General features: G+C 41.1%; 6 protein-coding genes across 6 annotated transcripts; 3 read left to right on the plus strand and 3 right to left on the minus strand.

The window, feature by feature from the left end:
• Positions 1 to 1,073: 1,073 nt before the first annotated feature.
• On the minus strand, positions 1,074 to 11,204 carry HRG_09332 (AMP-binding enzyme domain-containing protein; the record flags this gene model as incomplete). Its single annotated transcript, XM_044867803.1, has 2 exons — positions 1,074 to 3,340; positions 3,413 to 11,204. The coding sequence occupies 2 exons, from the start codon at positions 11,202 to 11,204 to the stop codon at positions 1,074 to 1,076; spliced, it is 10,059 nt and encodes a 3,352-aa protein (XP_044717063.1).
• Positions 11,205 to 11,666: 462 nt separating this feature from the next.
• HRG_09333 (uncharacterized protein) lies at positions 11,667 to 13,350 on the minus strand (the record flags this gene model as incomplete). Its single annotated transcript, XM_044867804.1, has 4 exons — positions 11,667 to 12,127; positions 12,363 to 12,854; positions 12,942 to 13,125; positions 13,273 to 13,350. The coding sequence occupies 4 exons, from the start codon at positions 13,348 to 13,350 to the stop codon at positions 11,667 to 11,669; spliced, it is 1,215 nt and encodes a 404-aa protein (XP_044717064.1).
• Positions 13,351 to 14,511: 1,161 nt separating this feature from the next.
• On the minus strand, positions 14,512 to 18,741 carry HRG_09334 (condensation domain-containing protein; the record flags this gene model as incomplete). The annotated part of the gene is made up of 4 exons (XM_044867805.1): positions 14,512 to 14,931; positions 15,003 to 17,856; positions 18,032 to 18,082; positions 18,149 to 18,741. The coding sequence occupies 4 exons, from the start codon at positions 18,739 to 18,741 to the stop codon at positions 14,512 to 14,514; spliced, it is 3,918 nt and encodes a 1,305-aa protein (XP_044717065.1).
• Positions 18,742 to 21,043: 2,302 nt separating this feature from the next.
• Positions 21,044 to 21,957, plus strand: HRG_09335 (beta-lactamase domain-containing protein; the record flags this gene model as incomplete). Its single annotated transcript, XM_044867806.1, has 3 exons — positions 21,044 to 21,286; positions 21,342 to 21,653; positions 21,934 to 21,957. The coding sequence occupies 3 exons, from the start codon at positions 21,044 to 21,046 to the stop codon at positions 21,955 to 21,957; spliced, it is 579 nt and encodes a 192-aa protein (XP_044717066.1).
• Positions 21,958 to 30,693: 8,736 nt separating this feature from the next.
• Positions 30,694 to 31,453, plus strand: HRG_09336 (uncharacterized protein; the record flags this gene model as incomplete). The annotated part of the gene is made up of 2 exons (XM_044867807.1): positions 30,694 to 30,931; positions 31,254 to 31,453. 2 exons carry the CDS (start codon positions 30,694 to 30,696, stop codon positions 31,451 to 31,453), a joined length of 438 nt encoding a protein of 145 aa, XP_044717067.1.
• Positions 31,454 to 33,673: 2,220 nt separating this feature from the next.
• On the plus strand, positions 33,674 to 34,993 carry HRG_09337 (ABC transporter domain-containing protein; the record flags this gene model as incomplete). Its single annotated transcript, XM_044867808.1, has 5 exons — positions 33,674 to 33,963; positions 34,020 to 34,106; positions 34,167 to 34,541; positions 34,598 to 34,733; positions 34,976 to 34,993. The coding sequence occupies 5 exons, from the start codon at positions 33,674 to 33,676 to the stop codon at positions 34,991 to 34,993; spliced, it is 906 nt and encodes a 301-aa protein (XP_044717068.1).
• Between the last annotated feature and the right edge of the window lie 37,096 nt (positions 34,994 to 72,089).

Consider the following 72,089-nt stretch of genomic DNA (forward strand, 5'->3'; position numbering starts at 1 on the left):
TATAGAAGGGTTTAATTTTTTAGGCTTCCTTAAGGGCCTAAAGGGCCTACTAAAGGAAGCCCTAAGCCTAGTCCCTAGGAAAGCGGTACTAGGGCTAGGGCTAGGTCTACTATAAGTATTATAATATAGGTTAGATAGGCGTAGGGCTAATAAGGCTACTAAGGGTAGCTCTCTTTCGCCCCTTTACTTACTTTAGGGGCTAGTTAAGCTAGAAGTAGCTAGCCTAAGGTAGGGCTAGGCTAGGCCTAAAGAGGCTAGTCTTTAATATAGGCTAGGTATTATCTTCTATCTTAATATCCTCTAGGTCCTAGTCTTAAGTCCTAGGCCTTTCTTCTAGGGTCTTTAAAAGGCGTTAGCCTTCTAGAGCTTCTTCTAAGCGGGCCCTAGCCTCTAGGGTGCTTATTTCGGCCCTTAGGTTAAGGGGGGGGGGGGGGGGGTTAAAGTTAAAGGGGCCCTCCTTAGGTCTAGGCCGGGGTCCTAGGTCGGGTCCGGGCTAGGTCCTATTAGCGGGGGGCATATACCCTTAGTTAGCGAGGGCGGGGAAGAGTTTTCTACCTATATAGGGGAGAACCTCGCCTAATTCGTAATCTTCGGTAGTATATTACGTACCCGCTAGTAGCTGCACGAGGCTGCACTTAGGGGGGCGTAATACGCTATTCGCGACGGTTCTAGGCGTATACCTTTTTTATGTTTTAGGCCTAGTTTCGAAAAGCTAGCTAGAAAGACGTAGTAATAATCGCGTTAATAGCTTATAAATAGCTTTAAAAGTAATATTAGTAAGTAAAAGATAATCTAGTTATATAAACCGGGCTTATAACTCTTAAGTAGAGGCTTAAAAGCGTAGTAAAAGAAATAAGGGCTTAGAAAGGTAAATTTAATAATATATATCTTAGTCTATCTATTAAGATAAGAGAGGGGCTTATATAGGTATAGTAACTATATATAGCTAGCCGAAAGAGGGCATTAAGATATTCCTATACCTAAGTTAGGCCTATATTATATCCTTAGGCTAGGGGAGTTATATTAGTTAGGCAGGTTCCCTTATGCATAACTATTAGGTCTACTAGGCATAACTATGGCCTCTTATGCCCACTCTCCTTAACAGGGGGGATAAATCGCGCGCATAAGGCAGGCCTCACTATATCTACCAAAGTCCTCTCAAAAGTCTGAATCCATGTCTCAATCTTGTCTTGATGTCGGACCCGCGAGTTGTACTTTAGGTCGGCACACACTTTGCCCCTCTCTATGAAGATGACGACATCGAGGACGCCGACCGTGTCGATCGGAGCCATTCCGGGAGGCCGGCAATTTTCTGGAAGCTTCACGGCTTGTAGCAGCGACGACTCTCGCTCAAGCTGCTGGAATTGACCTAAAAAGTTGAAATTGATCTCCATTCGATCCTTGGAAAAGGCCTCGCGGCCCCTTCCGTTGAGATACTTAGACGCGAAGTAGGACCAGCCCTGACGTGGCGTATTGAGAAGGCTTTCCCTGGTCTTGAAGACGAAATCGAGTACACCATCATCATCGGAAGCATCTATGTGCACCGGAAAGACTGTCGTGAACCAACCCACCGTCTGCGACAGGTCAATAGTCTCATCCCAGGCTTCACGGCCGTGGCCTTCGGTGAAAATCGGCGGGACTGAGCGGTCTTGGAATACACGGCTGAAAGAGTAGCTTAAGGCTCCCATCATGAGCTCATGCGGACGAACATGAAGCCTTGCGCTGCAAGGCCCGAGGATGGCCGAGCTGGTGGGCATGTCGAGAAGGAAGTGCTTCCGGGTGTATACCTCGTTGCCTGGCACTGCGTCGTCTGTTCCCCAGTAGTTCGGGGGAGGCTGGTATGGCACATGGTTCAGGGCCGCCTCGGGCACCAGGTTCTCGGTTGCGTAATCTCGCTGCAGGCGGCACCACTCCTGGAACGACGTGACAGGAGAAGAAGCGAAACCCCCTCCCGTCAGAAGCTCTTCCAAGTCCTGAAAAATCAAACGCCAGGACACGAAGTCAATGACGAGATGATGAGCTGTGAGGAACAGTGTTTGCTGGCCATCGTCCTCGAAAAGGGCAGCCACTAACGAAGGTCCATTCTCGATGTCGATGCTGGCGCGACACTCTGCAATGGTCGCGGCCCTCTGCGACAGGCTCGTCGTGTCCAAGTGCCTAAACAGAAGCGAGTCTTGGGTGCTTTCGCAGACGTACTGCACCCAAGCCCCGGTCTCATCGGGACAGAAACGAGCTCGCAGCATTGCATGTCTCCCAACTAGTCGGTGGAGAGCATCAATGACTAGCTGGGTTGGGACACGTCTCGTAATGCCAAGGTAAAAGGGCAGATCCGCCCAGTCAGGGCCCTCAGGCCTCGTCTCGAAATGGTATTGTTGGATCGGCGACAGACGGAATCGACCGCCAGACTCAGCGGTCATCCCGGCAATCAGCTGGCGGTTTTCCCTTGGCTGCACCTGCAAGGAGTCGGCGAGCTTCGCAATGGTTCTCCTCAGCTTGAGGTCTCTGGTGGGGATGTGCAAGCCCTGTGAGCGTGCTGCTGCCGAAACTTGCATGGCGGAAATGGAGTCGCCCCCCAAGCTGAAGAAGTTGTCGTCTAGACCAATCTCGGTGGTGATGTTCAAGACTCGAGCCCATATCTGGGCCAACATGCGCTGCATTTGGGTCGCCGGCAGTCGTTTCGGCAGGGTGCTCTGCGTGCTCATGGCAGCCAAGTCGGACGTGGTCAAGGAGCTTCCCTTGGCCCGCAAGAGGCGACGATCCATCTTTCCCGTTGCCGTTATGGGCACACCTTCTAGGGCTACGTAGGCACCTGGGATCATGTGAGCCGGCAACACTCCAGTTAGCCTCTCGTCCAGGCCAGCCACCATTTGTCGCACTTGGGCGGCGCATTCGTCTGCCGATGGGAACGAAGCCTTGTCTGGGCAGATGAAGACGACCAGCATTTGCTGGCTACTATCTCGAGGCTTGATGATCTCGGCTGCCAGCTCGACGCCGCCTCGGTAGGTTGGATAGGGGCTGGTCAAGAGTTGTCGTACGTGATGCTCGACCTCGCCCAGCTCCACCCGCTGGCCGTTGATCTTGACCTGACTGTCCTTGCGGCCGACGGATACGAGGGTGCCATCGGGGTTATAGCGCACGAGGTCTCCGGTTTTGTAAAGACGGCCGCAGCGGCCATGTTGTGTTAGCCAGGGCGGGCTCTCCATAAACGCTGCCCGTGTTCGAGCTTCGTCGTCGAGATATCCTCTGGCTAGGAGATTACCTTGGATCAGCAGCTCGCCGACTGCTCCGATGGGAACGAGGCTGTCGGGATTGGCAGGGTCTACCACCCACGCCGCGCACCCTATGGGTTTGCCGATGGTTTGGCTTGGCACCGTGCTGCCCGTCAGAAGTTGCATTACGCAGATAACTGCACATTCCGTGGGCCCATAGACATTCAGGAGCCGTGGAAGATGGGCCCATCTTGCAGTATCCGTCGTCGATACCTTCTCGCCTCCCATTGCTAGGGTTCGGAGGGTTGGAACCTCGTCCGGCCGGATAAGGCGAGCCACCGACGGAGTGGCGAACATTGTGCTGACTCTCATTTCATTCATGCTCTCAGCCAGCCGTTCGAGTCTGGACTCGTCGGACGGAATGCATATGCATCCTCCGTAGACGAGATTGGTCAGGATCTCCATTATGCAAGCGTCAAACGTATACGACGCGAATTGCAGGAATCTCGTCGTCTGGTTGAGGCCCAGCTTGGCCCCGTGGGCGACGAGACTTGTGCTTGCAGCTCCATGTTCCATGACGACACCTTTAGGCGTGCCGGTGCTGCCGGACGTGAAGATGATGTATGCCCCTGAGTGGGGAGTGAGGCCGACGTCGGCGGAAGAGCGTTTCGGACGTTGTGCGCCACGAGTCACCAAATTTTGCGGCTGAACCGTAGGGAAGCCCTCCTGTTGAGCAAAGGCCTGGTATCGTCTTGATGTTACAATGACGACTGGTCGTATGGCTGCAAGGACCATTCGCGCGCGGTCTTGGGCTTGACCGACATCAACCGGAACGAAAACGCCACCTGCCTTCAACACGCCGAGCATGGCGACTGGCATCCACATCGTCTTCTCAAAACACAGCGGAACCGTGACCTCAGGCCCGACTCCAAGCTCCCGGATATTGTGCGCCAGTTGATCCGATAAGTCGTCGAGTTGTTGATATGTCAAAGCTCCATCCCATGCTTCAATGGCAGCCGCCCGGGGCTGTCGGCGCGTCATGTCCGCAATCAAGTCGTGGATGCATCCATTGGCCGGTGCTGGCAATGATGCGTTCCACCGCCAGAGGTCGCTCAGGTCCTCGGCGCTTGCAATGCTCAAGTCTCGCACCCGGGTCGCCTGCATGCTCGTGTCCAGCACCTGTCGTAGGACGTGCTCAAACTGCTGGAGCAAACGACTGACGACCGACTCTTGTACAACTGACGAGTCGAAGCTAGCTAGAATCTGCATGCCTCGCTCTTGGAGCTGGCACTGGACCGTGAGTGCATATGTGCTGAAGTTGACCATGGCTTCTGCCTCTTCGTCGACCTCATCTTGTCTAGGCGCAAAAAGACGCGACTTCTCCGACTCTAACTTTACCGGGTGAACGACCAGCAATGTCTGGAATCGACAGGCGAGGCTCGCGCCTTGGCTGACCCGTCGGATCCGCTGAAGACCTGTTTGTTCAAAGGGCACCATGTCGGCTGCTTGATTTTGGACCCTTCTCATCATTGCCCCCACCGTCTGGTCCCAGCCGACGGCAATGCGAACCGGCACTGTTGCGATTGTGGGCGCCAGGACACGTTCGATTCCAGCAACAGGGGCTTGTCGTCCCGAGACCAGCGCTCCAAACACTGCATCGCTCGTGGCACTGCGCTTTGCAGCAAGAATGCCCCATGCTAGGTGGATCGCGGCCGATGCTGTGAAGTTGGTTTGGCTCCATCTAAGAGGCTGTACCTGATGTCTGAGACTTTGGTTGGCGCGCGGGATGTATGCCGAGGACGGCAGGACCGGGAATATTTGGGTCTCTAATTCCTCGTATTCTCTTTCCCAGTATGCATCAGCCAGCCCGTCGTCAATCGAGGCTAGATGCTTGACGAAGGCCTGGAACGGAACCGGTGTAGGGCTCGAGACTCGCTCGTAATGGCTCTGAACCATGTCGAGGAGCAACGTCAACGACCATCCGTCGTACAAAGCATGGTGTACAGACCAGATGAAGAAGACTTTTCCTGATTTGCCGCCCCGGACTAGACCTGTCCGTGAAAGCGGCTCACCCAGACCCATGGTTCGACGCCGGTCTTCCTCAATGTAGGCGTCGACATCGTCTCCAGATAGCCAATGGTCTTGGTCTTGCTTGGCTATCACCACTTGACAGATTTCACGTCCCGGAAGCTGGACGAACCTTGTTCGCAGGATGGGCGACATGTTGACTGCGTGGTCCCACGCTTCGGTGAAACGTGACACGTGGACGTCAGGCCGGAGTTCGTATACAAAACGAGCTATGTAGCTGCCCTTCTGCTGCATGCTCAAGGCAAAGAGACCGGCCTGAAGCGGCGTGCAGGGAAACATGTCATAAATCTGGGCATTTCTGCACATCGACGCCACATGTGCTCGAATGGCGGCTTCGTCAACATTGGCGCCGAGGAGAGAGAATGGAGCGATGTCTTGTTCGCATTCATCGTGGTCAAATTTAGCGCAGTCGGTCAGTCCATCGAGGTTCGGATGACGTAGAATATCGGCCACGTGGAGTAGGATGCCCTCTTCCCTCGCAGCGGCAGCTAGCCGCATGGCCTTGATCGAGTCGCCTCCAAGGTGTAGGAAATTGTCATCCAGGCCGATGGACTTGGCGTCGAGGTCCAGAACTTGAGCCCACAGGGTCTGCATCCGTCGTTGTTGCCGGCTTTCAGGAGCTCGCCGCGTACCCCTCGACGTGGCCAGCACATTCCGGGCCGCCACCTCGTCCCATGTGACCGAGGAGATGGTGGCACGCAGTTGGCGTCGGTCGACCTTTTCCGAACTGAGTTTCGGTACGCTTTGTAGAGGCAAGAAGGCGCTGGGAAGCATGTACAGAGGCGCCGAGCCAGCCAGTCGCTTTGCCAGAGGAGCCGCAACCCGCCGGACCGCCTCTATGTTCTGTTGCTCGGTTCCGACATGAGCGTCCCCTGGGTGGATGAAAAGTACGAGCATGGGCTGCTTCCTGTCTCGAAGCGTCACCACTTCGGCCACCAAGGTGCCTTGAAAAGCGTCTTGTTGGTCTGAATCCTCGCCATGGAGCAGTTGGCGCACATAGTCCTCAATCGCGGTGAGTTCGACGCGTTGACCACGGATCTTGACCTGCGTATCTTTGCGGCCGATGAATGCAAGCGAACCGTCAGCGTTGTACCTAACCAAGTCGCCCGTCTTGTGCAAGCGGCCGCACCGTCCTGAGAGGCCGTCACGGCGACCCTCGAGCAGCCATGCCGGGCTCTCGACAAACGATGCACATGTTTGGGTCGGCATGTTGAAGTAACCAGGCCCCACGATGGGCCCCTCAAGCCAGAGTTCCCCGATGGCGCCGATAGGAGCCAGCTGGCCGTTGTTGGCAACGACCCGGGTCACGGTGCCGATGCCAGTGCCGATTCCACGCCGGTGCTTCTCGTGTGGACTGATCGGGGTCGATGTGCTGTTGATTGTACACTCGGCTGGGCCATAGGTATTGGTGAGCCGAACATGGTCTGGCCAGTGGGAATATGCAGCCTCGGTCAGTCCTTCGCCTCCCAAGACGACGTGGTTGACGAGCGGGACATGGGAGCCCGCGAGCAGCTCGGCGACGGATGGCGTGAGATCGAGATACGTTGCCTTTAATCTCCTGATGGAACCAGCGAGATCACGCTTTCGCTCCAGTTCTGATGGGATGCACACGCAGCCCCCGGCGAACAGAGTGTACAGGAGGTTGGACCAGGCAGCGTCAAAGGCGTAGGAGGCGAAGTCAAAGACGCGGCACTCGGACGTGTATCCAAGTGGCAATTGCTGGTGTGTCATGGCGCTGCAGAAATTGCCGTGGGTGATGGTGGCCCCCTTGGGCGTGCCTGTGCTACCCGACGTGAAAACAATGTAGAGCCTGTTGTCGGGACCAACGTTTGGCAAGTCGGTGTCGTCGTCATTGCATGTGGCAATGGCGCGTAGACCATCATGGACAGTGACCACCTTGCATCCATGACCAAGTCGCTTCGCCCGCAGCTCTTGAGACGACGAGGACAAGATGACTCTGGGCTCCACCTCGTCCACGATGCGCTGCGACATGTGTTCTGGCTGTGAAGGGTCTATGGCGACGGACACACCACCGGCTTTGATGGTGGCCAGCATGGACACAGGCATCCACTTTGATTTCTCGAACAGCAGCGGGACGACGACTTCTGGGCCGACTCGTAGTTCCTTGACTAGGTGACGGGCCAGGCGAGTCGACAGCACGTCCAACTCTCGGTATGTGAGCTCTCCATCCCACGCACAGATGGCCGGCATGCCGGGCTGCTGGCGGAACGTCTTGGCAAGGAGCTGCTGCACCGAACTGTCAACTGGAGCAGGCAGAACACCATTCCACTGCCATATCGTCTCGAGGTCGTTGTCGCTCAGCATGTCAAGGCCGCCGATGCTCGCACGCCTGCTCTCGGGACAACAAAGCTGTCGCAGCAAGTGCTCAAGCTGCTGTGCTAGTCTTTCCACCTCGGCCTGTTGCACCACGGCTGAATCAAACGAGACACGCAGATGCATGCCACGGTTCCTGAGGAGACACTCAATGACCAAGGAATTTGTAGCAAAGGCGTCAATCACGGACTTGGCGTCTTGCGCAGGCTGGCAGAACAGGCTGGTCTTGTCGGCGGCTTTCCCCTCCTCGGGCTGCACCACAAGGAGCGTTTGGAAGTTGCAGCTTCGCTCTGCGTAGTCGCTAATGGCTCGAATGGTTTGCAGGCCCAACTGCTCAAACGGAATCATCTGCATCGCTTGATGCTGTAACTTACGCAAGACGTCTTCAACGCTGGCCGCCCAGTCTATCGGCACGCGGACCGGGACCGTGGCAAAGGTCGGTCCCATGACGAGGTCAATGCCCCGTACGGCCGCCTGTCGTCCCGACACGGTTGCTCCAAATACAGCTTCGTCGACGGCGCCATGTCGTGCTATAACGATTGCCAATGCAGTGCGGATCAATGTTGACGCTGTGAAATCACTCCCCCCCCACTCGAGCCCCCGGATCTCGTGGCGTAGCCCGCTGTCGGCGGCAGGATGATAATCGCGAGAGGGCAAAGGGGGGAACTGAGGCGCATCTGAGCCCTCAAACTGCCTACGCCAGAAGTCGGCCGCTGCTTGTCCGTCCACGCCGTCGACGTGTTGCGCAAACCGTTGGAAGGGCGTCCATGCTGGGGGTGATTGCCCTCGATATGCTCCATCTACCGCCTTCAGCATCAGTGGCATGGACCACCCGTCGTATAGTGCGTGATGAATGGTCCACACAAAGTACACTTGACCGCTGGACGGGCTGGTCACCAGAGCGAGTCTGGTGAGAGCGGTCCCGAGCCCCATCGGCTGTTGCTTGTCTTTTTCCAAGAACTCTCCCACGCCATCTCCAGACCTCCACGGCAACTGACCCTTTGTGACGACCTGGAAAAGTCCAGCGTCTTGGAGGTCAACGATGCGGGTTCGCAGTATCGGTGCGTTGTCCGTGATCCGTGTCCAGGCTTCCACGAAACAGCCAAGGTCCACATCGGCAGGCATCTTGTAAATAAAGCGTGCAACATAGTCTCCGGAACGTCGCGCCGTCATGGCCAGCAAGCCTTCTTGCAGAGGAGTGCAACGGAACATGTCTTGGACTTGCTCTGGCGCAGTCCCACACATCGATGCCGCTTTCCGCACGGCGCCGTCTATGTCCACGGCTGCGCCGAGCAGCGAAAACGGAGAAATGCTCACCTGGGCGTCATCCCCCTCCTTGGCAACAAGCAAACCTGCCAGCTCTTGCAGGCCTGGGTGGGCGAAGATGTCCAAAACCGTCAACGACAAGCCCTGCTCCCTTGCCGCGCCCACAAGCTTCATGGCCCCAACCGAGTCGCCCCCCATGCGGAAGAAGTTGTCGTCCAACCCAATGCGGTCCGTGCCAATACCGAGCACACGTGCCCACAGCGACTGTAGCTGCCGCTGCTGCCATGTCTGGGGCCGTCGTCGCTCGTCTGACGCGGGGCCCAGTCCGGCGATTTGCCCAAACTCCAATGACGCATATGTCTGTCGTATCCGACGCCGATCGACTTTGGTCGCGGCTGTCATGGATACGTCCCTTGCCGAGACGTAGGCACTTGGAATCATGTGGGGTGGAAGGACCTTGTCCAGTCGCTCATTGAGGCCTGAGGTGATTCTCCTGAGCATTGCATTGTCAACATCATCGTGTCGAGCCGCCTCGCTTTCGTATGCTTGGTTGCATGGACCAAATAAGGCCAACGGCACCGGATGGTCGCTACCTAGGGGATGCACCACCTCTGCCACGACGATGCCGTTAAAATCAGGGGAAATTGCACTCAAGGCTTGTCGAATGTGGTGTTCAATGTCGCCCAGCTCGACCCGTTGGCCGTTGATTTTCACTTGGGTGTCAGCCCGTCCCAAGTAACAAAGTGAACCATCCGGATTATAGCGCACCACGTCTCCAGTCCTGTAGAGTCGACCGTGGCGTCCGGGGTAGCCCGCCGTCCCTCGAAGGAGCCACGGCGGGTCCCGAACAAAGGCTTGGGCAGTTCGCTCGACATCATCAAGGTAACCTCGCGCGACAAGCGGTCCTTCAATCCAAAGCTCGCCCACGGTCCCAAAAGCGGCCAGTCTGTTTCCGTCGGGGTCAACCACCCAGGCGACTGTGCCAAGCGCTGTCCCAATGCCGCGGTCCTGTTTGGCCCGACCAACCTCCGTGTACGTGCTGACAACTGTACATTCGGCAGGACCATACGCGTTGATGATTCTTATGTCGTCCGGCCAATGGTCGAACGTGCCCGGTACCAACGCCTCGCCACCCAGATTCAACGTCTTCAGCTGCGGTGTCTCGGAAATGGACAGGAGTTGGGCAACAGTCGGAGTGAGATCGACGTAGTTTGCTCCTAGGGCACGCATTGATTTTGCCAGGTCTTGCTTCCGGTCCTGATCCGAAGGAACGCAAAGACAACCACCCGCTGCCAGCGTGTGCAGCAGGTTGGACCAGGATACATCAAAAGCATACGAGGCAAAGTCATATACTCGAGACGTAGACCTAAAGCCAAGAGCTTTTTGATGCCTGATGGCGCTGCAGAAGTTGCCGCGGGTTACCATAACCCCCTTTGGTGTTCCTGTACTACCAGACGTGAAGACAATGTAGAGATTGTCCTCGGGACTAACCGGCGGAAGCTTGGTGGTGGATGGATCAAGATTCTCCAGCTCCTTGCCAACCGTAAACACCTCGGACGGCCCGAGTCGATTGGCCAGGGGTGACTGGTCCCCAGATGATAGTATTAATCTGGGGGCCACCTGACCAACAACGGCTCGCAAACGATCTTCTGGTTGCGATATGTCGAGGTTGACCGAAACGGCGCCGGCCTTGGCGACACCAAGAATCGCGACGGGCGTCCAGACCGACTTCTCGAAGCACAAGCATATAGAGGCCCCCCGTACAATGCCCAGTTGCACAAATTGCTGTGCAAGCCTGGTCGACAGCGCATCGAGCTGCTGATGTGTAAGTTCGCCGTCCCAGGCGCAAACTGCGGGTGCATCAGGTCGTATCCGGGCAGCTGCCGCAATCAGGTCATGCACACAGGCCAGCACCGGCTCTGGCGCAACCGCATTGCGTAGCCAAATGTCACGGAGATCCAGAGGGCTTGCCACATCAATAGTACGTAGCTGTCTTTGGTCACCGCACGTTGACATCTGGCGCAGAATGTGCTCAAGCTGGTGAGCTACATGCACAACCTGTGTCCTGTCCAAAACGGCGCTGTCAAAGTCGATCAAGAATGTCAGGCCCTCTTTTTGAGTTTGGCATCTGACCACCAGTGCACATTCGTCTTTGGCCCTGTCCGTGGAAAGCCCATAGCCAGAAGCGTCCGGGTCTTCAGGGGCCTCGGAACCTACTGCCAGAAACGTCTGATACTGGCACGCGCGCTTCAGCTCCTCATTTATATTTGAAAGACGTTGAGGGACCATCCGCCCGAAATTCTCCATGTCTGTTTGTTTCCGTGAGACGTGGTCCAGAAGCTTGTCCACTGTCCAATCTGGCTCGGGTATCACGCGTATTGGCATGGCCACTGCACGCGTGTTGGTTGATGGCTCTCCCACACCGGTACCACAAAGTCCCGGTCGATGCGCCAGCGGTCTTTGAGCCACGAAAAGTCCAAATGTAGCTTCATCCGAGTCGGCGTATCGAGCAGCCAGCATCGCCCACGCAGCCGTAATCATGGCCAGTGATCTTGTTGGACTGGACTGGACTGGATTTCGAGGTCGGATCCAGTCCAGTCCAATGCACAGCGCTGAGGACTCCAGAACCGCCAATGCAAATCCAATCCTTAAATGGATTAGCTCAAGGTAGTCGATATTCCGTATTTTATAGTCATCGCGAGATTACCACGGAGTCGATCCTTGTTCAATGCTGTGCGGTGTGTGATTGACATCAATAACGCTGGTTAACTACCGCAAGCCCTCCTGGGGCTGAGGAGTATTATCATGGAGGTAATCATCTTGATCCACGATCCGAAGGTCCTCGTCGTCCATTTTAGCTTCAGATCCATCCCCAGCTTTGTAAGCCTCCTGCAGATCAGACTCCCCTTCTAGTCTCCCGATGTTGATATCCTCAAAAGTATTTCGTGCAGGTGGGCCGTACCAGGACCGGAGGCACTCGCTAGCTTCAATGATGTCGATCTTAAGCCTCGACCTCCGGTCAGAAAGCAGGATCTTAGCGCTGCTGAATAACCGCTCGCATTCATCCGACATTGGTGGAACAGATAGAACATCTAGTGCCATGCGTGCTAGATCAGGTTGTGTATGATAGCGATCGTTCCAATACTTGATAACGTCAAAGCTTTCCTCCTCACCAAGCCGGATAACATCTGTCTCCAGGAACTGATCGAGAAGGTCGATGGCGGGCAGGTCTGTTGATCCGACCTCGTGACGAAGCTTCAGTCTTTATGGCTCTTAACAGCCGCAAAAGGCTTCTCCTTCCTAACTGAAACAGACGACGTTGGACCGGGCGAAGCGGAGACCGAAGCCTGCTTTGTGGAATGCCTGCCCCGATACTCCTCTAGCCAGAGTTCTCTAACAAGCCTCGTAACGCCCGGGATCCATAACCGTTTTCTTCGTCTGTCCAAGCCTCGACGTACCACTGACTTTTGAGAGTCGGATTCAGCGAAATGGCGGTATAATATGCCGGTGTCTCGTCCACTTTATTGAAATACTGCTCGGCCTTACGCCAGGAAGCTTCTGCCGAAGCGGCAAGAAACGCAAAGTTGTCGGCTTCAGCAGCGGCAGCTCCACGACTGGTCTTCCTTCGAACAGCCGCCCTGTGAAGTTCCTCGAATTTAATCTTGGCCTGCTGGATCTCATTTAGCAACCAGTCGAGCGTCTGAAAGTGATCTGCTAGCGTTGAATGCCTGCCTTCCGTCGACAGGGTTCCGTCGTAGAACGTCTCCAGCTGATCATGAAGGTGTGCAAGCTCGTTCCACTGCTGCTCAGACAGGCGGTCTTCAGCGAGACTTTTCTGGCTCTGGCCAGCCTCATACTGGTCACAGAATATCTGAATTCTCTCCTTGACATTGAGAGCTCTGCCGATTGACATGAAGTATGAGTTCCAGCGCGTTTGCTGGCTCTGGATAAGCTGGGCTAAATTAGTCCTGATCGATCTGCTGGTTCCCAGAGGTACAAAGGCAACTCACCTCTAAGCCATCGAACTCCGACAGTGCTCCCCACAGGCAATTGATCTGAAAAACTGACGGCGCTGAGGACTGGCTCGAATATATCTGATGATATTATGAAGCCTGCCGATGGCGCCGCGCTTCCGCCAGAGCTCCCGGATTCGCGTCATGTCGCCTTCTTTGTATGCAGCGTCTAGATCTTTGCAGATCTTTTTGGCGTCCTTTCCGATCAGGAAAGCCTGCGCGCAGAGATTCACAATATGCCCAAAGCAGCGGAGGCGCCTGCGTCTTCGCTGCTTGTCCGACATACTGGGGTAAACGGCGCGCAGCACCGAGTCAACGCACACATCGTTGGCCGTCGCGTTATCGGCCATGAAATAGCCGACCCGGTCCGTAATCTTATAATCTTTGATGACCTGTAGCAGGACATCGGCCATGTTCTCTCCCGAGTGTTCCCCTTCCATTTCGCGCAGCGCTAAGACAGCAGTTCGACGCAACCCAGATTTGTCTATGAAGTGTGCTACTACCCCAAGCACTGCGAGGTAGTTTGGCGACGTCCATAGATCGAATGACAACGAAATGGAACTCCGACTGTCGAGCATGTCCTGCCGCAATTTCTCCTTCCTCACCTCGAACGAATTCATCACCCACTGTCGAATAGTTGACGCTGCCCTTGGGAGAAAGTTCGTCAAGGGCGGAACAGGTAAAAGAGGAGATCGCGAAAGTAGTCATTCTCAACCTGGAAGAAGGCGATATGGCAACCGACCAGCCACCGGACGAGCAGTTCCTTGAACCTATCTAAGCGGCGGGAGAAGATGATCGACTTCACGTCTTGGTAGTCGGATATCGAGGGCTGGCTCGAGTCAACCGAGTCTCCTCGAAAGCTCTTGTGTTCCCCAGTAGATTTGTCGATATCATGTTTCGAGTGGAGGTGGTCAAGCGCTGTAGAATTGCCACTTGAGATAGCTGGGAGGTCTTGTTGACGACGCTGCTTCTCGCAGAGATAGCAGTACCAGACACGTTTATCATCTATTTTTGACTTCAGGTCCTCACCGTATAACCATATGACGGATGTACGCTTCTTTGTTGATTTAGGGCCTCTTGCCAGCACGGCACAGCGAGTATATTCCTCTCCCTGAAGCCTGAACTCATCTGGCTGGATCAGGGCCTCCGGATCGCGACGACTGTTGATCGATTCCGGAGCGAGAACAACATTATCTGACCTAGAGGGCTTATTAGAAGCGCCAGTGAAGAATTGGGTGATTGTCGATGCGGCCATTTGGAACGTTGATCAAGTTAAGGTTACGGTGGTTACCTTGTTGGCCAGATGGAAATATGGGATTCCTGCTGCTAGTTATACCGGCAGTCGGTCACATCTCCCGTCTGGCGAATTTCTACGTTGGTAGTTACCACTGCTCGTCATGAGCACGCTGTATTCCAATCAATAACGCGTTGTTGTGGTAGCCCTGAAACGAAAATTGGCGTTGAGGTTTTCTTCTTTCCTAATTAGGCATGGTCCATTGGAGCTCCAGGAGCCTCCAGACCTCTCGATCCAGTCCAGTCCAAATTTTTGAAACTGCAAATCCAGTCCAGCCAAATCCAGTCCATCCAAATCCACTCCAATGCTAGTCCAGTCCAACAAGATCACTGATCATGGCCTGCTGGGTGAAACCAGACTTGGGCCATACAAGGCCGCAAACATGGTGACTGATGCCGTTATCAAGGCAGGGTCTGTGAGTGGGCGACGGCAGGCTGGGAAACTGTGACGCTTCCGAACCTTGGAACTCTTTCTCCCAGAACTCGACTCCGGCATCCTCATGGAAGCCAGTCCGGTAAGTAAAGAAGGCGTCGTACAAGGGGCGGTCGTCTTGTTCGACTTTGTCGCTGGAGCTGGCCTCGAGGTTGATGCTGAGGAGGTATCCAATCGCGTCACACATGACGCCGGCAACTCGCCGAGCTGTATCAGGGCTCAGCAAGGCATTTTGGTAAACCAAGCTAATGTCAGTGCTGGCTCCGCTGATGCCCACGACAAGGGTAACGTCAAACTGTGCAAGTCCATGTCAGTTTGTAATGTAGCTGTGGCGACTGGAATATGTCTCGGAGGGGGCCTCCCAACCTCGTCTGGATCCTCGCTTTCGACTTCGTGGAAGCTAGCAGGGCCTTGCTGGTGCTTGTCATGCTGGCGCGACTCGCGGACGGTCATGGCCGTGTTGAACAAGGGCCCCAACTTGCGATGCACCTCTGCAAGCCCACTATGTTGATGGGCCAGCTGATCGATGGACCGTGCAAACGTGGTTGCCACGACGCGGCGGGTCGTGTCATCGAGGTCGATGTGGCCTATCAAGACATTGATCAACGGTCCCACCGTGTTGTCGATGAGCTTGACCGGGATATCGCGACTTGACGCTAAGTAGCCGAAACACACATCCCGCGACCCGGTGTACTGAGACAGCACAAGAGCCCAGGCGACCTGGATCAAGACGGAGCGTGTGATGCCCTGGCCTTGGCAGAAGGCGTGAAGCTGACTCGTGACGCTCGACGGAAGCGTGATGCGGCCTTGGCCTGGACGCGACGGGGCCGGCCATGCTCCAGCGTGTCCCGACGGAAAGTAGCATTCCCGAACATTGGCCAAGAGCTTCGTCCAAAACGCGACGCTGTCCTGCTTGGGCGCCCGCGTCGTGTGCTGAATGAACTTGGCAAACGGCGCATGCGCTGGGAGACAACGCCCATCATACGCCCTGGACAGATCGCCCATCAGGATTTGGACAGATGCGGCGTCAATGAGCGCATGCGTTATGTCGAGGCGGCAAGCGACGCCGCCGTTGGAGGCCTGGCAGATGGTAAGTGCATGCTGTGGCTCCCCGGCGGCAAAGCTGGGCCGTTTCTGCTCTCGCAACGCATCTGCTGGCGGTCTAGAACCCGACTGGATCAACGAAAGCCTGGGAGACTGGTTCCGAAGCACAACCTGGATGAAACCGCCAACGTCCAGCCGCTCCACAAAGACGGTTGACAGCATGGCGTGGTGGGCAAACACGCTTCTCCATGCCGCCTCGAGGCGCAGCGGCGAAACGGGGCCTTGGCCCTCGGCAACACACTCCCATATAAACAAGTTTGCATAGGTTGCCGTTCCTTTGCTGATGCTAAAAAGGATGCCTTCCTGCAGCGGAGTGCAGGGGTACATGTCCCTGACCGTGTGCACCGGAACGCCCGCCTCGGGAAGCGTTTTGCCCACCAACCTGTCCAGCTCATCGCAGGTCAATGGCAGGAGGGGGAAGTCGCCTGGAGTCAAGGAAGCAGGCCGACTGGATAGGCTCCGAGCAGCGGCTTTCAACTGGTGCGCGAACCCGGCCATCCACGCCTCCAGCTGAGGCTGGTGGGACATGTCTTGATGGACCCCAAAGGAGATGGTCATGCGACCCTTGGCGACGCCCACGACGACTTCGACCAAGCAAAACCTCTTTGCATCGCCGGCCATGCTCAGCGATCTTCCGGAGCCACCCGATCTGTCCTCGAGCCGGAAGAGCCCGTTTTGCTTCTCCAACTGCTGATATATACCGGTGAAGTTGAGTGTCAGCTCGGGAATGCTATGCTCTCCAAGCCGTCGACTGCTTTTGGCGGCAGTGTATCGGTAGTTGAAGTACGGGCGGCCCTTTCCGGGAACACGACGTCGAATGTCCTTTGCAATCCTGACTGAGTCGACTATGTCTTGATTGGGGCCTATTGGGATTTGAAGTGGGTGCATTGTGGTGAACCAACCCACCGTTTCCGAGACATCAACTTCAACTTCTCCCAGAGTCTCCCTCCCGTGGCCTTCCAGGTGCACTGGCGGCGGCTGGCGGCCGGGAAAGGCTTGCTGGAAAGAATGCGCCAAAGCTGCGACGAGGACATCGGTGATTTCGGTGCCGAAAGCCTGGTTGCTCTGGCCGAGCAAAAGACGTGTTGTCTCGACGTCGACATGTGTGCCGAAGTGCCTGGCGCCCTCGTGCGTATTCTCGATCGCGGAAATGCCCCAAAACTCCAGATCCGGCTCGTTGAATGCCAGGGGAAGGACCTGATCAAGCGAAAGTGATGTTGCTTCGTCTCGCTGCAGTCCACACCACGTGTGGAACGACGTTGTCCGGTGAGCCAATACCTCTCCTCTTTTAACGAGGTGCTCAATATCGTGCCACAGCACACGCCACGATACTAGGTCGACAACTAGATGATGGGCCACAAGGAAAAGGAACTGTGTCCCCTGCGCATCGGTGAAGAGGTCGGCTGCAAAGATTGGGCCCGCCGAGATGTCCAGGGACCCGTGTCGAGATTGCACGAGCCTGTCGATGTCTTCCATTGATTGAACAGCGTGCTCGCTGAATGCCAATCCATCGGGGCTGTTCCTTGAGATGACCTGCCCCCAGTCGCCCCCTGTGCTCCGCCGGAAGCGTGCGCGAAGCATCGAGTGTCGACTTACCACGGCTTGCAGCGCGGCCCGGACAGCATCGTTCGGAACCATCTCGCGCATCTTCAAGAGAAACCCCTGATTGAAATGATGGAGTCCATCGGGATGGAGCTCGAAAAACATGCGCTGTATCGGTGACAACCCCCAGACGACGCCTTGGGGCTCTGCGTCTGTCGAACAGGGCAGACTCGATGGCATGCTGGTGCTCAGCGCTGCAACTCTCTGGATTGTTTGCTCTCGGAGCAATTCTCCCACTTTAAGATGGATGCCTCGAGTCCTGCAACGGGAGATGACCTGCATGGCCGTGATTGAATCGCCGCCAAGTCGAAGAAATGACATGTCAGTCGAAATGTCGTCTGGCCTCATGTTGAGCACCTCGGCCCAAACCTCGACGAGCATCTTTTCGATAAGGCTGATGGGGGCCACCTTGTTCGCCTGCTCGGTTCGTAGAGCATGGGGGGAAAAGGCCGTCCGCCCCATTTCACGGAGCCGACGTCGATCTGTCTTGCCGTTGTTCGTCATGGGCACCTGTCTGAGCGGGATGAAGGCATTGGGAACCATGTACGAGGGCAGAGCCTCGACCAGCCGCTCGTCGAGACCGTTGACCAGCTGACGCACTGCCTTTGCACATGCTTGCTCGGTCTCCATGGCCTCTGTCCCCTTGTACGTAGTGCCCGGGTGGACAAAGGCAACCAAAACTGCGTTACCTTTGCGAGATCAAGTCGTGCACGCACGTGTCTTCAGCAGCGGGCACAATGCTGTTCCAACCCCAGATATCCGCCAAGTCCTGTGGAGACATTGCTGCTGCAACATCAGCCACTGACCGTGAAGCACTGGCTTCGGCCAGTTGCTGTGTGACGAAGCTGAACTGCTCAAGCATTTTCTGCGCTCTCCAGGAGTCAAGGACCGTCGAGTCGAAGATGGCAACCATCCTGATGCTGTCCTTGTTAAGGAAGCACTGAATCGTCAAGGCGTAGGATGAGCGCCCAATGTCCGTCTCCAAGCGTTTCCAGTCGCCGATGTCGCTTGTGATGACGTGCGTGTCCTCTCCTGGCTGCACTACAAGCAGCGTCTGGAAGCTGCAAGCCTGGCGGGCGTCGCTACTGACTTGGGCAATCCGGCGCAGGCCGAGCTGGGCGAATGAGCTCGTGCTGCGTATCTGGTCTTCCATTGCCTCGAGATACTTGTCAACGCTGTCGCCGCCGTCGACCCTTACGCGGACAGGAATTGTGGCAACCGTAGGGCCCATCAAGCCTTGGATGCCTACGAAAGACTCCCGCCGGCCCGAAACGATGGTGCCAAAAACTGCATCTTCCGAGCCATGGAAGCGATTCATGATCAAAGCCCATGCGCCGCGCAAAAGTGCCGTCCTCGTGACGCCCTTGACTCTGGGCACAGGAGGGCAGGAATACTCCATTGTTGTATCGGCCGTCAGTGTGTATGAGAGCTCTAGAAGTGCCGGAAACGCCGTATACCGAGTTCCTGATAGGGCAGATTTCCAGAACTCCTTGGCTTCATTCTGATTTTTCTGAGCAATGTGTTGAACAAAGTGTTTGTACTCGGGAGCTGGCTCGACGGCAAATCCGTCGTATCGTCGGCAGACATGGTTGACCATGAGAGGAAACGACCAGCCGTCATACAGCGCGTGGTGGATTGTCCAAAAAAACCAGCGGGCCATGCCTTGATCGTCTTTGACCAGCGTATAGCGCACCAAAGGGTCGCCAATTCCCCATTTGTTTGACTTGGTCTCGTTCAAACAGTCGTCAAGAGAGGTTGCTTCAGACCATTCCACTGTTTTCGAGAGGACAACTTGCATGAATCCGAGTCCATCCAAGTGGACAATGCGCGTGCGTAGCAGAGGAGTAGCGTTGACGGCATCGTCAACTGCCGCGCGAAGCTTTGCTAGATCCGCCTTGGCACTCAAAGAAAGCACCACACGCTTCACATAGGCTTCGGATCCCTTAGTGGACAGAGATATCAACGCCTCCTGCATAGGTGTGCACTTGTACATGTCATTGATTTCCTTAGGACTGACATGGAGCAATAGGGCAACTTGTGCGTAGGCCGAGATTTCTAAACTGCTGGTGTCTCCGTAAGCGTCCATGGCGGTCGAGATTTGAAGCATTTCTAGCTTCTTAGGCTTAGGCGGGACGGTAATTTTCAAATTCAAAAACAAAGTAATTTGATAACGAGCTGGGCCTCTTAAGATTCAAATGTCTTCTACACGACGACCCTCAAAGCCTTTTATACATTGGGAGCGGCCGAACCGGAGCGCAGCATCTCCCTTGCGGCATGATATATCAATTGGATATCCACAAGGGGGTTTTGGCGGCTGATTCAGCGGCTGAGCGCCACAACACCGCAGTTTAGCGTCCGTGCCCTCAGCGGCTTCCAACATAGCTTACCACTCTGGCCCTGATAATGCACATACATATGCAGAAATGTCGGAAATTACACGTTTTGGGATGTTCATGAAGAGACAGGCGTCTTGAATGTTCGCCTAGTGGGAATTAATGCTTCATCGACGTACCGGTAATGTGGATCGGGAACAGCGCACGAAGACATGTATACATGCACATATGTTTGGGGAGGCAGAAGGCGGATTGGCTCAAAGCTATAACGTATCCGCTGTGTACTCAGAGAACAGCTGCAAGCCGCTGGGGCAAAAACCGCACAATCCGTATATCATTGATGTATGAGGAGCTTCGTATGTGGGGTGCCAAAGGTTCCAAGCGTCAGTGGAATGAAGGATAGTCGCGCATGATGCACGTATTGCACATTTGCACTCATCACCACCCACTTCTTTCAACGCGGCACTAACGCCGCCATGAGGCAGCCAGGGGTTCGAGGGACACAACACCACACGAATCTAGCGGGCAGGCCGTCCCTACGTTTGTTCATTACGTGCCTCGCCCTTCGCCGCGTCAGGCGGATCCTACGGTACGGTCGCAGTCAGGGTCATAGTGTTGAACTTTCGTATTGTTGATAGCTTCAACTGAACGATTCCAAAGAACGCATCTTCCGGCGTCGGTGATAATTGTGACTGGATGCATGCTCAATTGAATAATCGGGCGCGCGGCGGCCTGGATGATGGACGCGGCGGCCACGGCGTTGGGAATGTGCGCGCGAAATTTTGGTGGCGGGGCTCCCTTGCTAATGGGGTTCAAGTCGCAGTGCGTGTTTAAGTACTCCCAGATGAGACGCGGGACGCCGGTCCGAACCACGAACGGGAAAGACAGGGACGTCTGCCGGACTGAAAGGCGTTGCTATGCTGCTGGTTGTACAAGTACTCCGTATTATAGCGCCACTTGCTGTACTCATGCCTTTTATTAATCAGCTGGCACAGTGACCAAGGGCAACTCCCCCAGTACCCAGACTTCAATGGGTGGCGAGGGCAGCTTAAGGACGGGGGGGGAGTCCAAATAGCACAACTCGCCTGCTCCTGACAGTGAACTGAGGTTGTTAGATGCAAAGCGTAAGCAGCGTGGGGCCTGCAGGCGAGGTTAGCCCCTTGATGCGGGGATTGTCAAGCTGCACCTGATGCTGCGGGGAACCGATACGAGGGCTTGATGAGGCTCAAGCCATCAACGGCAGCATCGTTGCCCGCTCTTCTTGTTCCTCCTCCCCCCCTACATACTCCGTCTCTCCATCGAGCTCAAAGCGCCAGAATAGAACATCACCAACACCACAAGCGGACACCCAGACCGCCGGCATAAGCAATGGTTAGCGCCTGCTGCGTCCTAAGCACCGCCGTCATCGCGGCTTTACAGCAACTGGGAAACGGGGCTATGGCTGGACAAGAACAGAAGCCACTCACCCTGGGGCCCATTGGCGATAAAGGCTCAAAAGCGCATTCTCCCTTTTCTCAAGACTTCAATGCCCTTGCAAGGGACATCTTGGAGCAATGGAAAGTGCCAGGCATGTCTATCGCCGTCGTCGACGGTCATGACGTCTTTGCCAAGGTAGGCCCTTGACAAACTGATTCCTCCAACTAAGTTCGCTAAAGATCAATGCTAGGGCTTTGGACTGGCTACTCTTCCGGATACGCCAGCGACGCCAGAAACGCTCTACTACGTTGGATCAACAACTAAGGCTCAAACTGCTGTCGTCCTTGCACAGCTCATCGACTCTAAGGCCTACCCGGCATTATCTCGCGGCTGGTCTACGCCAATCTCGTCGATTCTTCGCGATGATTTTGTTCTACAGGACGAATGGGCAACTAACCACGTTACCCTTGACGACGCCGCTAGCCACCGGACCGGCATAGCTGGCCATGATAACTCATGGCATCACGAAATCAACGGCACGCAGGCTACTCTCCAAGATGTCGTTCGTAGCCTCCGAAACCTACCTCTAAGTGCAGAGCCTCGAACCGAGTGGCACTACTGTAACTTAATGTACGTCACGCTATCGTATGTTATTGAAGTCCTAACGGAACGGCGGCTCGGAGACGTGATGAAGGACTTTATCTGGAAGCCTCTTGGCATGAAATCAACATTTATAAGCTTACTGTTGAGGAGAGAGAGTGGGCATAAGTGGCCACAGTCATGCTCAGTGGACCCAATAGTCATGCACAAGGAAGCCTGCCTGAACAACATGACTCCCCTAGCCCAAGGACACTATGCAGGCTTGACTCAGGTATAGGAACATCCTATTGCCCTCTTTTAGCTAGCTATGTGTGGTCACTGTACCTATATAAGCCCCTCCCTTGTCCCAATAGATAGACCAAGACATGCATCACTAAATTCACCTTTCTGTGCCCCTATTTCTTCCACTGTGCTCTCAAGCCACTGCTTGAGAGTTATGAGCCCGGCCTGCACGGCTAGACCATCTTTTGCCCGCCGATATCACCTTTGAAGCTATTTACGAGCTATCAACGCCGTTATAACGTTCAAATTGTGGTGTTGAGGCAAGGAACCTAGCCACACTAAGGGGCACCACCAGAAACACACGAATTGCACGAATTACGCATCCCTTGAAGAAGGATATCACTTATTAAGCCAGAACCCCTTATTTTCCCAAGATGACGTCAAAGGAAGCAGGAGGGGATGATTATATCGTGAGACTAAAGGAAAGCCTCGATTGGACCCCATGGATTAGGGGGATCAAATCGTGGGCCCAGACTCACGAGATTTGGGAATATGCTGACCCAGACGGCATAAAGGAGCTTGAACAGCCCCAATGGCCGGACTGGGAGCAATTCATTGTCAACCTTGGAGGGAGACCATCCCAACGAGAAGATGAAACCGAGGCTGCGTTCCTAGCGAGGCGAACAGGCTATAACGAACGATACCAGGATGCAAAGGACTCCTTTCGCAACCTCGAGAAAAGGTTCCAGCTACAATTCGATCGCTATAAGGTCCAGCAGAAAGCCCTAATCGCACTCGAAGAATTGATCAAGAAAACGATCAGTGAAGGGCTTCAGGGGACAACCCTGATTCATAACAGCCCAAGAGAGAAAATCAGGGAATTAAAGAAGCAAGCCCTGCCTTCAGGGGCAGAGGAGAAAAAGCTGATTTACGAGAGATACACGACCTCTGTCAACAAAAGAGGCACGCGAGACTGGAAAGCATGGGCAGAACAGCTCGACCAAATTATCATGGATTCACGAGACCTTAAGGTCGACACACTCAACGATGTGAGAATTAGACAGGACTTTCTCACAGCGGCAGACGAGTGGGACCTACATTGGTCTACAACAATGAGGGCTCTCGACCTCTATGACGAAAGACACGGCAAAGATCAACTTCCCCTAAGGAACCTGATCGCCAACTTTAAACAAGAATACACCCATAGGAAGAAGTCGCAACCACCCGTAAAAAGGGGAAGCGCTAATCAAATCTCTGGGAAATCAGACACCCAAGCTAAATGCGCTGGCTACAAGCAGCACGTTAACAGCTCAACAAGCTAGTGGGAAAATTGCTACTCACTACGGGTGATATACAATAAGAAGCCCCCGATAGGCTGGAAATGCAGTGATCTAGCCAAACAGAATATCGAAAAACGGCTAAAGGACCATCCAGACGAGAAAGCAAAATGCATAGCCTGGACCCCTAATTCCCACCCTAAAGGAAGAGAACTAGCAGACACTGTTATTAGCAATAACGGGCTAGGAAAGACCATCAACACGGTCACTATGTCTAGGGTGAACACGGCTATTAAGGGAACGTCGTCACTTGCCGATAAATTGATATACGACTCAGGGGCCGATGTTAACCTCTTCAATAACCTAGGTTGGTTCCAGGAAGGAACCTTCAAATGGGGTTCTAACGACGAAGTCCAGGTTGGAGACCAAGCCTTTAGGGTACAAGGAACAGGAACAGCAGTTATCCCTACAATTGACGGTGGAAAGATAACCCTGCTAGATGCCTACTTTATCCCAGAAATGCCGACAAGTGTCTTCTCAGCTAGGCTGGGGATGACGGCAGGGATATTCTGGAACCAGCTCCTAGGATACCTCTATTCGGAACCTACGAAGGAGGTTCGTATCAAACTAACCGACTTCGAAGGTCAATTCGTGATGGGAACACTCCCGCAGCACAAGCGGGTATTCGCAGTTACACAAGCGCCCAAGCCGCCAACTGGGGGGGTGGGTGACCTATGGCATCGCCGCCTTGGGCATCCTGGTCCAAAATCACTAGAGAAGCTATCAGAAGCCTGCCTAGGCACCAAGCTTCAAGGCCCCACAACATGCAGCTGTCAGATATGCGCAACAGGGAAAGCTAAGAGGGAAGTCTCGAGAAAAACACCATCCCTAAGGCCTAAAGGTCCGGGGGTGCAAGTTAGCTTCGACCTTCACCCTGGCCCTATAACAGCATACAACGGGGAAAAGAACTTCGCCCTATTTACCTGCATGGACACATCTATGAGGTTCTATTACCCAATGGAAAGAAAAACGGGTATTAGGGATATCTTCAATAACTTCGTGGCGTTACTTGAGACCCAGTACGGAGTCAAAATGACTACATTAGTCACTGACGGGGAAAGGGCTCTTTTAACAACAGAACAAATAGATTATATGACTAATAGAGGGATACGAGTCATACAGTCAGCCCCTTCAACGCCTACGCAAAACGGTCACGCAGAGAGATCAGGGGCAATAGTAAAGGAAAAAGCAAGGGTCATGAGGCTTGACTCAAAGCTTCCAGAAGAGCTATGGCCAGAGATATACCGTACAGCGGTATACCTGCTCAACATAACACCCTTCGAATCATATGATCATAGCTGGCAGAGCCCACACGAGCGTTGGTGGACCTGGATGAAAGAAAATAATCCACTATATCACCACATCAAAGATGTCAAACCAGACATCACACATTTAAGGGTCTTTGGCTGTATAGCGTTCCCAATGACAATTACGGCATTAGAACACATTAAGTCACATAAGACGCAATCACCCCTTGAGCAGAGAGCTCATATCGGCTACCTAGTGGGCTATAGGTCCACTCAACAATACGTCGTGTGGATACCGTCAATCAGACAGAACAAACTAATGGTATCAGCTAATGTACAGTTTAACGAGTCTGTGAGCTACGATACAAAAAGAGAAGAGCAAGCCCAGCTAGTCCAAACATACAGCTACGATATCCTTAGAGATATGGCCGCAACCGACGTCATAGACAGCGGGGAACCCGAAACCTTTGGGGTACCAAGTTTATCCGACGATGATACGGATGACGGTCAGACGCCGGAAGAAGCAATTACCCTCCCACGGGACCCATTGCCCCCACACACTCCGGAAGATCAGGGATTAAAGACGCCCTTACAGGGATCACATAGATATACATATCTTTCCCCTCCGGAAACAGTGGGCCTAGGGACAGAGATTTCAACGTCACCCCTTCTACCTGACACTGTATTTGACACGGAGTTACCAAGCTCTGTGCCTCCTACGCCCGCAATAGACACTATAGCCAGCAACCCCTCCCACATCTCGTTAGGGAGACAGCTTGAAGATGCGATACCTATATCAATCGACTCGTCTCCTCAAGACGAACGCAATGATATACCTCTCAACCTGGGGGGTGAAGGAACGATTGTGGTACGGGTTCAAGAAGATGACCCCCAGTCCGAACCCCGCACCCTCAACCCAGCGGTTAGTAGGGCCGGCTCAAGGACATCACAAACACAAGAACAACGCAGACGAAAGGATACGTCACAAGGGATTGACCCAAGCAACGTTATTGAAGGAAAACGGGCTCGTAGGCCTAAGAAATCCCTTATTAATAATATTATCGCAAAGGCAAGCAAGCATAAGCTTCACGTTGAAGATATGCCGCCTCCCCCTACCTCCTTCAACGCGGCAATGGCTTCAGAATTCGCACACGAGTGGAAGGAAGCTGCAGACCGCGAAATGGAGGAAAACCTAGCAAGGGGCACATGGAAGACCATCCTAAAAGCTGTTATCAAACAGAAAGGTCACTTCCTAATCCCCTTACGTTGGGTCTTTGCATATAAGACCGATGAACAGGGGTATATTACACGCTTCAAAGCACGCATTGTGGTTCGTGGAGACCTACAACCCGAAGGTGACGAGGATACATATGCAGCCACCCTACGAGCACGAACATTTCGACTACTAATAGCCTTCTGCTGCCTCGAGGACTTCGAGACGGAACAATACGACGTAAAAACAGCATTTCTATACGCAATCCTACGCCAAGAAGTCTATTGCCAGCCTCCACCGGGATTCTCAATGCCTGGGCTATGCCTAAAGCTATTGAAAGCACTATACGGGCTCCGTATCTCTCCAAAGCTATGGTTTGAAGAGATATCTAGTTTCTTTACTGAACTAGGAGCCCAGCAGCTAGTGGAAGACGCCTGCGTACTAGTCTACAAGGGCGTTATTATCTTCATCTTCGTGGATGACATCGTTATGATGTATCCGAAAAGGCAAAAACAAGATTGGGAAGAGCTACACAAGGCTATCACGAAGAAATACACCGTCACGCATATGGGAGAGCTACGCTGGTTCCTTGGCATCGAGATCATCAGGGATAGGGATCTTAAGAAGATATGGCTCTCGCAAGCTTCCTATATCTCTAAGACCGCGAAGAAATATCATATCCTTGATAATAATATCCTTCGGGAGCCTAAGATCCCGCTAACAACAGAAGAGCTCGTCCCCTACGAAAAGCAGGCCTCAAAGGAAGAGATACACGAATATCTCTCTCTAATTGGGTCGCTTATTCATCCAGCAATTCACACCAGGCCAGATATCGCATTTGCAGCCGGAAAGCTAGCCCAATACAATTACAACCCCGGGCCGCGCCATAGGCACGAAGCACGCAAGTGCCTAGCTTACATCTATCACACAAGAAACCGCTGTATCTGCTTTACGGCGACAAACCCAACAAGGCGGCTAATGTGTGCATCCGACTCCTCATACGCCGATGACCCAGAGACTAGGAAGTCCTCACAAGGATACGTATTCCTACTCCTTGGTGGGCCAATTGACTGGAAAGCCACCAAGCAAGCTACTATAACAACGTCCTCTACAGAAGCTGAATTATTGGCACTCTCACAGACAGCCAAGGAACAGGTGGCATTTGGCCGACTAATTAAGGAGCTTGGCATCAGTGTTGAAGGGACCACAGAGCTCTGGTGTGATAACCTTCAGACTATTAGGCTTCTGACTGAATTAAGCGCGAAGCTTAAGACGAACCTTAAGCACGTTGACGTTCACAGACACTGGCTTCGTCAGGAGGTGCAGCAAGATCGGATACAAGTTAGCTGGATCGCATCAGCAGACAACCCAGCTGATGGCATGACGAAGGCGCTTACACACCAGAAGCATCAGAGCTTTATTAAGCAACTAGGACTAGTAACACGGCCGGAAGATATATCAAGAGATGATGTACCTAACCACCGTATTGAGGCGTGATGTCTCCCTACTACAGCGAACTCGACAATCGCCGGATCCCGATGATAAGAGCACCACTATATGCACTAAGATCAGGGGATTCCAACGGCGCAGTTAGATCTTAATTTGGTTAAGAAACCATAAAGATCTAGGGGGTGGAAGTTGGCCCTATTTACTACCAAGAAGTGAAGCTATCACTAGACCACCCCTTAATTGGCACAACACCATGGCGCTCAAACTCACGATAATCGCGACAGCTTTACCAAATCAAGACTAATTGATATAAGGAATATATCATTAGAAAGCCCACCTTTAGGATCACTTTCATCCCAAAAAAACAACGTCGCCGGCAAAGGTACTACGGTACCTAGGCCACCCAAAGGGATGCCCCGCCATGCCCCCCTCCTTATAAGGAAGGTCACAAATACAACTTGCAACTACTGGTCAAACGGTAAGAGCAGGTTGTGTGACCCCATTGATCGCAAGTTCGACTCCCCCTGGGGCGGAAGAGCAGGTTGTGTGACCACGCCCTGGGGGGGGCGCGGTCAACGAACTTGGGGGCCCGAGGAGATAGGATGTACGGAGGAGGGTTCTCCTTACATCCTATCCTCTCGGGTCCCGGCTTTTGCCTTTTGCTGCATTTACCTTCCCTTTTTTGCAGGATATAATCAGGAGCCTCCCCTATTTTTGGACAACCTCCTTAAACAGACAACAAAGCAGCCGAATTCAACATCGGAATAACCTCACATTCATTAGACCGAACCCTCCTCTACCTATTGCCCCACCATCTGGAAGCTGGCGTGACAAGGGGGTGTGTTGAGGAGAGAGAGTGGGCATAAGTGGCCACAGTCATGCTCAGTGGACCCAATAGTCATGCACAAGGAAGCCTGCCTGAACAACATGACTCCCCTAGCCCAAGGACACTATGCAGGCTTGACTCAGGTATAGGAACATCCTATTGCCCTCTTTTAGCTAGCTATGTGTGGTCACTGTACCTATATAAGCCCCTCCCTTGTCCCAATAGATAGACCAAGACATGCATCACTAAATTCACCTTTCTGTGCCCCTATTTCTTCCACTGTGCTCTCAAGCCACTGCTTGAGACTTACAGGAGGCAAAGGACTCGTCGGTTCCCCTTGCGTTAAGCTACGCGTGGCGTGAAAAGGACCAAAGGTATAAGGAGCTGCCTTACTTAGACGTCGAGCACATGAGCGGCGCCGGCGGCATTATATCCAACGTGATCGACTACGCGCAATGGCTAAAATGCCTTATCCACGAGGCTAAGCCATTCTCTAAGGCCGTTCATAAGGATATTAGGACGCCCCGGTTTATACATGATGCCCGGCCTGCCCTTGGTATAGACGTGGACCTATACGGGCTTGCCTGGCAACGTACTACAATCCACGGTCAAGTAGTATATTGGCACTATGGGTCTACTATAACCTTCGGTGCCCTCGTTTACTGGCTTCCGGAGGTTAAGTTTGGGATCGTTGCGCTGGCAAATGGGGCCGAAACGTCGAACCAAGCCGAACTTATCCTAGTAAGAAGGCTCCTCGATGATAAGCTGCGAATCCCACTTAAAGACCGGCTTAATGTGAATAAAAAGTCTGTTTTCTAGCCTGCATCGTTGTTGCTTACTGACTTAGAAACAACAGACTAAAAGAACGCGAGAGGGATATGCAGCGTGATATTGAGAAGGCAGACGACATCCTCTTTCCGGAGAGACCAAAACGCCCGTCTCCTCCTTCGATCAAGCCTAGCGAACTAACCGGCTTATATTCTAACCTAGGATACGGACAGATTACTCTCTTCCAAGAGCTACTCTCGGCCAATTTAGACGAGACCGTTCTAGTTGCTGACCGAATAGAGTTATTATGGGCGCAGCAGTGGCGTCTGCATCACGTATCCGGCGATTACTGGACCTTATATAGCAAGATGCTATTAGGTATTAACGCAGTTACTAGGTTTTATGCCGCAGAGTTTAAGATTGGCGTCGACGGAAAGGTAGCTGGTCTTGAGGTTTCTATGTACGATAGGTACGGAGGCGTCAATGAGGGCACGGTGCTATTCCATAAGGTTGGGGGAAACACGGGCGGCCGAGAGAACGGGGCATCGCAGGAGTCGCTACGAGGTGCAACCTAGTTAAGAACGCTTTCCCCGGTCGGAGACCCTCAATGTCGAAGGACTAGGCACCGGGGGGAGGGTCTTAACACCCCTCAGTAGCACTTTTTAGGAGACAACCGGCCATCACAGGTATTGAGGAGGTAGAGTACGTGTTCTTATGGCTCTCGATTCAAAATCCGTCGCCATTGAGTTACTTGGGGGGCCTAAAAGTCGGCCGAAGTTTAGGTAGGCGGACTTAAGGTTATGTGGTAACTGTCAAGCTAGTAAAATACCGCTACACCATGCAAAATGAGGGCACCCCCAATAGAGGTGTTACTAACGCGTATTATAAGCCCTTTCTTGTCCTGACAGTAACCCATCCTGGATAGGAAGGTTTAATATTAGCCGAGATGAGAGCCGTGATGATTATTACGCCATGCTTATGACACATTTGATAAGGAATTTGAGTCTTGGAGGGGGGTGCTCTGGCCTGCTCTTAAAATCATTGTCTAGATCAACTTGCATGGAAAGCACGAGTAGTCTAATCCTAATGCCGTAACTGCAAGTCAACGGGCATGACACCGTGATCCCGCCGCGTGAGTCGCCATGTCTTCCTTATGCTCGCCCTCCTATGTACGATGGCCCTTGACGCATTCCTATATGCGACACTAATAATAATCCACTCTCCGGCATGGCCTTGCATCTACGGAAGACTCCGCTTTTGTTACTGGCTTATTAGTGGTTGCCTTGGTTGATAGAGGTGCATATTTCAAAAGTCCCTACTTCGTACTCTGTACTACTTGCAGCCGTAGGTATTGAGCTGAACCGGTCAGGAACGGCGGTTTTTTTGCGCGGCCTTCCTCTAACACTGGTCTTTGCCAAAACACCAAAATACTCGCGAAAGAGTCTGATCGTTGTCGTTTTGTTTGAATACCATGAAACCACACTGCAATGACGATAGCTTTGGCCCCCTGGCCAAGGGATGCTACTAGGATTTTGATTTCACAATCTTCTTCGAAAACACAATCGTCTCCATCCTTCCTTCCTTAATAGTCATCTTGGCAGCCAGCACAAGGATATTGCGTCTTCACCGTCAACAGAGGCTGGTTGCGGCGGGAATGCTCCAGGTCGTCAAATTGGTGAGTTTCAATCCAAATCGATATAAGCCGTCATGTATATACCAGGCTCGATCTTGCTCATTACTGCTCCTAGTTTGCCCTTGCAGTTTATACGGCACTGCAAGCAGCTCTTCTTTCCTTTTGGTTTACCTATTAGGCCTTGAGAACTTGGTCCTCTATAACAGCGGCTGGACTTGCCCTTGTCACTGCCATCCTTCTCTGCTTGCTATCATATCTTGAGCATGGCCGCAGCATTCGACCGTTATCCATTCTGCTGCTATACTGCATGTTTTCTACTCTTTTCGATGCTATCCGCGCCCGGACGGTATGGCTGGTGTCTCCGGCGTCGACGCTCGCGGCGCTTGCCATTGCCTCGGTAGTCGCCAAAGCCGTGGTCCTGGTCCTGGAATCGCACGAGAAATCAAACTCCATCATAGCACCAAAGGAGGCATACGGACCCGAGAGCACCAGCAGCGTGTTGAACCGAAGCATCTTTTTCTGGCTTAACCGCGTTGTATGGAACGGTGCACGAACGGCTTTGCTCCCGGGAAATCTTGATGAATTGACTCCAGAGATGACCTCGACCTCTCTCGGCTCCCCTTTCCTCGATGCTTAGGCAAATTCGAAGTAGAAGCGAAAAAGCTTCGCATGCATGCGAGCCCTTTTCGCCACCTTGAAGTGGCCAATACTCAAGACACTCTTGCCGCGGGTCCTGCTCTTAGCGTTTACAGTCTGCCAGCCAGTTCTCCTGCATAATCTGATTGAGTACTTGGGGCAGGCTTCCATACCCGAGACCGAGGCGGTTGGTAAGGGCCTGATTAGCGCTTACGCTCTCTTGTACATGAGTGGCCGTGGCGACTGGCGCCTACTGGTACCATCACTACCGGGTGCTCACCATGATTCGCGGATGTTTGGTTTCGGCCATCGGTTGGCAGACGTTAAGGATCAACATCTATGCAATGAGCGATCCCAAAGCCCCCGTGACATTGATGAGTACGGATGTTAAGAGGATCCTATTCGGGCTGCGCAGTTTCCACGAGTTCTAGGCCATTGTTATCTAAGTCGGAATTTTAACCTATTTGCTGCACAGACAGCTCGGCACGGCGCTCGTGGTTCCCATCGTCGTCACGGCCTTCTCCTCCATCGCAACAGTCTAGGTCAGCCGGTCTTCGCATGCTCGCCAAACCAAATAGATGCAGGCTGCCCAGTCCCGTATCGGGGCGACTTCGAACATCCTATCGTCCATCAAGGCCATCAAGATGCGAGCACTGACAGTGTGTGTCTCTTCCATCGTTCATGATCTACGACTCGAGGAGCTCATATACGCGGCGCGATTCAGAATATTGTTGGTGTAGACCGCCGGGCTGGGCTATATGCCGCAGTTCATCTCACCCCTTCTTACATTCCTGGTATTTATCCTTTCATCGAGGGCCACTCATCAGTTGTTCGACGCTTCTCGAGCTTTCACGTCTCTCTCCTTGCTGTTGCTCATCGCCCAGTCTCTTAGTCAGACTCTGCTTGATCTGCTATCACTTCTCGCTGCATTCGGATCCTCGGCGCGGATCGATGAATTCCTCTTAACTGAGCACCAAACCGACTTCAGGGACTTTAATATGAATACCGGCACAAAAGCCGCCTCCACGGATATGGAAGACCCTTCAATGAGTGACGGCATTGTTGAAGAGAAAGCCCCCGTGGAGTTGGCCCTCTAGCCCGTCGTTGCGGGACACGAGGCTATCATCCAAATCAGCTAAGGCTCCTGCGGCTGGGGCAATGGTGATATTCTTCACGACATCAACCTTGCCATCCCACGGGGCCACCTTACTCTTATTGTCGGGCCGGTCGCCTATGGCAAATCTACCCTCTGTCACGCCTTGTTAGGGGAGACTCCCACATGGAATGGAAAACTATACGTATTAGGCGATTCCAAGAAGATTGGCTTCTGTAGCCAAACACCGTACTTGGCCAACGGGACAATCAAGGAAAACATTGTGGGATATTCCGATTTCTCGCGGCCTTGGTATAATGCCGTTATTAGCGCCTGTGCATTGTCGTACGATATCGCCCAGATGCCTAGCCGAGATAGCACCGTTATCGGAAGCGACGGTATCAACCTCAGCGGTGGCCAGCGCCAAAAGGTCGCCCTAGCTAGAGCTTTATACGCCTAAAGCTCTATCCTTATCCTTAATGATGTTTTAAGCGGCCTCGATAGCGAGGGGTCAAACCACATCTTCTGGCATGTTATGGGTCCGGAGGGCATCGCTCGACGACAGAATATTACCGTCATCTTTGCCACGCACGCCACGCAGTTCCTTCCCTTTAGCGACCACATTGTTGCACTGGGCAGCTCCGGAAAAGTCGCGCAGTAGGGCAATTACCCTTCTCTTTGCTCTCAAGAAGGCTTTTCGACTTATCTAACCGTCGCCCAAGAGCGGAGCGTAAACAAGGTGCGGGCATAGGAAGGCGAGGAAGCAGCCGCAAGCAGTGAGAAAGTCTCTAAACTTGACACGGACGAGAGCACCCGAAACCGAACAACAAGCGATCTCGCCGTCTACCGTTACTATTCTAAGGCAGTCGGGACTTAGGCGACCTACCTTCTTCTACTCCTTGGTATACTTTACGCTGCCTCATATAACATCCCGAGTTACTGGCTTAATATCTGGGTAAATGCCGTCAACCCCGGCGATCTCGTCTACTAGGGAGTCTATACAGCATTCCAGATCACAGCCCTCCTTCTCTTATTCGCAGCAGCGTACCATACTTTCATCCGCGTCATTACCCGCGCGGGATCATTCTTACACGCCTCGCTCCTTAAGTCCATAATGGAGGCGCCCTTATCCTTCTTTAGTTCTACCGACAGCGGCATCACTATAAACCGATTCTCTTAAGATCTCCAATTTATAGACAACGAGCTACCTCTAGCGCTGCTCACATTGCTCCTAACAATTTTCCTGTCGCTCGGTCAGGCGGCCCTGATTATTGCTTCAAGCCCATAGGTCGGGCTGGCATTCATCGTCTTAATACCAGTCTTCTATGCAGTTTAGAACTTCTATCTTTAAACATCTCGTCAGTTAAGATCATTAGAGCTTGAGGCTAAAAGTCCGTTATACACCAGTTTCTTAGAGACATTGAATGGGCTGTCGACCCTAAGGTCCTTCGGCTGGGCATTAGAGACTTTAGAAGCAAACCACAGGCTTCTAGATTCGTCTCAAAAGCCGCTGTATCTGCTCTATATGATTCAGCGCTGGCTGACCTTTGTTCTCGACATGATCGTCGCCGGTGTTGCAATCATCGTCGTGGCCCTCGCGGTAGCTCTAAAATCGAGTGGCGGACTTGCGGGCGTTGCCTTGACGCAGGTAATGTCGCTAAGCATGATGCTTACAACCATTGTCATGCAGTGGACAGTCGTGGAGACGAGCATCGGGTCTGTTAGTAGAATTAAGAATTTTGTTGAAAATACGCCCTCGGAGAATAAGACAAACGAGGTTTTCGAACCTCCTTTGGCTTGGCCTCGTGCCGGTAAAATCTGTCTTAACAGCGTTAGCGCCTTCTACGAGTAAGTGCCATGCACATTCTAGACCCTGAAGTCGATTGCTAACGCATCATTACTAGAACAAAACCGGACTCTCTTATTCTCCGGACTGTGAGCCTATCCGTAGAAGGCGGACAGAAGATAGGAATATGTGGCCGAAGCGGCAGGTAAATCGTTCACCCAGTGTAACCGAGATTTCAAAACTGTTTACTAACTAGAAGCCTCAGTGGTAAATCTTCACTGCTTCTGCTATTATCACGCATGCTAGAGATGAAAGAAGGCTCCATCGTTATTGATGGTGTCGATCTTAGCACTGTGCCTCGAAACACGGTCCGCGCTCGACTGAATATCGTTCCTCAAGAACCCGTGTTTATCCCTGGCACAGTTCGCTTTAACCTCGATCCTCGCCATGAGTCTTCGGACTCTGAAGTGGTTGAAGCACTGAGGCGGGTGCATCTCTTGGATATTCTGGAAGCCAAAGGCGGGCTACTGTCACAACTTGATCTAGGCTTTCTCAGCCACGGTCAACGTCAGTTGTTTTGCTTGGCGGTTGCCATCCTTCGCAAGGCGAGTATTGTGCTACTTGATGAAGTCACGAGCAAGTAAGTCGCGCTTAGGCCTGACCCCACGAATTTAAGTTGTGCTGACTGGTACTAAGTGTGGACCGGGCTACGGACGACCTCATGCAGACAATTATTCGCAAGCAGTTTAGGGACTGCACCGTTATTTCTATTGCTCATCGGCTAAGTACTATTCTAGACTTTGATCAAGTTGTAGTGCTTGATTGCGGAGTGGTATGTGAAGTTGGTGATCCCCAACAGCTTCTTCAATCGACCTCCCGGTTTAAGGAAATGTGGATAGGTAATAACGGGGATAGCGTAGATTAGATGAAGCCGGGAGCAAAAGCCTTGCGAGATCGGGCATAGAATCAAGGCCAGGCAGAGCAAACCTTAGAGTCAGTGTCGCATTCGGGATACGTATAATAAAATGCGCGATTATTAAGTGATGTCATCGAACTTTCTAGATAACATTATAGAAAGGAGTGCAAGGCTAGGTCTTATATAGACATGGCCGATAGATTCGTTGTGCCCATAGAACCTTCTAGAGATAGCTAGTCTCCTCTAATAGGTTCTAACTATTGCTAGTTATTAGGTCTTTGCATTAAAGAAAGAGGGTGTGTATTGCTCTATCCTGCTTAAAAGAGGGAGTCCGTAGGTGTAACTATATATATATATATATACGAAGTACGGGGGGAATAGGTTTCCCTACTAATCTAGCAGCTTACGGTTATCCGGATCCGTTAAGTAACTTCCTTAGTATCCCTTAGGTTAACTACCGCATTCGGTGCCTCTAGATACGGCGATAGCATCGTCTCCGCTTATAGGGATAAGGGGCGCGCCTATTAGTGCGTATAGGCGTAAGCCTAACCTTTAATAGCTATATATTAAAAAACATTATTACGTCTTCTTAGCTAACTTTTCGAAACTAAGCCTAAAACACGAAAAACGTATACGCCTAGAACCGTCGCGAATAGTATATTACGCCCCCCTGAGTATAGCCTCGCGTAGCTACTAGCGCGTGCGTAATATACTACCGAAGTTTATAAATTAAGCGAGGTTTTCCTTTATATAGGTAGAAAACTCTTCCCCGCCCTCGCTAACTAAGGGTATAAGGGGGGATAGCGTAGTAGTAGAAGCGCCTAGAAGACCCGCTTCTTCTATAAGGTCGTAGGTTCGAATCCCGCTCCCCCCCCCTAGCTTATCTAGCTGCTCTACCGCTAGCCCTAACCAGCTAGCACTAATAGTGCCCGCTTATAGCGGGGTAGAAACGGCCCCCGGGCTATATAACGGAATAGCCCTCGGGCTATATAATAATAAGCTACTATAGCTATAACGCTATAACGCCTCTAAACCTTTATAACTACTTCGATCCTCGATATAGGAAAATAAGGGGGGCCTAGGAACCTAGTAATAGGGGAAAAAAACATAGCGTAGGACTAGCTAGATTAACCTTTCCTTTATTATCTTTATATTTATATAAAGAAAAATTCCTCCCTAATTAGTTATAGGCTATAAGGTTATATAATTAGCTAGGACTATTAGTAGGGGGCTCCCCTTACTAGCCTCGCTATAGCCCTAGATGCTATATATAAGTAATAATATAAAATAAAAAAAACTAAGAGTATATAAGGGACCCCTTTAGTCTCTATTAGCTACTTATAAAGAAAGGTCTAGTAAGCTACTAAGGACTACTAGAAGGGCCTTTAGGCCGCCGAGGTAGCTAAAGGCCTTAGGGCTAAGGGCCTAGGTAAGTACTATATATCTATTTAAAAGACCCCCCGCTTAGCCTTTAGCCCGGATAAGGACCTTATAGGGAGGCCTAGGCCCTTCTTTTTAGCCTTCTACTAGCTCTTCTTTAAGGCTAGCTTCTTATTTTCCTTCTTAAAAAGGACTAATAAGGTAGACTAAGACGACTACCGCTATAGCTAAGGAAGGTATATAGCTAAGCACCTTATCCTAAGGTGCCCGAACTATAAGAGGGAAAGAGAGGTCTTTTATTAAACCTTAATAAGATAGAAGGAGGCCCTTAGCCTACCTTTTCTCTATAGCTCTAAGGAAGAAAGGGAAGCCCTTCTAACCTTCCTAGCTAAAATAGAGATAGGAACGGCTAAGTAGCTTAAAAAGGAGTAACCTAGGGGCCCTAGGGCCCTTAGGAGGGGAAAATACTATATAGGAGGAACTAAACTAACCTTTCCTTTATCTTTACTTTTATAGCTACCCTTTCCTTAATTAGTTATAAGCCCCTAGGCTTTATAGCTAGCTAGGACTACTAATAAGGGCCTAGGCCCCTATTAGCCTCGCTATAGCCTTAGAGGCTATATATAAGTAATAATATAAAAAAAAAACTAAAGGTATATACCCCCCGCTAATAGGACCTAGCCTAGACCTAACCTAGGACCCTAGCCTAAGCCTAAGAAGGGCCCCTTTAACCCCGCCCTTAACCTAAGGGCTAAAATAAGTACCTTAGAAGCTAGGGCCTACTTAAAAGAAGCCTTAAAAGGCTAATACCTTTTAAAAACCCTAGAAGAAAGGCCTAAGACTTAAGACTAGGACCTAAAGGATATTAAGATAGAAGATAATACCTAGCTTATACTAAAGACTAGCCTTTTTAGGCCTAGCTTAGCCTTATCTTAAGCTAGCTACTTTTAGCCTAACTAGCTTTTAAAGTAAGTAAAGGGATAAAAAAGAGCTACCCTTAATAGCCCTATTAACCTTACGCTTATCTAACCTATATTCTAATACTTATAGTAGACCTAGCCCCGGCCCTAGTACCCCTTCCCTATAGACCGGGCTTAGGGCTTCCTTTAGTAGGCCTTCTAAGCCCTTAAAGAAGCCTAAAAATTTAAACCCTTTTATAAGACCGTTATAAAAAGGCTTAAGAAGGTAGCTATAAAGACCCTAGACTACTAACGGCCCCTATACTAGCCTAAGGCCGCTTAGTAGCTTAAGGCTACCTAAGGAAACCTTAAAACTAGCTTATAAGCTAAGGTTACTATAAAGAAAGCGCCTAAGGCCCTAGCTAAGGCTCTAGCTAAGGCCCTAGTAAAGGCCCTAACTAAGGCCCTAGCTAAAAGGAATATAAAAGAGGACTTTTAACTTATTTTAAAGCTAAAGAAGGGGTCGCTAATACTAACTATTAGCCCTATTACTCTTTATAACGAGCTTAATAAGGCTATAAGGGAACTAGCTATATTAGCTCTATCGACTTTAAATAAAAGTAATATAGTTATAATAATAAAGGCCCCTTATATAGTAAAGAAGCTTTTAAAGTAGTAGGAAATATAGTCCTTATACCTTAAGGGTCTACCTATTAAATCGGCCGACCTTCTTACTAGCTAGACTAAGCTAGTAGCTTAGAGCATCCCTAACCTCTTAGATACCCCTATCCTAGATATCTTTACTAAAGAGGCTAAGACTTATAGCGGGATTAATATCCTAGGGTAGCTTAAGTAGCTAGGCACCCTAGGCCTAACGTAAAAGGTATAATCTATTATCTTTATAGTCCTTTTAAAAGCTATAAGGGCCGAATACTAGAAAAAAGGCCTCTATATAATAAGCCTATAGATTTAGGTCGAGGCTTATAAGGAATATACTATATATATATAGTACTATAAGTGCCTTTCCTTTAGCTATAACCCCTAGACTTACTAGTAGCCTATTAAGTATATCTTTTACTTAAAAAAGTACTTAACTAAGGATTATAACTACCCTAGCTATAAGGCTAGCTAAAGCTACTCTTACTTTAAGGTCTAATACTATAACTATAAAGGAGAGTACCTTATAACTAATAAGGTATAATATAAAGTCTATAAAAGAATAACTAATACTTAATAGCCTTAGCCTCCTTATACTTATAGGGCCCTTAAGGCCTAACTACGACCCTATTAGTATTATATAGTATAATACTAATAAGTAGGAAATAGCTAACCTATTAATCTTAAAGTAGGCCCTAAAATAAGAGCGGCCCTTATCTTATTATAAGAGCCTTACCTTTATAAGATCGATAATAGCTATATCCTTATATAGTACCTAGCTTATAACGTTATAACCTTTATATAACGACCGGTGTTATTCCTAAGGGATAAACCTATTAAGGGGTTTATATTAGTAGATATAATAGGGCGTGGTCTAAGTAATAATATATATATTACGTTAGTAATAAGTCGGAGGTCGTAGACCGTAGACTATAACTAGGTAATTAAAATTAGAGATAGAATTATAATAAAGATCTATATTAAAAGCTAGAGAGCTATCTATCTAAAGGAGTAAAAGTAAGTAGCTATATATACCTATAGAGACTATCCTTAGATTATAGGCCTAGCTATAATCCCTAACGTTAGATCGTATAGAGCGTAGTAATCTCGTTAATCTTAGATTACTTAGATCTCTACGATCCTCTTAATCCTATATTTATTAGATTATCGTACCGACTATTTATCCGTTAGGCCGTATTACGTGCTTAACGCGGTCGCCTATTAGCGGCCTAGTAGCAGTGGTCGTAATACGATATCTCCCCTCCTTTTAGTCTTATCCGTAAGACTTACTATAGCTGCCTTAGCCGCCGTATATAAATATACCCTTATCGCGTCGTACGTAAGTATATCGTTCCTTATCTCTTTATCCTTTTAGGATATACTACTAATAGTATATCTAGTCGTATATTAAAAAATCGTTCCTAAAAAGCCTCTAAGCGCGCTACTCTTACTAAATATATTAACTTAAGTAGAGATCCTACTAATATACTATATACTTAATACTTTAAGGCGAAGAAGATAAATTATTAAATAGCTAAAAATTCTTCGCGCTATAATAATTATATTACTAGTAGTCGTCCCTATTATAATAGTGTTTTAGTAGCTTCTTTTTATAGGTGTCTTTTAATTCTTTCTATATATAGTAGCTAACGTATTTCTTTTAATAACTAAATTATTAGCGGAGTAGTATAGGCTATATTCTAAAGAGGAGGAAGCTAGGGAAGCCTTATTAGAGCTTTAAGCATAGCTTACGAATCTTTAGTCGTAAATATCTATTACTATTAATCGTTTAGCTTATATCTAGAAGATTTAAAATCGTATAAAAGAAAAGAGTTCTAAGTTATTTTATCGTAGTATTTAAGAAGTAGATACTAAGGATAGCGTTTTACCTACGCTTAATATATATAAGTATTAGGTAGTAAATAACTTATAATCGTTAGGCGTTCTTAATAAGGCGAATTAGTCTTTATTTAATATTAGCGAGGAGTTCGTAGATCTTAGTCCTTTAATCCCTCCTAAACCTTTTAGTAAAATTATTAAAGTAAAGAGCTATAGTAGGTTAAGTGCCTAAGTAGTTCCTAGGTATTTTCCTTTAGTTTATATCCCTTTTACTTAATAAGGTATTCTTATTACTAACCTTATTTTCTTATATCTAGTATTTATTCTACTTTATATTCTTAATCGTTATTAACTTAAAATCTTTTATATAGTTTAGCGTTTTATAGCGCTAGTTCTAATAATAAGATATAAAATATTAGGTATATCTATATTATTATTAATAGCGAAAGTTTATAGTTAACTTTTAAAATAGTTTTCTTAACCTTAAATAGTCTAAGTTTCTTAAAATCTAATTTATTACTTAGTCGTTTTATTTTAATATTTCGTTATATAAGGTAGACTATATCTCTCTCTTAAATAATTAGTCCCTATAATCTTTTCCGATTATAGTAAGTAGATATTTTAATAAGATTATATAGTCTACGCTTAGGAGGGCAAGGAAGGAAATAAGCTACTAAAATCTTCTTTTATTTAAGCGATTTATCCTTTATAGATAATTAATTAGATAGAAAGAGCTTATAGGGGTATATTATATCTTTTTTTAGAGGAACTATTACTTAGAGAGCTTTAAAGTAAGCTACTATTACTACTTTTAGTATAAAGGCAGAGCTACTAGCTCTTTTAAAAGTATTAAAAGAAGCGATTTTTATTAGCTAGCTACTAATATCTCTATAACTATAAATTCTAACCCTATTAGCTATAGAATATAATAATATATAGACTATACGAATTCTTATAGAAAATAATAAGTTATCGACTTAGCTATAGTATATTAATATCTACTAGTATTAGTTACGCTAAGAAGTCTAAAAGGGACTTATTTTTATTTAATAGGTTCTAATAGTATTAATAGAAGCTAATAGTCTTATAAAGCCCTTACTAAAGTAAAAGCTAGCTATCTTTTTATAGTAAATTAAGCTAAAAGACGTTTAAGAAAAGCTATTCTTAGAGGCCCGCCTTAAGAGTCTATAAGAGGAGCTAATAGCCTATATAAGAAGGTAGCGTCTATAGCTAAAGAAAAGGAAGAGGTTTTTCCTTTTAAAGGGCCCCTTATTTTAATTAGGTTTTTTCCCTTTTAAGAAGGCCCCGCTTTCTTATAAGACTTTCCCTTCTTTAGGCCCCTATTCCTTAAGTAGGTCTAAAAGAGCCTAGGGACCTAAAAGGGCCCTTACTTTCCTTAAGTAAAGGGAGAAGTATAGAGCTAAGAACCTCCTCTATACGCTTACTAGCCTAAAGCCGTATTAGCTATGCCCTTAAGGGGTAGGCTATAGCTAAGGGGGTATATCGTAAAGCGTAGCTTAATTTTATAGTTCTCGGAGATATCCCTTAGTACGAGGGACTAAGGAAGCTAAAAATACCTAGTATAGAAGAAGGAAGAAGGAGCTAAAAAGAGGTATAGAAAGGAGGGTAGGGGTATAAAGGGAAGTAAAAGTAGTAATAGCTTCCTATAAAGGTAGCGAAAGATAAGATAGATATACTAGTAACGGCTAAAAAAGAAAGGAAAAACCGGTAAAAAGCTTAGTAGTTAAAAGGATATTAATAGCTTCTTTAAGTAAGATCTTCTTTATTAATTAAGATACTAAATAAGTATAAAGAGGGGCGTTAAATAAAAGAAAGAAGGATAATTAAAGTAATATAATAATTATTCCCCTACTATAATTACTACCCTTATAAGAATTAAATCTCTCTACCCTACCTATTTAACCCCTTACTTTTAATTTTAATTTTATATATTTTTATATACTTCTTATATCTCTCTTCGCGAGAATTACTACTTATATTAAAACTATAAGATTAACTATATAGTAAAAAATAGCTTATAGCCCTTAACCTTAAAAGCGCTTATAACTTAATATATATAAAAAAGGGATATAAATAGATAATAGCCTTTAAAATAAAATTTAGACTATTTAAATATCTAGTAATACTATTTAAACTTATAAATATATTAGCTACCTTTTAATAGATAATTAATAATATCCTATATAAATACTTAGATATTTTTATAGTAGTATACCTAGATAATATCTTAATCTTTTTAGATACCTTAGAAGAATATAAGGAATACGTTTATAAGGTACTCCTCGTACTTTAAAATATAAAGTTATTAGTTAAACTAAAGAAAAGTAAGTTCTATATATAAAATATAAACTTCCTTAAATATACGATCTTACTAAGAGAGATATAAATATAATAAGATAAGATTAACTTAGTTAAAGAATAGCTAATATTAAAAAACGTTAAAGATATATAAAGTTTCCTAGGATTTATAAATTACTATTAACGATTTATTAAAGATTTTAGAAAGATTATATTACTACTATATAACTTAACGAAAAAGGAAAAAGAATTTATATAGGACGATAAAGCTAACGAAGCTTTTAAATATATTAAAATAACGATTATATAAAAACTAGTCTTAACTACCTTTAATTTAAAATAATAAATTAAACTCGAAACTAATATATTAAACTTTACTTTAAAAGTATAAATCGGATAAAAAGATAATAAAAGAAGACTACGACTAATTATACTTTATTTAAAGAAGCTATATAGCGTAGAACTTAATTACCTTATTTATAATAAAGAATTCTTTATAATTATTTAAGCTTTTAAGGAATTTTAATACTACCTTCTTAAAAGTAAGTATAAATATTATAACTATAGTTAGCGGGTTATAAGAGAGCTAGCTACGTTTACGTAATAAGGCGGCTCGGAATAATAGTTAAGACGAGAAGTTACTTAAGCTTAGCTTACTTAAAGCGTACGTAAGCTAAGTAAGCCTTATATAGATAGATTACTACTTAGGAGCATAGCTTATAAGTAAGCTATAGTAAGCTATAAAGGGGATTACGGCTAAGACTATAATCTAAGGATAGTCTCTATAGGTATATATAGCTACCTACTTTTACTCCTTTAGATAGATAGCTCTCTAGCTTTTAATATAAATCTTTATTATAATTCTATCTTTAATTTTAATTACCTAGTTATAGTCTACGGTCTATAACCTCCGACTTATTACTAATATAATATACTTATTATTACTTAGACTACGCTTTATTATATCTATTAATATAAACCCCTTAATAGGTTTATCCCTTAAGAATAATACTAGTCGTTATATATTAAAAGCTCTTATTTAGTATAATACCGCGTTACTTTAAGTAATATCGTAACTATTAATATACCTATATAGTAAGCTAGATTAACTAACTCTAGAGCTACTATATCGCCTTAGGATATAATACGCGAGATTATTACCTTTTAATATAAGGTATAGTTACTTAAAAATAAAGGAGGTAATAGATAAGTTAAGGACCTTAGAGAAGTAGTTAAACTAAAATAGCTAGGACTATTCGACGGTACTTATAGTACGCTTTAAGACTTTCTTACCTAACTTAAGGCCTACTACTAGTTTTACCCTACTAAACTCTTAGACCTAGTCGAAAAGGTACTCTATATAAGAAATTATTTATTTAGAACGGCACTCGCTTAGTTTAGACCTATTATAAGGGACTTTCTCGATAACTAACTAGCGCGATAAGATAATAAGATAGACGAAGTCTTTACTAGTTTCTAAAGATTTAAAGAAGCTATTATAAAAGTATTCGGAATAACTAATAAGGAACGAGAAGCTAAATAGAAACTCTAAGAACTTTAATAAAGGATCTTAGTATTAGATTATACTACGAAGTTCCGTTAAGTTACCTTAAAGCTTAATTAAGACGACGAACCCCTTATATTATAATTCTATAATAGGCTTAAAGAAGAAGTTAAGGACGAGCTTTATAAGGAAAATCGACCTAATAACCTCTTAGACTATATTACTATAGTGGTATAAATTAATAATAGATAGTATACGCGATACTAAGAAAAGAAATAAGGAAGAGGAAACTAAAACCCTTCTTATAGGAATAACTTTAACCGACGCGCCGACTATAAAAAAAAGCGTAAAACTCCTATTACCTACGCTTATATAACTAACTTAGGTAAGATAGATCTAGATATAATATAGAAAAGTAAAGGAAAGTATTTTAACTATAAGAAACCTAGATATTACTTTAAAGAATATAGATAACCTTATAAGGAGAAGAAAACCTACTAGGTACTAGCCCTAAAAGGTAAGAAATACCTAAACGCTACTAATAGATAGGAACTAAAGTATAAACTCCTTAGTTAGACTATATACTACGACGACGAATATATAGTATACTTAAGCGATAAAAACGGTACTAGATAGTTCTTAAAGCTACTAAAGAAAACCCTTATAATAATATAATAAAGGGATCCTAAAATATAGAAATACGTTAAATTCGTAAAACTAGAATACCCTTATCTTAAAGGAGTCTCTTAAGACTAGATTAAGAAGAACGGTAAACGATTCTAAGAAGATATATAAAATAAAAATTAATAATAATAACGGGTAGTCTATAAATAATATAATAAAGAAGATATAGACATAGCCCTTATACTTACGAAACTCGGATAATAACCTAAGGAGGAATAATAAAGTATCGACGATATAAGCTCTAAAGAATAAGAAATACTTAGAGAAACGGAAGATAAGAATAAACTTATACTACTACCCTTACTACTAAGGGAGAATACTACGATTAGAGAATACGCTCTATACTTTAAAGAATTTAAAGAAATACTTAAAATTAAAACCTAATAAACGCCTTAAATTCTTATAGAAAACTAATAAGCTATATTAATTCGATATTAACCGGCACTATATAAAGGAGACTATACTATAGCTATCGCCGTAGTCGATACCTTTATAGCTCTATAACGAGAATAGTAACTATAAGGAGAATTTAAAGACGATCTATAAATACTACTTACTTATAAGTACTATAAGTATATTTTATAGATATTATATATCTACCTAGATTATATAATATACTTCTAGATAAAGGTATAATACGACGCCTTCTTAGTTAGGTTTAAAGGATAAGTACTTTTAAAACCCTACCTAAGTATAGAACTAAACTACTAGAAAATCGATTAACGCTACCTAAATAACTAAGTTATATTATTAAAACCTAATTATAGTACGCTACTTAAATACCGCGACGATTATAGCTTATTAATAAGATACCTTTTAGAGATATATAAAATTTATAAATACGCTAAAATAAAGGAATAGTATAACGCTACTTACTTTAAGGTATCTAAACTATTAATCTTTTAAAGACTTATATAATAAGTTAAATATAATAAAGAAGATTATAATAAATATATATACTTAAACTATAGAGTTTATAAATATAAAAAAGCATAAGTACAGTATAAACGATATAATAGTATACTAAAAGATTATTAGCGATACGTATAAAGGCTATAAGCCGTATTTAACTAAGGAAAAATCGATATAAAAACGCTACGTAAAAAATAGAAAGACGCTAAATAAAAACTTAACTATTAGTATAAAAATAAATAGAATTATAAAGTATAGTACGTAATTAACTATAAAGTAGTATAATATAAATAATATAGCGTTAAGAAATAAGAAATCTTCGATTAGCTATAAGAAATTAGTTTCTTAAGCCCTAATATAATACTACGCGACGAAAATATAAAGAAACGATATTAATAATAAATTAAAGAAGAATACCTAAATAAAACGAATAAGGACTAAGTAAAAAACGAGGTATACTATCTATAAAAGGGCTATAGACTAGCACGATATAATAAGATCTAAGGACCCTATATATAGTAACGGTAAGCTATAGCGACTAAATAGTATTAGATATCTAAATCGCGGGATATTATATATATATACTTTTAGACTATAGCGCGATAGGCAATTACGTTTTACCTAGAGTCGTTAATCGTTACCGACTTATATAGAGATATAAGAAAGATCTATATAAACTTATAAATATTAAAGGAAAGGCCTTTAACTATAATAATAGAATTATTAATATAGAGATTAATTACCTAGATATTAATATCTAGGGCTACGATAAATAAGTTAACTTCGATATTATAAATATTAAAGAATACGACCTTATATTAAGGCTTCTATAGCTATAGGAGAGCAACCTACTAATTAACTAGAAAACTAGCTAGCTATATTAGAACGAAGATATAAGTTTCTAAGACTAATAGATTTAGAAGAAAGTAAAATTTTATAATAATTTAGCTACTAAATAAGATAAAAGGGATAACCGTTTAAGTAAATTATTATAGGCTTTAGCGATATAAACGAAAATAGTAACCGAACTAGCGGATATAATAAAATCGACTAATAAGACCTACGTACTAACTAACACGGCTATATAACCTAGTATCTAATATAAATAGAATAAAGGATATAATATAAAGATCTAAAGAGTTATTACTACTCTAAGGAAAGACCTTAAATAAATTAATAAAGAGCTTAAGTTAAGAGAGACTAGCTCTTAAATGAAAGAATAAAGCCTATAAGATAAAATAAAAAACATCCCTTAGGAATACCGGAAATATAATAAACTCTTTAAGGAAGAACTTAAGATAGGGTTACCTAAATATAGCTAATAAGACTATAAAATTTATCTTAAGGATAGAATAACGCCGACGTTCTATAAGATCTATAACTTAAATAAAAAGTAACTATAAACGCTATATAACTACCTCGATAAGAATCTATAAAAGGGATATATATAAACATTAATATCTAAAGTAAGCTACCTAGTTATATTTATTTTAAAGAAAAACGGTAAGCTATAACTAGTTATTAACTATAGACGCTTAAACGATATTATTATAAAAGACCGAATACTATTACTACTTATATTAAAACTATAAGATCGACTATATAGTAAAAAATAGTTTATAGCCCTTAACCTTAAAGGCGCCTATAACTTAATATATATAAAAAAGGGATATAAATAGATAATAGCCTTTAGAACGAAATTTAGACTATTTAAATATCTAGTAATACTATTTAGACTTATAAATATACTAGCTACCTTTTAATAGATAATTAATAATATCCTATACGAATACTTAGATATCTTTATAGTAGTATACCTAGATAATATCCTAATCTTCTTAGACACCCTAGAAGAATATAAGGAATACGTCTATAAGGTACTCCGCGTACTTTAGAATATAAAGTTATTAGTTAAATTAAAGAAAAGTAAGTTCTATATATAAGAAGTAGACTTCCTTAAATATACGATCTTACTAAGAGAGATATAAATATAATAAGATAAGATTAACTTAGTTAAAGAATAGCTAACGCTAAAGAACGTTAAGGACGTATAAAGTTTCCTAGGATTTATAAATTACTACTAACGATTTATTAAAGATTTCGGAAAGATTATAGTACTACTATATAACTTAACGAAGAAGGAAAAAGAATTTATATAGGACGATAAAGCTAATAAAGCTTTCGAATATATTAAAACTATAATTATATAAGAACTAGTCTTAACTACCTTCGATCTAGAACGATAAATCGAACTTAAAACTAATATATTAGACTTTACTCTAAGAGTATAAATTAGATAAAAAGATAATAAAAGAAAACTACGACTAATTATATTCTACTTAAAGAAGCTATATAGCATAGAACTTAATTACCTTATCTATAATAAAGAATTCCTTATAATTATTTAAGCTTTTAAGGAATTTTAATACTACCTTCTTAAAAGTAAATATAAAGTTAAGGTCTATATAGACTATAAGAATATCTTATATTTTATAACGATATAATAGTTAAACGGACGATAGATCTAATAGGCCGAATATCTATTAGAATTCGACTACGAAATAATCTATAAGAAAGGAATAGAAAACGGTCGAGCTAATACCCTTAGTCGACGAAGTAACTACGATATAAGAGCACTTATAGTAAAAGAATAGCTCCTAGAAATTAATAAAAATAGAAACTACTAATAATAATAGCTAAATATAATATTTAAAGTATAACCTAACGACTTAATATACTAAAAGATCCTAAAATAAATAAAAGAATATAAAGCACTAAACGGATATAATATAGAATATTTAGAAGTTCTAATATATAAAAATAAAATCTAGATACTACTAGAATTACGAGATAAAGTTATATAAAATATATATAAATATCTAATATATAGATACTAAGGAATCTAAAGAATAATAAAACGGATTAAACGATAATATAACTTCTTATAGCTTAAGGAAGTAGTATAATAAGTTATTAAAGAATATAAACTTTATATATAAAGTAAAGCTAAATAATATAAACTATATAGAGAATTATAACCGCTATTAGTACTAGAGAAACTATAAGATTTAATAGCTTTCGACTATATTATAAAGCTACTACTATTAAAAGAACCTATAACTAACGTTAAGTATAATAGTATATTTATTATTACTAATAGATTAACGAAGTATAGATACTTCTTACTATATAAAAAAGTAAGTAATATAGAAGAGCTAGTATATATATTCCTATAAACTATTATTAGTAATTACGGACTACTAAACGAGATTATCTTTAATAAAGGAAGTATATTTATAGCTAAGTTTTAGTAAGCTCTTATAGTATAATTAGGGACGAAATATAAGCTTAGTATAGCTTATTACCTATAAATAGATAGATAAATAGAACGACTTAACTAAACGCTTAAATAATACTTATAATACTATATTAGCTACGAATAAAACAATTAAGTTAAATAGCTATTAATAGCGTAACTAGCTTATAATAGCTTAGTTATAGAAATAACTAAGCTCTTACTAATATACGCTAATTATAGATATAACTTAGAAGTATTTAAGGTTACTTAATAAAGACTATAAGTAGAATAAGCGATACTATAAGTAGATTAGCTACGAAAATTATATAAAGAAATATAATAAGAACTTTAATTTGTTAGAGAACGAATATCTACTTACTATAATCGGAAAAGATTATAGGGACTAATCTTTTAAGAGAGAGATATAGTCTACCTTATATAACGAAATATTAAAATAAAACGACTAAGTAATAAATTAGATTTTAAGAAACTTAGACCGTTTAAGGTTAAGAAAACTATTTTAAAAGTTAACTACGAACTTTCGCTACTAATAATAATATAGATATACCCGATATTTTATATCTTATTATTAAAACTAGTACTATAAAACGCTAAACTATAGGAAAAAATCGAAGTTAATAACGATTAAGAATATAAAGTAAAATAAATACTAGATATAAGAAAATAAGGTTAGTAATAAGAATACCTTATTAAGTAGAAGGGATATAGACTAGAAGAAAATACCTAGGAACTACTTAAGCACTTAACCTACTACGGTTCTTTACTTCGATAGTTCTACTAGTAAAATCTACCTTAAGTATCGTAAAATTACCTAACGAACTAATAGTATTCTAATTAATTATATTAAATCTACCTATAAACTAAATATCGACTACCGCTTTAGATTCTTAGCGCTTAGCCTCGTTAAGATTATCTAAGGAACGAAGGCCCTAATAGACTATCTCGGTACCCTTTATCTTTAGCTAGCGCTTTTAACGGCGAAGCTACGCTAAATAAGCTAAGGCTTCGTTTAGGTTAGCTTAAGCTTTTAATATTCGCTCCTTAGTAATTTCTTCTTCTTTATCTAATCGATCGGACTCTAGATTTATTTAGGATACTAGGAAACACGTTAGCTATAAATAATAAGCCGGATAACGAAGTTACCTATAGGAGCTAATCGCTACGCCCGACGTATCGTAGGAACGACCCCGCTATATATATTCGGCATACTTAGAAGATTTCTCTAGCATTTTATAGTAGAAGCTACGCGACGAATAAAAAGAATATAGTATAACGTCGAAACTAAGACAATTAATAGACTTAGCTAAATAAATATACTTAAGGGTCTTACGAGAACGATCTTTCGATACGCGACTAGATATACTATTAGTAGTATATCCTAAGGGATAGAAAGGATAAAACGGGGAATATATATACGCGCGATAAGGGTATATTTATATACGGCGGCTAAGGTAGTAGTAGGTCTTATAGATAAGACTAAAAGGAGGGGAGATATTATATTACGACTATAGTTAGCGGGTTATAGGAGAGCCGGCTACGTTTATATAATAAGGCGGCTTAGAATAATAATTAGGATAAGAAGTTACTTAAGCTTAGCTTACCTAAAGCGTACGTAAGATAAGTAAGCCTTATATAGATAGATTACTACTTAGGAGTATAGCTTACGAGTAAGCTATAGTAAGCTATAAAGGGGATTACGGCTAAGACTATAATCTAAGGATAGTCTCTATAGGTATATATAGCTACCTACTTTTACTCCTTTAGATAGATAGCTCTCTAGCTTTTAATATAGATCTTTATTACGATTCTATCTCTAATTCTAATTACCTAGTTATAGTCTATAGTCTACGACCTCCGACTTATTACTAACGTAATATACTTATTATTGCTTAGACCACGCCCTATTATATCTACTAATATAAACCCCTCGATAGGTTTATCCCTTAAGAATAACACCGGTCGTTATAATAAAGTTAAGGTTTATATAGATTATAAAAATATCTTATACTTTATAACTATATAATAGTTAAATAGATAATAGATTTAATAAGCTAAATATTTATTAGAATTTAACTCTAAAATAATTTATAGAAATAGAATAGAAAACAGTTAAGCTAATACCTTTAGTCGATAAAGTAACTACGATATAAGAGTACCTATAGTAAAAGGATAGCTCTTAGAAATTAACGAAAATAGGAACTACTAGTAATAATAGCTAAATATTATATTTAAAGTATAACTTAAAAACTTAATATACTAAAAGATCTTAAAATAAATAAAAGAATATAAAGTATTAAACGGATATAATATAGAATATTTAGAAGTTTTAATATATAAAAATAAAATCTAAATACTATTAGAATTATAAGAAAAAGTTATATAAGATATATATAAATATTTAATATATAGATACTAAGGAATCTAAAGAATAATAAAACGGATTAAACGATAATATAACTTTTTATAGCTTAAAGAAGTAATATAATAAGTTATTAAAGAATATAAACTTTATATATAAAGTAAAGCTAAATAATATAAACTATAAAGAGAATTATAACTACTACTTATACTAAAGAAACTATAGGATTTAATAGCTTTTAACTATATTATAAAGCTATTACTATTAAAAGAACCTATAACTAACGTTAAGTATAATAGTATATTTATTATTACTAATAGATTAATAAGGTATAGATACTTTTTACTATATAAAAAGGTAAGTAATATAAAATAGCTAGTATATATATTCCTATAAATAATTATTAGTAATTATAAACTATTAAATAAGATTATCTTTAATAAAGGAAGTATATTTATAGCTAAATTTTAATAAGCTCTTATAATATAATTAAGGATAAAATATAAGCTTAGTATAGCTTATTACCTATAAATAGATAGATAAATAAAATAACTTAACTAAACGCTTAAATAATATTTATAATACTATATTAGCTATAAATAAAGCAATTAAGTTAAATAGCTATTAATAGTATAACTAGCTTATAATAGCTTAGTTATAAAAATAACTAAGCTCTTACTAATATAAGCTAATTATAGATATAACCTAGAAGTATTTAAGGTTACTTAATAAGGACTATAAGCGGAATAAGTAATACTATAAGTAAATTAGCTATAAAGAAATTTAAAATAATTTAATAAGAACTTTAATTTATTAAAGAACGAATATCTACTTACTATAATTAGAAAAGATAATAAGGACTAATCTTTTAAGAGAGAGATATAGTCTACCTTATAGAACGAAATATTAAAATAAAATAACTAAGTAATAAATTAGATTTTAAGAAACTTAAACTATTTAAGGTTAAAAAACTTATTTTAAAAGTTAACTATAAACTTTCGCTACTAATAATAATATAGATATACCTAATATTTTATATCTTATTATTAAAACTAGCGCTATAAAACGCTAAACTATAAGAAAAAATCGAAGTTAATAACGATTAAGAATATAAAGTAAAATAAATACTAAATATAAGAAAATAAAGTTAGTAATAAAAATACCTTATTAAGTAGAAGGGATCTAGACTAGAGGAAAATACTTAGGAACTACTTAAGCACTTAACCTACTATAGCTCTCTACTTCGATAATTTTATTAAAAGGTTTAAGAGGGATTAAAGGACTAAGCTCTATAAACTCCTTACTAATACTAAATAAGGACTAATTCGCTTTATTAAGAACGCCTAATAATTATAAGTTATTTACTACTTAATACTTATATATATTAAGTATAGGTAAAACGCTATCCTTAGTATATATTTCTTAGATACTATAATAAAATAACTTAGAACCTTTTTCCTTTATATAATTTTAAATCTTTTAAATATATACTAAACGATTAACGGCGATAAATATTTACGACTAAAGGTTTATAAGCTATACTTAAAGCTTTAATAAGGCTTCCCTTACTTCCTCCTCTTTAAAATATAGCTTATAATACTTCGCTAATAATTTAGTTATTAAAAGAAATATATTAGCTATTATATATAGAAAGAATTAAAAGATACTTATAAAAAGAAGCTACTAAAATACTATTATAATAAGGATAACTACTAGTAATATAATTATTATAGCGTAAAGGATTTTCGGCTATTTAATAATTTATCTTCTTTACCTTGAAGTATTAAGTATATAGTATATTAATAGGATCTTTACTTAAGTTAATATATTTAATAAGAGTAGCGCGCTTAAAGGCTTTTTAGGAACGAATTTTTAGTATATAACTAGATATACTATTAGTAGTATATCCTAAAAGGATAAAGAAATAGAGAACGATATACTTATATATAATATAATAAGGGTATATTTATATATAGCGGCTAAGGTAGCTAGAGTAGGTCTTATAAATAAGACTAAAAAGAAGGGAGATATTATATTATAACTATAGCTACTAGGCCGCTAATAGTTAACTATATTAAGTATATAATATAGTTTAATAGATAAATAGTTAGTATAACTATTTAATAAATATAGGATTAAGCGGGTTATAGAGATCTAAGTAATTTAAGATTAATAAGATTACTATACTTTATATAATCTAATATTAGTAATTATAGCTAAGCCTATAATCTAAGGATAGTCTTTATAGGTATATATAGCTACTTACTTTTACTCTTTTAAATAAATAGCTTAATAGCTTTTAATATATTATAATTATTATAATCTTTATTATAATCTTATCTTTAATTCTAATTACTTAATTACCTAGTTATAGTCTATAGTCTATAACCTTTAACTTATTACTAACGTAATATATATATTATTACTTACACTATACCCTATTATATCTATTAATATAAACCCCTTAATAAGTTTATCTCTTAAGAATAATACTAGTCGTTATACTACTTAACCTTCCTTTTACTTTAATCGTTATATAGTTCTTATAAAAATAAAGGTAAGGACCTCTTATACTAAGTATAAAGCTTATATACTTAATCCTATACTTATAGAACTATTATTATAGTAGACCTATTATTATATAGGCCTAAACTATAGCTTCTTTTAGTATAAAGTTAAAGATAACTTTATATATAATAACTAAGATTTCCTAAAAATTAATAGAAATATTAGTTAAGGGATTATATAAGCTATAGTAAGCTTATAGCTCTTATAAAGAGAGATATAAGAAATATATATAAAATATATAAAGGTAAAATTAAAAGTAAGGGGTTAAATAAGTAAGGTAGAGATATTTAATTCTTATAAGGGCAGTAATTATAGTAAGAAAGTAATTATTATATTACCTTAATTATCCTTCTTTCTTTTATTTAACGCCCCTTTTTATACTTATTTAGTATTTTTATTAATAAAGAAGATACTACTTAAAGAAGCTATTAATATCCTCTTAACTACTAAGCTTTTTACTAATTCTTTCCTTCTTTTCTAGCCGTTACTAGTATATCTATCTTATCTCTCGCTACCTCTATAAGAAGCTATCGCTACTTTTACTTCCCTTTATACCCTTACTATCTTCTTTATACCTCTTTTTAGCTCTTTCTTTTAAACTAGTTTCTTTAGCTTCTTAAGTCCCTCTTACTAAGAGATATCTCTAAGAACTATAAAATTAAGCTATACTTTATAATATACCCCCTTAGCTATAGCCTGCCTTTATAGAAAGGGTAAAGCTAAATAATTAGGCTAGTAAGTATATAGAGGAGGTCTTAGTTTATACCTATCCTTTACTCGAGAAATCTAGGTTTTAGCCCTAAGCTCTTTTAGACCTATTTTAGGAAAAGGGGCCTAAGGAGGAATTAAGTCTTATAAGAAAGGGGGTCTTTACTAAGAATAAGTCCTTAAAAAGGGGGCCTTTAAGAAGAATAAGTCCTAATTAAGCTAGGGGCCTTCCTTTAAGATAAGTCTTAGTTCTTCTCTTTAGCTATAGACGTCTCCTTTCTTATATATACTATTAGCTCCTCTTATAGACTCTTAAGGCTAGCTTCTAAGGATAGCTTCTCTTAAACGTCTTCTAGCTTAATTTACTATAAAAAGATAGCTAGCTTCTACTTTAATAGGGGCTTTATAAGACCGTTAGCTTTTATTAATACTATTAAAACCTAATAGATAGAAATAAGTCCCCTTTAGACCTCTTAGCGTAACTAATATTAATAGATATTAATATACTATAGCTAGGTTAATAGCTTACTATTTTCCTTTATAGGAATTTATATAGTCTATATATTATTATATTCTATAGCTAATAAGGACGGAATTTATAGTTATAAAGATATAAGTAACTAGCTAAGGAAAATCGCTTCTTTTAACGCTTTTAAAAGAACTAGTAGCTTTACTTCTATACTTAAAGTTATAATAGTAGCTTACTTTAAAGCTCTCTAAGTAATAGTTCCTTTAAAAAGGGATATAATATACCCTTATAAGCTCTTTTTATTTAAGGAATTATTTATAAAAGACGAATCGCTTAAATAAAAGAAGATTTCGATAGCTATTTTCCTTCCTTACCCTCCTAGGTATAGACTATATAATCTCGTTAAATAAAGATAAAGGATAGCTCTATCTATTACTTCTTAGTACTTAGGGCTAGGATTCTAGTTATACCTAGCTAGCTAAGAGACCGTAAAAGAGATATCCGGTCTAGTAGAAATAGCTAAAAAAAGTAAGGAGCCTACCTTTTATTAGTATAGGTATTTCTCTTACTCCCTAGCTTAAAAGGATAGATTAAGTAAAAGCTCTTTATTTAATATAAGTATAAAGGGAAGATTCTTATTAAGGGAATTAAGGAGGAATTTATAAGCGACCTTATCGATATAGGTATCTTAGGTAAGCTAGATAGTCCGTTAGGACCTATTTTAAAGGATTTATATCCCTAAGAACTACTTTAGCTCCCTTAGCTTAGTTATCTTATACCTTTACTATAAGCCTTTTATAGCCTCCTTAATAGTTACTTCTTCCTCTTTTATATAAGCTTAGATAATATCGTCGATATAAAAGAAAACTATAATTTTACCCTTTTATATTATATATAGTACTACCCTCGTAGTATAGTAGTTATATACCTAAGAGGCCTACTAGCTATAACGCTAGAGTTAGTTTAAATCTAGCTAAGGGCATAATTAATTTTTAGTTAAACTAGTAAACTACGTTAACCTACTTATTAATTAGCTAATTAGCGCTTTTAAAAGCGCTTATAAATATACTAGTAGGCTAGCCCCGCTATAAGTAGGCCGGCCCGGACCTCGCTTACCTAGACCTAGCGACGAATTTATTAGGACCTCCCCTTAACCTTAGTCTAGGCCCCTTAACTAGGAAAATAAAAACCTAGGGCCGATACTAGTAACTTAATAAGTACGGCGCGAAGCTAGTACGATAACTTAACTACTAGCCCGGCTAAAAGCTAGTATTAATAAAATTAGCTTACTAAGCCTTATAGCGGAAAAATAAAGTAGAGCCTAGGAAGATATTATTATAAGATAAGGTCGGAGATAATTATATAATTAACTATTAACTAAAAACGCTCGTACTATTAATTAACGCTATATACCCTATATATATAAAGGAGTTACTTTCTAAGGTTACTTTATAGTAGGGCTAATATAATTCCGACTAACTATAATAATACTTAAGATAGCTAAGGAAGATTCCTATATATTATAACCGCGACCTAGTATAAGGGCGGACTAGCTATAAAAAGAAGGGAGGGTTTTCCTTTAAGTACTTTAGTTTTTCCCTTCTATTTAACGCCGAAGTTCTAGATACCTTTAGATAGGTTACTAGTATAATCTTAATAAATATATATAGTTCCTAAGGGACTTTCTTAAAACCTAGGGCTTTAAGGGAACCTATTAAATATTATTACTAAAGAAGGGGTAATCTTTATAGTCTATATAAAGCTTTCCTAAGCTATAAAACCTTTCCTAGCTATTAAAAGCTTAGTAGAAGGTATATATAAATAACTTCTTTTTCCTTAAAAGGGTAGTTAATAAAGGCGTTAATAGTATCTATTTAATCTAGCTTAAGGTCGAATTCTACTACTATAGCTATAAGGGTTTAAAAAGATATCCTTACTAAGGTAGTTGCTTTAATAGGAAGATCCCTTTTTTCCTATTAGTTCTTATAAACGACTAGCTAGGCTTTATACTTTTAAAGGAAGCTATATTTATTAGTTTTATAGATAAAGACCTACTTATAACCTAGGACTTATTTTCCTCTTACCTTTTCCTTAAGGACCTCTTTAAAAGATACTATATCTTTATATAAGGCTAGGTAGTCTTTCTAGGTCTAGAAAAACTAGTCTTTAAAGGGGTATTTTTCTAGCTGCTTTTAGTTTACTAGTAGGTCTAAGAGGTCTCTTTTATATACCTTCCTTACTAATAAAGGCTTAAAAAGCTAGCCTACTATAAATACTCTATAGGAACCGTCTTCTATAAGCGTAAGATAAAAGTTAGAAAAATAATCGAAATAAAGGAAAGGTTAGTTTTCTTTAGTAACTATATTAGGCCTTATACCTTCCTTTACTTCTTAAAGTAAGGATAAAAAGGTAGCTAGGCAATCCTTTAAGAGAGGTACCTTTCTTACCTCCTTAAGGGTTAAAATAAGAAAACTAATAAAAAAAGCTACTTTTATATCTTCTTATTACATAGGAGGAGGCATAGGGAGGTAAGCGTATTCTAGCTCTACTACTTTCTTATAGTCTCCTTCTTTATTTAGATTATTTAATTTAGTAGCTTCCTCTTTTTCTTTAAAGTTAGCGTTATTTTTAACTACTTTAACGTTAGTTTTTTTTTCTATTTCCTTATCTAAGACCTCTTTTTAAGACTATTAAGAAGTATAATAACTAGTATTATTCTTAAGGGATAAACTAATCGAGGGGTTTATATTAGTAGATATAATAGGGCGTAGTTTAAGTAATAATAAGTATATTACGTTAATAATAAGTCGGAGGTTATAGACTATAAACTATAACTAGGTAATTAAGTAATCGGAATTAAAGATAAGATCGTAATAAGGATTATAATAATTATAATATTAAAAGCTAGAGAGCTATCTATTAAAAGGAGTAAAAGTAAGTGGCTATATATACCTATAGAGACTATCCTTAGATTATAGGCCTAGCTATAATCCTTAATATTAAATTATATAAAGCGTAGTAATCTCATTAATCCTAAATTACTTATATCTTTATAATCCCCTTAATCTTATACCTATTAAATAGTCGTGCTAACTATTTATCTATTAGACTATATTATATACTTAACGCGGTCGACCGTTAGCGGCCTAGTAGCTATAGTTATAATACGATATCTCTCTTCCTTTTAGTCTTATCTATAAGACCTACTATAGCTACCTTAGCCGCTATATATAGATATACCCTTATTACGTCGTATATAAGTATATCGTTCCTTATTTCTTTATCCTTTTAGGATATACTACTAATAGTATATCTAGTTATATACTAAATAATTATTCCTAAAAAGCCTTTAAGCGCGCTACTCTTACTAAATATATCGACTTAAGTAGAGATCCTATTAATATACTATGCACTTAATACTTTAAGGTAAAGAAGATAAATTATTAGATAGCTAAAAATTCTTTACGCTATAATAACTATATTACTAGTAGTCGTCCCTATTATAATAGTATTTTAATAGCCTCTTCTTATAAGTATCTTTTAATTCTTTCTATATATAGTAGCTAATATATTTCTTTTTAATAACTAAATTATTAGCGGAGTAGTATAGGCTATATTCTAAAAAGGAGGAAGCTAGGGAAGCCTTATTAGAGCTTTAGGCATAGCTTATAAATCTTTAGTCGTAAATATATATTACTATTAATCGTTTAGCTTATATCTAGAAGATTTAAAATTATATAAAGGAAAAGAGTTCTAAGTTATTTTATCGTAGTATCTAAAAAGTAAATACTAAGGATAGCGTTTTACCTACGCTCGATATATATAAGTATTAAGTAGTAAATAACTTATAATTATTAGGCGTTCCTAACGAGGTAAACTAGTCCTTATTTAGTATTAGCGAGGAGTTTATAGATCTTAGTCCTTTAATCCCTCTTAATCCTTTTAGTAAAATTATTAAAGAAGAGAACTATAGTAGGTTAAGTGCTTAAGTAGTTCCTAGGTATTTTCTTCTAGTCTATATCCCTTTTACTTAATAAGGTATTCTTATTACTAACCTTATTTTCTTATATTTAGTATTTATTTAGCTTTATATTCTTAATTATCGTTAACTTTAATTTTATCCTATAGTTTAGCGTTTTATAGTACTAGTTTTAATAATAAGATATAAAATATTAGGTATATCTATATTATTATTAGTAGCGAAAGTTTATAGTTAACTTTTAAAATAGTTTTCTTAACTTTAAATAGTCTAAGTTTCTTAAAATCTAATTTATTACTTAGTCGTTTTATTTTAATATTTCGTTATATAAAGTAGACTATATCTCCTTCTTAAAAGATTAGTCCCTATAATCTTTTTCGATTATAGTAAGTAGATATTCGTTCTCTAATAAATTAAAGTTCTTATTATATTTCTTTATATAATTTTCGTAGCTAATCTACTTATAGTATCGCTTATTTTACTTATAGTCCTTAGCGAGTAACCTTAAATACTTCTAAGTTATATCTATAATTAGTATATACTAGTAAGAGTTTAGTTATCTTAGTAACTAAGCTATTATAAGCTAGTTATACTATTAATAGATATTTAACTTAATCGTTTTATTCATAGCTAATATAATATCGTAAGTATTATTTAAGCGTTTAGTTAACTCGTTTTATTTATCTATCTATTTATAGGTAATAAGCTATACTAAGCTTATATTTTATTCTTAATTATACTATTAAGGCCTACTAGAATTTTACTATAAATATACTTCCTTTATTAAAGATAATCTTACTTAGTAGTTTATAATTACTAATAATAGTTTATAGAAAGATATAGGCTAGTTCTTTAGTATTACTAGCTTCTTTATATAGTAAGAAGTAGCTATACTTTATTAATCTATTAGTAATAATAAATATACTATTATACTTAACGTTAGTTATAAGTTCTTTTAACGGTAATAGCTTTATAATATAATTAAAAGCTATTAAATCCTATAGTTTTTCTAGTACTAATAGCGGTTATAATTCTTTATATAGCTTATATTATTTAGCTTTACTTTATATATAAAGTTTATATTTTTTAATAACTTATTATACTACTTCCTTAAGCTATAAAAAGTTATATTATTATTTAATCCGTTTTATTATTCTTTAGATTCCTTAGTATCTATATACTAGATATTTATATATATCTTATAGAACTTTATCTTATAATTCTAATAGTATCTAAATTTTATTTTTATATATTAGAACTTCTAAATATTCTATATTATATCTATTTAATACTTTATACTCTCTTATTTATTTTAAGATCTTTTAGTATATTAAGTTATTAGGTTATACTTTAAATATTATATTTAGCTATTATTATTAGTAGTTCTTATTTTCGTTGATTTCTAGGAGCTATCCTTTTACTATAAGTACTCCTATATTATAGTTACTTCGTTAACTAAGGGTATTAGCTCGACCGTTTTCTATTTCTTTTTTATAGATTATTTTATAGTTAAATTCTAATAAGTATTCGGCTTATTAGATCTATTATCCGTTTAACTATTATATTATTATAAAGTATAAGATATTCTTATAATCTATATAGACCTTAACTTTATATTTACTTTTAAGAAAGTAGTATTAAAATTCCTTAAAAGCTTAAATAATTATAAGGAATTCTTTATTATAGATAGGGTAATTAAGTTCTACGCTATATAGCTTCTTTAAATAAAGTATAATTAGTTATAGTCTTTCTTTATTATCTTTTTATCCGATTTATACTCTTAAAGTAAAGTCTAATATATTAGTTTTAAGTTTAATTTATTATTTTAAATTAAAGGTAGTTAAGATTAGTTCTTATATAATTATAGTCTTAATATATTTAAAAGCTTCGTTAGCTTTATCGTCCTATATAAATTCTTTTTCCTTCTTCGTTAAGTTATATAGTAGTACTATAATCTTTCTAAAATCTTTAATAAATCGTTAGTAGTAATTAATAAATCCTAGGAAACTTTATATATCCTTAACGTTCTTTAGTATTAGCTATTCTTTAACTAAGTTAATCTTATCTTATTATATTTATATTTCTTTTAGTAAGATCGTATATCTAAGAAAGTCTACTTCTTATATATAGAACTTACTTTTCTTTAGTTTAACTAATAACTTTATATTCTAAAGTACGCGGAGTACCTTATAGATATATTCCTTATATTCTTTTAAGGTATCTAAGAAGATTAAGATATTATCTAAGTATACTACTATAAAGATATCTAAGTATTTATATAGGATATTATTAATTATCTATTAAAAGGTAGCTAGTATATTTATAAGTTTAAATAGTATTACTAGATATTTAAATAGTTTAAATTTTATTTTAAAGGCTATTATCTATTTATATCCCTTTTTTATATATATTAAGTTATAAGCGCCTTTAAAGTTAAGGGCTATAAACTATTTTTTACTATATAGTTAATCTTATAGTTCCGATATAAGCGGTAATAGTATTTAGTCTTTTATTATAATATAGTTTAGGCGTTTATAGTTAATAATTAGTTATAGCTTACTATTTTTCTTTAAAATAAATATAACTAAATAGCTTACTTTAAATATTAATATTTATATATATCCTTTTTATAGATTCTTATTAAGGTAGTTAAGTAGCGTTTATAGTTATTTTTCGTTTAAGTTATAAATCTTATAAAACGTCGGCGTTATTCTATCTTTAAGATAAATTTTATAGTCCTATTAACTATATTTAAGTAACCCTATCTTAAGTTCTTCCTTAAAGAGTTTATTATATTTTTAGTATTCTTAGGAGATATTCTTTATTCTATCTTATAAGCTTTATTCTTTCTTTTAAGAGCTAGTTTCTCTTAACTTAAGCTCTTTATTAATTTATTTAAGGTCTTTCCTAAGAGTAGTAATAACTCTTTAAATCTTTATATTATATCCTTTATTTTATTTATATCGGATACTAGGTTATATAGCTATATTAGTTAGTATATAGGTCTTATTAGTCGATTTTATTATATCCGCTAGTTTAGTTACTATCTTTATTTATATTACTAAAGCCTTTAATAATTTACTTAAATAGTTATCCTTTTTATCCTATTTAGTAGCTAAATTATTTTAAAATTTTACTTTCTCTTAAATCTATTAGTCTTAAAAACTTATATCTTTATTTTAATATAGCTAGCTAGTTTTCTAGTTAATTAGTAGGTTGCTCTCCTATAGCTATAAAAGTCTTAATATAAGGTTATATTCTTTAATATCTATAATATTAAAGTTAACTTATTTATCGTAGCCTTAGATATTAATATTAAGGTAATTAATCTTTATATTAATAATTCTATTATTATAGTTAAAGGCCTCTCCTTTAATATTTATAAGTTTATATAGATCTTTCTTATATCTCTATATAAGTCGGTAACGATTAATAACTTTAGGTAAAACGTAATTACTTATCGCGCTATAATTTAAAAGTATATATATATAATATCCCGCGATTTAGATATCTAATACTATTTAGTCGCTATAGCTTACCGTTACTATATATAGGGTCCTTAGATTTTATTATATTATACTAGTCTATAGCTCTTTTCTAAATAGCGTACCTTATTTTTTACTTAGTCCTTATTTGTTTTACTTAGGTATTCTTCTTCGATTTATTATTAATATCGTTTCTTTATATTTTCGTCGCGTAGTATTATATTAGGGCTTAAGAGACTAATTTCTTATAGCTAATTAAAGATTTCTTATTTCTTAATATAAGAAGATATAAGCAATAAGCGTAGAATCGGGTAATCGATAACGTAAGCGGAAAGATTAGTCGAAGGAGTATAGGGTAGGATTTCGTCCGGAATTTATAACGAATATATAAGGGGCTGAATAATATATTAAAAGAATAGCGTTGTAAAAGATATATATAAACTTACTTATTCTATCTACTACTCCTCGGGAAATCCTTCGTCTTTTATAGACTATTGCTCGCCTACTAGTAGACCAATTAGTTAGCTTTATAGCATATTCTATAGTGCTTAAAAAGCTCTATCTTTAGTATATCTTCCTAACTTAGTAGGTGGTCTAATTATAGCGTGATGCTTAACGTAAGACTATAGGTTCTAGTATAAGTAGTGGATTTAACTAGAATGTTCTATGCCCTACCTATTCTCGTATCGCGGATATCTTCGGTACCGCTAGGCTAAAATAGGTAATAGGGTATCCGTTCTGCTCGTAATTAACTTATGCATTTTATGCATATTTTTATTTATAGGGATAGGCTTATCCTAACCCGCCTTTCCTAGAGGAATGTATAGATGTCTAGTAGAGGTCTTTATCTTTTAAGGGTTATTCCCTTAGACTATATTATAGAGCCTCTTTTTACTAGCTTATTCTATAAAGCCTCCCTATACTTATTATTTCTTTATAATAGTAAAATAGGAATATAAGGGTATATTCTTATAGCCTCCCTTAAAGAGTACTAGGTAAATAGTACTCTTTACTAGTTATTTCTTTTATAGTAGAATTATCCTTATTAAGAATAAGGTATATAATAGGAATATAAGGGAAAGATTTTAAAACCCTTTCTAGGAAAAACCTTAGTAGGAAAAATCCTAGTTATAGTTATAATTATTTCTTCTCTTTTTAGGTAAACCTTTATAAGGAAAAAGCCTTATAGAGTTATTATTATAGGAAACCTTTTAATAAGGAAAACCCCTATTTTTATAAGTTGTTTTTACTAATAGGAAACCTTTTTAAAGGAAAACCTATTAGTTATATATAGAGGAAAAGCTAAGAAAGTAAAAGATAGCTAAAAACCTCTATTAAGGGATATAAGTTTTCTTTTAAGGCTCTTTTAATTCCCTAAGGGAAAGAAGCTCTTAGAACTTAAAGAATTTTTCTCTTTTTAGTTCCTTCGTAAATATATCGGCAATATTATCTTCGGATTTAATATAGAAAATCCGAATCTTCTTTTCCTTAATATTTTCTTAGGTATAGAAGTAAGCAATATCTATATACTTTGTCTTTTTATAAAATTCCGGATTTTTAGCTAATTTAATAGCTGCCTCGTTATCCGTTAAGATAGGAGGTATAGTATTAGGAATTCTAATAGATAAGCTATTATTTATCGTATAAAATAGCCGATTTAGATATAAAGCTTCTTTATTAGCCTCCTAAGGGCAATAAATTTAGCTTCGTAGGTTAATAGGGCTATAGACTTTTGCTAGTAGGCCTAACTTATAATATTTTTATAAATATAGAAATAGTATCCGGAAACGGATTTTCTATCTATAAGGTTAGACGCCTAGCTAGCGTCGGAATAACCTTTTATAAAATTATAAGTATAAGGGATATTGCAATAATAAATTATCCCTAGGTTAGGATATTTATTTAAATATTTCTAGATAGTATTTAACACTTTAAAATACGTATTATCTAGTTTAGAAGTAAATCTAGCGTAGGAAATAACAGTATATAAAATATCTAGCCTGCTTATTATAGGTAGGTATAATAGAGCTCCTATTTCCCTTTAGTAAATAAGGATTTCCTTTTACGAAGGCGTTATAGTAGCCTTTTTAAGCTTTACTCCTACTATAGTAAGCGTTTTAGAAGTCCCTAAGTCTTCTTTATTATATTCTCGTATTTTATTACGAGTATATTTTTCCTAGGATATAAATATCTCCTTTTTACTCTAGTTTATAATTATATATATTCCTAAGAAGTCTTTTAGTTCGCCTAGAGGCTAAACCTTTATATAATCTACTACTTTTTTAAGCAGACTATTTATTATACCTTTATTAGGCCCTATTATTAGGAGGTTATCTATATAAATTACTATCGTAATTTTATATTACGTATTTATAAATACCCCTTCGTTTATAGGAAGGGCCGAAAATCCTATCTTAGCTAATATAAAGCTAAGATAGTTATACTAGAGCTTTAGGCTTTATTTAAGGCCGTATAATACTTTCTTTAATTTTGCTACTAGCCTTTTCTTTTTATATAGCTCTAGAAACTATAAATAGCTAATATTATACTTATACTAGTTTTTATTAAACTAGTCTTTAAGTATAAGCTCTTCGTAGCCTATAAGGATTTTTATATAAATATCTATATCTATTTCGGTATATATAAAGGCATTTTTTATATCGTATTATAATAGAGTATAATTATTAGAAATAGCTATTATAAGTAGTATTCTAATAGATTCGGGTCTTACTATTATAGAAAAGGTTTCTAAATAATCTAAGCTATAGACCTAATTAAATCCTTATATTACGTAGCGGGCTTTATATTTAATAATATTATTATTATTATCCTGCTTTATTTTATAGACTTAATAGCCGCCTAGGGCCTCCTTATCGCTAGGAAGAGGCTTTAATTCCTAGGTATTTTAGTTTAAGAGCTCTTTTATTTCTAGAAATATAGCTCTTTTCTATTCTATAGCTTCTAAGCTATTTATAGCCCGTTTAAATGTTTTAGGCTCTATAGGATCCTTATTTTCTAGTAAAGATAGAATAATCTCTTTACTTTTACTATTTAATATAGTGTTTATTTCGGGGTATACGATATAGTTTTTATAAAATCTATTTAGCTTCTTAGGTATATTAATATAGATTTTTAGATCCTTATTTAATCCCTTTTCTAAAAGAGGATTATTTCCCTTTTTTATAAAAGGGTTATCTTCCTTCTCTATAGGAAGGTTATCTTCCTTCTCTATAGGAGGGTTATCTTCCTTCTCTATAGGAGGGTTATCTTCCTTCTCTATAAGAGGGTTATCTTCCTTCTCTATAAGAGGGTTATTTTCCTCTTCTTCTAAAGAAGAGTTATTGCCTTCTTTATATATAGGTTCCCTATATAAATAATTATCCGGGACCTTATTTATAGAAGGTAAGGTATTAAAGTCGAAGTCCTTAAGGTCTTCTTCCTTTTAATTTTCTATAAATTTATTCTCTAGGATAATAATATCTCTAAAAATTATTACCTTTCTTTTCGAAAAGTTATATATTTTATAAGCATTTTTAGTATAGCCTATAATAATACCCTTATAAGCTCTTATCTCTAGCTTATCTAAGGGGTCTTTATTTTTATAATAAATAGTACTTCCGAAGGTCTTAATTTTCTTTAAGTCTTCTAAGGCTAGAGATTTATTTTCCTTCTTTTCTATAGGAGTTTAGAAGCCTATTCGTAAGTAAGGGGTCCTATTATATAAATAGGCTGCTATTAAAATAGCTTCTCCCTATAGATATTTAGGCAGTTTTGCCGTAAATAAAATAGCTCGGACTTTATTTAAAATAGTCCTATTAATCCTCTTTATTACTCTATTTAATTCGGGAGTCCGAGGAGGGCTAGTATAATATTTTATTCCCTTTCTTAAGTAGTAGGGTTTTATTTTATATAGGAATTCTTTTACGTTATCCGAAAAGACTTCCTTTATAGTAATATTATCCCGGTTATTTTTAACTAAGGCTTTATATTCTAAGAATTTATCTAGGGCTTCTACCTTAGAATTTATTAAAGATATTTCTAAATATCTTATCCCTATATCTAAAAAGGATATAAAGGAGGTATATTTATTATAAGTAAGGGTCTTTATAGGTCCCTAAATATTAATAGTAACTCTATTAAGGTAATTATATACCTTATTAGATAGGGATTTATTCCTTTTATTAGTTACCTTGACTTTAATATAAGCCTTATATTCTTTAATTTTTATAATATCCTTCTTAGGGATAGTTATATCTTTATTATATCTTTTAAAGGTTTCTAGTAAGGCTTTAAGACTTATATATCCTAGCCTTAAATACTATAAATAAAAGTTAAGGTCCTTTATATTATTCCTTATATTATTAATATTATATAGGAATGTCTTCTTCTTTAAGAAAGGAATTTCTAAAGAGAAGATATAAAGGTTATCTTACTATTTTCCTTTAGATATAATATTAGCCTAGTTATCTAGCAGGAAAATTTCCTTGCTATTAATAAAGGCATAAGTATTTTTAAAATACGATTAGCTTATAATATTTACCCCTAATTCGGGTATAAAAAGGCAGTTTCTTAAGATAAATAGCCTTTTATTATTTAGAAATCTAAAAAGAAGATCTCCGTAGCCTTTAATAATTATATAGGATGCCTTTCCCTAATTAACCTTAGTAGAGATAGTTCGAAAATTAATAAGGAATTTCTTTTCCGATACTATATACTTAGTAGCACTAGTATCGTATATAAAATTATAGAAATTTCTATTCTCTAAGGTTTTATAAGGGATTTCCTTCTCTTTTACCTTATATATAAGGTCTTTAATTCGAGAGGAATTTAAAGGTCCTATTTACCTATTATTAAATACGGCCTTTTTAAGGATATTTAAAGAGATATATACCTTTGCTTCTTCTTAAGAGCTTTTATAGCCTCTAGGGGTAGGAGGAGGAATAGAAAAATCGATTTCTAGTTCTTTGTCCGTTTAATTATCGATTTCTATTTTTTCTACTTCCGATATATATATAGAAGAGGGTTTTTTCGTCTTCTTATCGACGTAGGAGTCTAATTTAATAGGATTTCCTTTTATAAAAGGTTTTCTAGGCCTCTTAAAAGGTATTCCTTTATTTTCATTTTTTTAATTTTTAGAAAAGCCTTTAAGGGCCTTTTCTAGGTAAAGATAGTAGCAATCTTTAACTAAATGCCCTTTCTTCTTATAGTAAGTATATTATAATAAAAATTTTATCTTTTTCTAGGGATTCTTAGTAAAGAAAGCCTGCTTAGGAGGATTTTCTAGAAACTTAGTCCTCTTAAACTCGTCTATAAGACTACTAGAGAGAGACTCTAAATTAAAAGCTTCTAAGTTATTTTAAAGAGCTTATATTATATTAGTTATATAGCTAGAAAACGAGCCCGAAAGGCTATTTAAAATCCAAGCTATAATAACTACTTCCGGAATTATAATATTCTATGCTTTTAGCTCTTCGAATACCTCTTTTACCTTATTTAGGTAGCCTTCTAGGGGCTCCTTTATAAGTAGGTAATTCGAGGTAAAGGAAATAGGGTTATATAGGTTTTTTAACCTATCCTACGCCTCTTTAGCATTTATTATATGCTTTATTTAGGTTAAAGGACCATCTTTAATATAAAGAAAAATCAAAGTAAGTGCTTCTTCTATTTTCAAGTAATTTTCTTACTATATAGTAGTAGAAAGCTTTTCCCTAACTAAAAGAGCCTATATTTAAATAGCCTAGAAGGTATAGTTAGAACTACCCTTAAGTTTAGTAAATTCGAACTTATCCCTATAGCCTATTTTAGATAATTTAAGGTCGTATAGTTAGTATTAGAATTTTAAAGTTATTACCCGACTTATAGAGAAGCCGGGCTTATAACCTATAAGAAGGTATAAGTAATAAGCGTAGAATCGGGTAATCGATAACGTAAGTAGAAAGATCGGTCGAAGGAGTATAGGGTAGGATTTCGTCCGGAATTTATAACGAATATATAAGGGGCTAAATAATATATTAAAAGAATAGCGTTATAAAAGATATATATAAACTTACTTATTCTATTTACTACTCCTAGGGAAATCCTTTGTCTTTTATAGACTATTGCTCGCCTACTAGTAGACTAATTAGTTAGCTTTATAGTATATTCTATAGTGCTTAAAAGGCTCTATCTATAGTATATCTTCCTAACGTAGTAGGTAGTCTAATTATAGCGTAATAGTTAACGTAAGACTATAGGTTCTAGTATAAGTAGTGGATTTAACTAGAATATTCTATGCCCTACCTATTCTCGTATCGCGGATATCTTCGGAACCGCTAAGCTAAAATAGGCAATAGGGTATCCGTTCTGCTCGTAATTAACTTATGCATTTTATATATATTTTTATTTATAAGGATAGGCTTATCCTAACCCGCTTTTCCTAGAGGAAGGTATAGATATTTAGTAGAGGTCTTTATCTTTTAAGGGTTATTCCCTTAGACTATATTATAGAGCCTCTTTTTACTAGCTTATTCTATAAAGCCTCCCTATACCTATTATTTCTTTTTAATAGTAAAATAAGAATATAAGGGTTTATTCTTATACTTAACGCTATATCGTTTATATTATACTACTTTATAGTTAATTATATACTATACTTTGTAATTCTATTTATTTTTATACTAAAGGTTAAGTTTTCGTTTAGCGTCTTTTTATTTTTTCTATAGTATTTTTATATCGAATTTTCCTTAGTTAAATATAGCCTATAGCCTTTATACGTATTACTAATAATCTTTTAGTATACTATTATATTATTTATACTATACTAATACTTTTTTATATTTATAAACTCTATAGTTTAGGTATATATATTTATTATAATCTTCTTTATTATATTTAATTTATTATATAAGTCTTTAAAAGATTAATAGTTCGGATACTTTAAAGCGAGTAGCGCTATTATTATTATTATTATTAAGATTACGCTAGGGACCTAGCTAGAGGTATCTAGAACTTTAATATTAAATAGGAGGGAAAAACTAGAGTGCCTAGGGGAAAACCCTCCCCTCTTTTAGTGCGGGTCCGCCTTAAACGAGGTCGTAGTAGTAGTACGTAGGAAATTTACGCCGGCTGCCGCGGGCTACTCCCGCGAAATCGCGTCTCGGCGCGGGCCCTCTCGGGCCATAGCCGCTACTATCCCGAGCGGCCGCGGCCCGGGCTCGCTAGCCCGGGCCTAGGGTTATAGGCAGTAGTCTCTCTCCGGGGGCCCGACTCGCGGGCGCCTCTATTTACCCTAGCTCCCGCGTCGCAGCCGCGTAGCCGCGGTTGCGTCGGCTTATCGGTCCGTTAGTTAGTAGGGCAGGTAATATCCGGTTGCCGGGCCGGGCGCTAGTATAGGTCGCTCCTAGGTAGGGCCGGCTAATTAAAATTCGGTCGGCCGGCTCCGCTAATCGTAAATCGGTTCCTATCCGGCTACGCGACTTCCTAATTAGGGGCGCGGCGGCCTATATTTACCCTCTATCTCGTAGTTACTAATTACGCGCGCCCAGCTCGCGCTTATATATACCTGCCCTCCCCCCCCGGTTCTATATATGCCTCCTCCTATCCCTCTATTATCTATCTCTTTCGTAGGCCTAGCTACTACCTCGCCTACCTCGTTTCTATAACTCTAGGTCTCCTTAATACTATATCTAGTTCGCTTATCGTCGCGTCGTAATATCTAACTAAGAAGCCGACTTAGGTAGTAGCGGCTCGCCTCCTCTAAAACCCCCTCCTCGTAAGAAAGTCGCTATAGTAGCGGGATCGGAGCGCTCTATCCTATATTTTGCGTATATCGGGCGTCTTATTAGTAAGCTTACCTATAAGTCCTTCGCTAGCTATTAGAACTAGTCTTATACGTATTAATCCCGGCTTTATCCTAGGTCGGTCCTACCTTTAGTATTTTTACTAACTTTAATAGCCGTAAAGGCTAAAGCGTATATCGCTTACGCCGACTCTAACTAGTCTTATTACCGAGTAAGTAACCCCTTCCCGCTATAGTACTATCCGAGTTCGGTACTAATCTAAGTTCTAGATTACCTCTAAAGGCAAGGAGGCCGCTAGTGCCCTCTACTAGATATAGTCCGAGGTTAATGGCCCTTCCCTTATTAAGGGTTCGGTATAGGAGCGCCTTTATCGTGCTACTCTAGAAACTTATATTCGCGCTAGTTAAAAGGCCCCCGCCGCTAAGGGTAAGGGCGCGTCGGGCGAGTCTGCCCCCGGTCTAGCTATAGTCGCTAAGAATATAGAGACGCTCGCGTCGGCCTTTACCCGTTTCGTAGACGATACCCGCTATATATACGAGTCCCTAGAAAAGCACCTAAGTAAGTTTAGCGACGCTATTAAGACCCTAGCCTAGGTCGGGCCTAAGTCGCTCTTAGTCGCCTAGAAGACTCTTACGGCGGTTAACGATCTCGCTAACTATTTCTATCCTATTGCTAGCGACGGCCCTAACGTAGAGGATAGCGGCTTTAATCTTATTAGTCTTACTAGGCCCGTTCTAGCCTTAATCCCTATCGATAAGGGGAAGGGCAAAGGTAAGGGCAAGGCGGTAGCCGCGTTTAAGGCCCTATCTAAGGCTAAGGCTAAGGTGTCTATGCCCGCGGCCGTCGCGGAGCTGGCTCGGGAGCTAACCGTGTCTCCCTCCGACGCCGAGCCGTAGCCCGGCAGTTCTCCTAGCGCCGAGCCCGCCCCGAAGCGTCCCTGTCTTACGTCGCCTGCCGATCCTACTAACGCTCCCGACTTCGTTTAGTAGCGTCTTTATAGCCGTCGCGGTTCGGTCCCGGCCGAGATTATTACTAGTCTTAACCTCGATTAGATCTATAGTTATAGTATAGGCTATAGCGAACGCCTTTATACCGCCGCCGGTATAGGTCCTGCCTTAGTAGAGACCCCGGTCGTTACTCTATCTTATAAGCTAGCCGTCTAGGCTAGCTCTAGTTCGGGTTCGGGGTCGGGTCTATTCGGTCGTCGTTAGGGTTCTTATAGCGGTAGTAGTCCCCGCACTCCTCGTAAGCCTTAGGTTACTCCCTCCCGTGCTCCGCGTGCTACCCTAGGGGGGTCTCGTTATTCCCGCCGCGATAACGAGGCGGACGTTACTACCAACGAGCTAGGCTAGGGTCGTAGTTTAGGGGGGGGCTAGTTATTAGCTCTATCTTAGTTCGGTTCTAGGTCGGGTCTTATTTAGTTATAGTCTTTCGGTAGTAGGTCTTATTCTATAGCTATTAAGGTCGGTTTAGTTAGGTTATATTAGTTCTATTTAGTCTATAGTTTAATTAGCGAGGTTTATGCCTAGTCTAGGTCTAGTTCGGTCGAAGCTATAGTCCTATAATCGTAAGTCCTCTCCCTTTCTAGGTCGCCTTAGTAAGGGAGGTAGTTAGCTAGGGTAGTCCTAGTCGGGGCCGCTCCGTCCCTAGCGCGACCCCGGTTCTATTATCCGGTATATCTACGTATAGCCTCTAAGCTAGGTCGAACTAGCGGAGCCTACCTAAGCGGAGGAACTATTGCGCTAGCGGCGCTATAGTCTTTTTCCCTTAGAGGCCCGCTCTTACGTTACCTACGTCCTAGGCCTATATTAAGAGGGACTCCCTCGCCTCTACCGTTAGTAGATAGTCGATTATCGTATAGTAGATAGTATCCTATCTTTATCCGTAGGTATATATTAGCGAAACCACGCTAGGGACCTATTAGTCGAAGAGGAAGTTATTAAGCCCGATCTTTCCTATACGTATCTAGGTAATTACCGTGCTAATATACTTCGGGAGGCCCTTATAATAGTCTAGCGTTATCGCCTTATTAAACTAAGGCGGGAAGTTAGCGGGGTAGAGGGTAGTCCGGTATTATCGGATCGCGTCTTCCCTAGCGTTCTATCGGGCGGCCTATTCCTCGTTTAGCCTTTCGAGCGACTTAGCTTTATCCGGGAGGTTATCTATTCCTATCTAGCTCTAGACCCCCCTTATCTCCTCCGCGAGGGGGGGTCTGCCCGGAGGTGGTGCCGCCGGGGGTCTGCCCTCTCTCTAGCGTTGCCTCCTCTTAAGTATACCCGCGACCGCGTTAAACGCGCGTCGGATTTAGCCTAGGAGCCCTAAGTCTTCTAGCCTCCGGAGGGTATCCGTTATTCTTTAGTTTAGGTAGAGGTCGATTAAGGGCACCTACGCCTCCGCTTCGACTTAGTAGACT

Source organism: Hirsutella rhossiliensis (assembly GCF_020360975.1).
Source record: "Hirsutella rhossiliensis strain HR02 chromosome Unknown scaffold00012, whole genome shotgun sequence".
Lineage (NCBI taxonomy): Eukaryota > Fungi > Ascomycota > Sordariomycetes > Hypocreales > Ophiocordycipitaceae > Hirsutella > Hirsutella rhossiliensis.